Genomic DNA, 72089 nt, shown 5'->3' with positions numbered 1-72089 from the left:
AAGCTTAAGGTTTTCTATATTGTCAGTTACAGTGATCTGAACTTGTTCAATACTTTGTCCTCTGGTAAAAAACAAAAGATCTTGCATACTTCCCATTTGGTCCTTTGAAAGTTAATCGAGTTCACTGTGATTAATGGCAGGATCGTGTTATATATGTTATGTACGTTCCTGTTGTTTTTTTCGGACGATTAGGCACACGGTTAGATGGACAGATGATTTGAAAGACAGAAATGCATAAAACGTATTGCTTAATAATGTGAGAAGAAGTGTATTGTAATATCTGATGCATTTTTTTAACACATTTGAGTTGTGTTCTATTCTATGTAAAAGCAAATGGAACTTTAGCCTCTAGTGACAAAGTACCGGTAGTGGTGATTAATTCTGACTTTGCCTTTTACATATTATTTATATTTATAAGCAAACCAGTTTCATCATATCTTGCGTATTGTTTTCCGACGACATAGGAGGAATATTTTGCGGACGGACATAAATACAATCGAACTTGGTGGACGTAGAGTAACTTTATACATGTAGTCCCCTCTGGTCCATCTGGTAGGGTACTTTTAAGAGAATACATTGATGATCTAACAACAAGTGCTTGCTTGGGAATGTATTGTACATGTTTGTCTCGGTAGCACGTACGAACTCTCTGAAAAGAACGCATCCGCTAGAAACTAGATTTTAACAAAAACAATTATGTATACATGTATATCTCACCTCTCACACAAGTGACCTTATCCGATTGGCTTAGAGCTTTCACGTGCCCATGGTGTATTTTCCATACAACGCGAGTAATTTCCATACACCCCGAGTAATCGAAATGTCGGTTGAGATATCATCGTAACACAGTTAGTAACTGATGGTGTATGGAATATACACCCTCTGAAATTTCATACCATTCGAGAGCGAAGCCCATACACCCTCATAACCTAGCTGTGTAACTAATAATACATGTATCGTGTCAATACAATAATTCAAACGATTTACGACACATATGCTCAATGTTTTAATGTAGATGACATTATTTCTAAAGATGAAGTTTCGAAATATGGGTAACAACTTAAATATTAGGCTTTTACGAGTTTACATTGACATTCTATTGTCATTTGTCATTATACATCCGAAAGAACAAACGTAATAATAACAGGGCTTAATTATATAAAAAATGTTACAATCCATTCGTTATCTTGAATAATATGTTATGGTAAATATTAATGAAACCGATTTTGCCAGTCATCAAAAATTATGAATATCATACCATGCACAATTACATTAAGTGTATTTTCAAATGATACAATGAACCAATATAAATGAGCTTTTAGATTGAGTGGAAGGTCTGTCCATGGAGGCTACACCAAGTTATCTATTTTATCTTTTATTGGTGACATGAACGTAAACTATCGTTTGCTTCGGTTTATGTTTTTAGCAATTTCTTTATCATTTCTGAACCAATATCCTCAAAAGATTGGCGTGTTATCGTCCACATTTATCTATATGTAACCACAATGCTATTATATACGGTTACTCTAGTACGTGTGAGGTATAGGGCTTCAAACATTAGTCAAACGTAACAAAAACTCAACGCTATAATGATGACGTGAAATATGCATTGTTTGCTGGTTTTTAAAACGTGATGTATTTACCTTAAATAAAGACGCGTTGTTTACTTTTTGATTCCACAAGAACCCTTCAATTGTGAAAATAGGAATTGACTGTCGATTTTGATGATTTCGTTGTTATCAAAAACGTATGACAAAAAAGTTGTCTACTATCGCTTAAATAAATTGATTTCTTAATCCATAAATTAAACTTTTCGTGTCAAATTTATCAACTAAATTGTGGTGAAAATTGCAGGAAGATAGATACCTGTCATAAAATTAAATTATATAACAATCCTAAAAAAGCTAAACCACACACTTCTTTTATTAAAACAATCAGCTATGAAATCAGTTGTTATACAATTACATATAATTAAACCAATTAGTATAATCGAAGCACTTTGTACAGGACCCGATATGTCATAATCAATAATAATAATGTATTTTCTACAAGTCAACATTTTTTTCACGCAAAATCCTTTTATGGCATAAGTCAAATGTAGAAGTAATTACAAACGGAAATATTGATTAATCAATTTGTATGCTGTTCATATGCTGATTCGTTTACTGGATTGCTGCTGTTAACTGGATGTTGCTTTTATTAACTTGTAGAAATTAAGAATCGCAATGCCAGAAGTTAAAATTAAAAAATGAATTTCTTAATTATAAATACATACAGCAATTAATAAAGTTATCAATGCATATAAGCATATTTTATGCAATGGTGTCGATTTTGAGTGAAATGTGAATGCATACTTCGAGAACGGCAGGTTCCATTTGCAAAAAAAGTTGTTGATGTGATAAAGCACATATGTTCACTATTAATAAATGACATAAAGCAAACAAAAGCTATCGATTTGTAATAATAGTCTTACTTTTATATAACAAGTTGTTTTATTGAATAAGAAACAACACTTCATTATAAACGAGTGTCTTGCATTAACTTTATTGAGATCAAACACAAAGTGTAACTTTAACCCGCATAATGGTTTCACATTTAATTTAATACTCATATTTATTGCACTCATAAAGTGGTGGTCATAATACATAATCACCAACAAGAACGGACCCAAGATGATTAGTTACAGTCATTTTACTTAATAGCCTTACTTAACATCCCAAAGGGTAGTTTAGTCTGATAGTGATAAACACGCATATTGTTTTATTTTCGTTTAAATTGCTTTAAAAAGTGCGTTTTGTTTATATTTAATCAATCATAAGAACGGTCACAAGTTGGACAAGTTACGCTTATTTATTTGAATACCCTAACTTAACATCCCTTAAGGCATTTTCATTTAAGTTGTTATATGACCTGTCAACAGTTGTCATTTAAATACACAAGAAATACACACTTGCCACACTTGCAAATGTGACGCTGTCGGAAACAAAGTGGACACCTCATAGATCTTTATTTTTCTGTTGGTATTTTAAATGTTTTAAGCAGTGTACGGGTACTTGAGGCACATTTCAGTCCTTGGGCTCCGTCAAAGCACATGCCACAATTTGATTATGATTGTAGTTGTACTTCTTCACATTTCTTAAGCAATAATAACACTTTATTCGTCAGCTTTGTTTTTACTTCACAGTCTAACATTATAAGCAGATGTAGCTTAATGCAACGTAAGGTTTAATATATTTATTTCACAGAATGATTTTACTAAGTAGCCACGCATTCTATCAGTTGCTCCGTTATCATGTTAATTTCACTTTATCTTAATTAAAATAATAAAAAAGATTGAGTACACACAGTGTTCTAAATCCGATTCTATAATCTTAAGAGAATGGTATTGATTGATATCTTCTCATTTGTTAGTTAGCGATATATGTTCAAGATCGTGCATACCTTAAGACATGCACTTTTAGATATATGTCAATTGTAAAAATACCATCATTTAAAGCCACACACCTTATTTGGCATAGTTAATTTAAGTATAAAAAAGAAATATATTTTATCTATGCCAATTAGAATATATCTGGTGGTTACAAGCTAGAAATCCGTCTTTTGTTGAGTTTTAAAACTTAAAATAATAGCGTTTGTAAAAATGAACGTATTCGTCTAGATATCCTACTTTCGGTTTTAAAAGCGGTACCGTTTGGAAAATAATAAATTACTTGCTAACTAGGCAATATATTTAGTTTTGTTTATGCCATTTAGAATATATGTGGTGGTTACAAGGTAGAAATCCGTTTTTTTTGCGCTTTTAAACTTAAAAATAATCGCGTTTGTCGAACTGGACGTAAACGTATAGAAATCCTACTTTCGGATTTAAAATATAAAAAAAACTTGCTAACTAGGCTATAGCTTTACAATTTTGCACACTTTCAAATTGCATCTATATGTTTTGATTAACACGTAAATCATTTCAAGGTGTGTGGCTTTAAAAACAAGATATCAATTTATTTAACAAAGTAAAAGTATGCATAGTGATATAGCCCTCAACCATTTAACATACCAATACATGGCGTTGTACGTTCCAGGGCGGCTTTAATTCAAGTTTTTTTTTTAAATTTATGTTCAAAGGTGGCGTTCTGCTACACAAAAAGTGGATACGAAGACACATTTCTCTACAGGTAAAGTTTATGGAGATCTTGTATTCTGCAAGATGCAAACAACTGGGAGATGCATGCAGACCTCGGGAAGAAACTAGTTTTTCCCGAGGAAGTAGCCTATACAATTCTCAGACCCGACACAGTGCTATGGTCAGAAGCGGCGAAGCGGGTGATTCTTGTAGAGCTAACTGTGACATGGGAGGAGAGGATCAAAGATGCCTATGAGCTGAAGAAAGCCAAATACCAAGATCTTGCAGATGTTTGCAGAGAAAGAGGCTGGAAGACATGGATCTTTCCGGTGGAAGTCGGATGCAGAGGATTTCCATCACAGTCGGTGTGGAAGATGTTTAGAGCGCTGGGCGACGAACGAAGAGTCAGGAAGACTATAATCCACGCTCTTGGCAAGACAGCTGAACGAGCATCCAGTTGGCTCTGGTTAAGACGTAGCGAACCGAATCGGCAGCCATCGTAGACGAGGTAGTGATTGGCAACCACTACCTGTCCCGCCACCTCGAGGTTTTACCAAGCATAAGGGGGCGAAACAACCAGTGACAGGTGGGGCTTGGCTGACGAAGTCTACGTTCAGCAGTTTATACTGTATCATCACATCATGGAGTTTCCTTGTTAGTTATATCTAACCATGATGTTTGCTGTTACCGCCCGCTGATGCTCAGCATTACGTTTAATACAAATTTACAAATTTAAACAATTTTAATTAAACTTTAAAAACCAAATGGTTTGCTCTGAAAAAGCTTGAATTGTGAAGATAATTGTTTTAGTGTTACTAATGTTCCCAGTTACATGTTTATTATGACATTATACTTTAATTGGCCAATCACAGTATTTAGAAAGAGTAAATGTCTTTGATTGTCTGTTACCTTTTCGTCATAAATCAAATACAAAATATGAAAACATATGTATTCTCAAAGTTGAAAAAAAAAAGAAATGCCAACTATTACATCACGGATGTCAAAGTTAAATATCAAGGTCTGTAATACATGATGTTCTTCGAATAAAGTATGCTTATCCTGACATTCTCTATTAGGATATATTGTTTATATATCGTAGGCCAAATTAATTATTGGGTTTTATTGAATTGTCATTGATATATATTTATATATATTTCGAACACAAATCAAGAACAACAAACTAACACAAAAACATTAAATGTAAAATGATTTTTCTAGTGTCGCCTTTTAATAGTATTCACATTTGTAATGGTGTAAATTTATGAAAATAACAATAAAAGGGACCTTAAAGTCTTTAAAAGTCTTGCATAACAAAACATCGTTTCAAGAAACAAGTTTGACAATTGGTAAAATTCACGTTTTTTAAAATGCAATGTCTAACTAAACATTATTTATGATTTTTACAGAATAATACATTACACAACTATATCAATATCAATAAGTCATCTCCGAAATATTTCCTATTGCTGCATGTTTGTTTCGGTAAAACCTGATTTCAGCTTACTTTTCTGGAAAGCGGCGTTTGTCAAGACACGAATTGTGTGTATGTATATATTGGTATCTCTACGTAAACACATGTTTTTACGAATTATCCTAAATTATTTCTTAGGGTGAAAATTTATTCGGCAAAACATGATTTAAGCTTATTTTAATAAAAAATAGATGTGTTACCTATGACACCAATCTGTGTATATAAATATTATTGCGTTAACAAATTCCTAGTTAATGTGGTTTCTTATATTAAGTGTATACATTAATTGATTTTCTCAGGCAGGCAGGCAGGATGGCAGGCAGGCAGGCAGGCAGGCTGGCAGACAGGCAGACAGGCAGACAGGCAGATAGGCATACAGGCAGACAGGCAGACGAGCAGACAGGCAGACAGGCAGACAGACAGACAGACAATTTTATTGGCGAATACAATCAGTACATAGCCATATAAACATATAAAATATTTTAATACAATAATATGTCAATGCAATGTGATTGATAAATAAGTTTACTTGCGGAGGGAAATCTATCAGAACCGTACTGGCCAGTTTCTATTCTTCAAGCATGCGATGACAATCGGAGGCGAGACAATGCGCGGCGGTAAGTCTTTTTAGCTAATCTGATTGCTCAGGTGAGCTTTTGTGACCGGTCTTTGTCCGTCCGTCCACATTTGTTCGTAAACACTCTAGAGGCCACATGTCCGATCTTTATGAAACTTTGTCAGAAGATTTGTCCCAATGATATCTCGATCGAGTTCGAAACTGGGTCATGCTGTATCAAAAGCTAGGTCACTAGGTCAAAAAAAAAGAAAAACCTTGTAAACACTGTAGAAGTCACATTTCATGTCCAATCTTCAATGTAACTTTGTCAAAAAGTTTGCCTTAATGATATGTTGGTTGAGTTCAAAAGTGGTTCCGGTCCGTTGAAAAACATGGCCGCCAGTGGGCGGGGCAGTTTTCCTTATTTGGCTATAGAGAAACCTTGTAAACACTCTAGAAGTCATAATTTTGGGCCAATCATCATGAAAGTTGGTTAAAATATTAGTTTTATTGATATCTCGGATGAGTTCGAAAATGGTCCAGATCGGTGAAAAAACATGGCCGCCAGTGGGCGGGGCATTTTTCTCTTTATGTATATAGTGAAAACATGTGAACACTCTTAAGTCACATTTTTGGCCCAATTTTCGTGAAATTTGGTCAAAATGTTAGCCTTAATGATATGTTGGTAAGTTCAAAATTGGTTCCGGTCCGTTGAATAACATGGCCGCCAGTGGGCGGGGCAAGTTTTCCTTATTTGGCTATAGAGAAACCTTGTAAACACTCTTTAAGTCACAATTTTTGCCCAATCATCATGAAAATTTGTCAAAACATTGGGTTTATTGATATCTCGGACGAGATTGAAAATGACTAGATCGGTGAAAAAACATTGCCGCCAGTGGGCGGGTCATTTATCTCTATATGTATATAGTGAAAACATGTGAACACTCTAGAAGTCACATTTTTCGCCCAATTTTCATGAAATTTGGTCAGAACATTTGTTTCCTTGATACGAGATTTTTGTTCGAAAATTGTTCCGGTCAGTTGAATAACATGGCTGCCGGGGGGGAGCAGTCTTCTTATATTTATATAGTAAAAAAAGCTTGTGAACACTCTAGAAGTCACATTATTTGCCAAATCATCATGAAACTTGGTAAAAAGATTGGTTTTCTACATATCTCAGATGAGTTCGCAAATGGTCCCGATCGGGATAAAAACATAGCCGCCAGGGTGGTGGAGCAGCTTTCCTTATGTGACTACAGAGAAACCTTGTGATCGAACACTATAGAAGTCACATTTTTTGCCTTATCATCGTAAAACTTAGTCAATACATTGATTTTATTGATTTCTCGGACAAGTTGGAAAATGGCTCAGATCGGTGAAACACACTTTTTAGCTCACCTGATTGCTCAGGTGAGGTTTTAGGATTGGTCTTTGTCCGCCGTCCGTCCGTCCACATTTGGTTTGTAAACACTCTAGCATTCACATTTCTCAAGCATTCTTTATCAAAGTTGCTGAAAGATCTCAGTCAATTTTGATAATGAGCAAAATCACATAATTAATGCCATAATTATTTCTCTTAGATTGTCCAAATTTTTATTATATTATACAAAATCCTTGTAAACACTCTAGAGGTCACAATTTTGTTTCAGATTTTATGAATCTTGGTCATAATATTTATTTGTGTAAGCAAAGTTTGGTGTTTGGTTAGGGGGTCAACTCAAAATAAAGGTCACCAGGTAAAATCTTACAAAAACAAAAACACTCCATGCGCCAGAGTTTTGGTTCAATAATGAAGAAACTTAAACCGGATGTTTGTCTGGGCAATATCTAGGTAAAAATTTACATTGATAAAGATTGAATGAACCAACTCCTCTCAGGTGAGCGAGCTAGGGCCATCTTGACCCTCTTGTTTAATAGTTTATCACGAAATATCGCTGGTTCAAACGAATCTGTTAAATGTATATATAAATGCTTTAATAAAGCACTGGAGTCGACGTCGGCTCTAAGTTTCTGTAAAAAAAGCAATCGATTTCTCTACGTTTAAATATTTGCGCAAATTCGTTTAGGCTATATATTCATGGATGTGCCAAAACGTCACAAAAACCAAACTCATTTAAAAGTGTGTGCACCTTCGAGGCCCATGACATGTATCTTTTCTCGGGTAAAACTAATGGTGTGTAATATGCAGTTATAATAAACATAATTTCTGAATACAAAATATGTAACCAGAATTAAATTATATGGACATACTATTGTATATATACAGGATACCGTCCTAATTCCGAACAAACAGCTGCACTACAAGTAATCTGTTTAACGCTTAATAATGATTTGCAATATTTCAGGTGTATCCTTTCGATTTCATTAAATTTATCAAAATCCCAAACCATAAAAGAGTAATGTAAAGTCGCGGATGTAAAGGCGTCAAACAACTGCAAAGCAATACGAGGAGTGACGTCATATTTGTTAACATTAAGTAACACAACGTTCTGTGCCGCTCACATGCTGACTATTCAGAGAACACCCCTGTTTAATGAAATACAACACCGAGATAGTTAAAATGATCAACATTTTGTAATTCTATATTTTTGTAAGACCATTTTTCGGTATTTTTAATTTGCCTCGTTTTCTAAAGACCATAGTTTTTGTTTTCTCGGTATTTTCTTCTAAGCCCAATTTATCGCAATAAGTAAATAGATTATTAAGATTTGTTTACAACGCCTCAACTGACTTTCCCATCAAGAACATGTCATCGACAAAGAGTAACGTAAAAATGACAAATCAAACAAGTTAAGACCGAAGTCTCCTACCGTATCATGTCCAATATACGATCCAATGTCTTTAAAAAATATCGAGAATATGATCGACGAGTTGTTTTTTCATTGTCTTAAACCAACTGATATATCAAAGAAATCAGAAAACATATTACAGTGCTTTATGCAAAATTTTACAGAATACATGTCTTTGAAAATGGACAGAAGTTTACCATCTAAACCTATTTTGAAAAGTTTAAACCATAAAGCATTACGGTAAACGGAATCGAATGCTTTCTTAAGGTCTATACATGCAAAATATAGGCGTGATTTATTATATAATATATATCCAACTATAGAATGTAATGTAAAAATGGCGTCGACAGTGCTTAAAAACCGAACCGTTCATTCGTGTGTATTTTATTTTCTTCGGCCCAGTTTTCAACTCGCTTTGTAAGTTCGCTGGTTAAGTAAATTATCAACTGGACATGGAGCTTTGTTACGTTTCAAACGCTTAATCGCCCTCAAAACTTCGTCAGTTGTAATTGAACCATTTAAGAATAAACAAGTATGGTTATTTCCGTTGAAAACGTTTGCACTGTTAAAACTCTCGACATCTTCCAAACGCGAAGCCTCGGACTGGTGCGACTTATTTATTGAATAAAGCCTTTTTTCCGTACAAGTACCTTATTACTAGCTTAAATCTAATCTATTCAATCTGGTTTTGTTTTTAGTATAATTATTCAACTCGTCCAAATAATGATGTTTTGCGTTCGCGCATTCAGAATCAGACCATTCTTTGTTATTGTTTTTTTTTATCTCTAAGCCCGTGCTTTTCGTGTTTTACAGAAATATGGATTGGCCGCGTTTCCAATTAGCGATGCGAAACTGTCTACCAATTTATCAATATTGTTACCGTCTAAGACGTCACAGTTGTTCCAAATTCCTGACGAGCCTGCTTTCGCCCATTTACACTTAAAATTGTTTCTATTTCTTTATCAGTACTTCTACCTTTTTAACGTTTACTTTTCTTAATTTCTGATTTTAGCATCATATACCATAATATCCTTTAGTTTATTAATTTAGTTTGTAAAACAAATACTTGAAATTATGTTTTAACTGCAAGAATAATAACCGCTCGAAAATCCACGTCAGCCAGCTAACACATGACCTTGACACATATGCAGGTATTTCAAAAAAAAAAAACTATAATTAAAGGCCCGTAAAAGGTGACGATACGTAATTATTACCGATTTTTAAATATTGTTTGCATATTTTATTTATAAAGGTTATTAAAAAATATTATATATATATGCTATTGAACCTTACCATAAACAATAAGCAATACAACTTGTTTTGAGCCAAAAATGCAGTGTCCTCCAAGTCAATTGTGTTAACAAACAATCAGTTTATTAACATCTCTGTTTACTCATTCATGCCGAGCGATTCCGAGCCGGTTTTCCGACAAACAAATTTGATTGGTCGGCACAAGACATTCTGTATCACATGAGCAGGTCAAGGCTGAAGAGGCCAGACATTCAAAATTTAGTATTTTTGCAAAGTCGCAATTACAATCAAGGCAAAAGTAAAATCAAGAAAATGAAACATATATTAAAACAAGTATGCATGTTGCAATTTCATGTAAAACAAAATATTGCACAAAAATATCTTATCGAACGCATGTTCTCCTTCTTTGTTTTCCGAGGATATTGTGTGTTTGTACTAGGTCATCAATATATGCGAACTTTACGAAAGAAGCCGGGGAACATCGGAGATAGCGAAAATGTACGGAAATTGGAAAGTTGTAAACATTTCTTCAAATTATGAAACGGGTATGTCTACCATAATTCTTGACAGCGTTGCACCTTAGCTGCGTTATTATCATTTTGTATGCAAGAGTACTGAAATCCGTTAAAGTGATATTATGGGCATTTTTCACTGTTGAATTGAGCTGAAAAGAATTAACAGGTCAAAAGAGTAAGTTAAAAGGTGGTTACTGACCAATTATCTGCAACTTATCTTGCTACCAGTTTTTTATAAAACATATTTTATACTCGATATTTTACGTGACCCACCCAGTCCTGTAAGCCGAAATGATCCGTAAAACAAAATTGTGTCTTTGTGTCGTATAAACGAATCTGCACTAAAACTAAATTGAGGTTCACAATGTACATACATGATTAGTTGTCAAACGAAAGTATGGTTGATATTCAAATGCATTATTTTTCTCTTTACGTGATATTGTTCTAGTATATTAATGCTGCATTAACAAATATAAGTGTATTCTAAGTGAAAACACCAAAAATAAACAACGGTTGCGATAGACACCTATAATCTGAAAGATGCCCATAATATTACTTTAAAAATCAGACCAGTTTATATGCATAATAATTGGATTTGTCACCTTTTATGAGCCTTAAAGGAACGATTTCAGTCTCAATAAAAAAAATCTGCTGAGCTTTCCCGACAGAAATAACTGCAATTATAATTATGCACACAGTGGTAGATGATTTATATGAAGTGCGGCCATATATTACATATATCAATTATCTACGGTCTGACAGACAAATAGAATAATCCTCACAAATTGAGAAATGAAATAAAACAAATATATCAAGGTAGTTTAAGAATGATAATTTTTGCATAAGTAACATGCCTTAATCCGTCATAATAATGAATAGTCAAGTTGTTCCACACATCCATTATTCAAGCATCATTCACAATTAAAATAACTTTTTTTCATGCAAAATGCATAGGTGCCATGTAACAATACTTAGTATCCGAATAGTTGATGACGCTTTGAAGAAATTATAATTGTGTTCCATAACAATTAAATTCTTTGTAATTTGCATAAAATAAGATAAATCAGAAAACGAAAATGCATACAAATCCAAGCAGGCACTTCCGCTGAACAAAATTATTGCAAAATTGTTTAAGTTGTTGAATTATTCCGGCTTGTCATTTATATATCTTGTGACATCTATGATTAATTTAAGGTGTTTGTGAAACCTTTATTTATTTACACAAATGCAACTTTCCAAACAAAATTGTGTTACTGATTTACCAACAAGAAGTTGTTAATAGATTAAATAGCGAAATTAAAATTTAAAATCTTCAATTGAATAATGTTTGTAGCACAAGTTTTCATTGATGCAAGGAAAACTGCACAGTGTATATGCGACAATATTTATAAAACGTCTTTAAATAAAATATTTAATGTAAAGTTAGTCGTCCCAATTCACATATTATAGCTCACGCCACCAATATAAATAATAAACATATATTTATAGTATTTATAAGATAACAAAAATGTACAAACTATGAAAAAAAAACAGCTTGAATTGTTCAATATTAGCAAATCCAAAAACAAAGTATGACGATACATAGCAGTATGAATAGGTTTTGAGTTACATGACGAGTTACATTACACAAACCTATTATGGTTACTTAGGATTTATACTTCACAAATAATGTTTCATTAATCGTTACCATGTATTCTAGTGAAGTATTTTACTGCAAAATTTATAAAAAAAGGTTGATATCATTTTCTTAAGTAAACGCTACATTTGAATATTATTTGTAATACAATTTACTTAATTGTATACGCTGTTAATACTTACCGTTTCATTGAACTTGACTAATATGTGCAAGTGGTTTTCAGGACTTATACAGTACAATTTTCGGGATGACTGCCATAGTCTAGTCGTATTATTCAAAGTTGTCTTTAAGTCTACATAAGTAGTGAATTTAATTGAGATATTATTACAATAATCATATTAAACAATAGACTTGTCACTATTACACAACACATTTTACTCCAAAAATATTTTAATTATGAAAACAACATGTAAAATATATTGGTTAATAATTATAAGTATGCATAATATTATGACTTTAAAAAATTGTTCTGTATATTTCAAATAATTTTACGAAGCGGAAAGTGTCAAAAGATTTTATAATGACTATATACTTAAATAAAAAAAATGTAACATGAACATGTTTAATGCAAAGTGCTTATATTAATTTGAATTATATGGTTTCCTCAATATCTCTTTTGACAATATATTGTCTAACACACATACAAATCAGTCAGGCAACAGTTAAACTAATCACTAATCAAGACGTCAACACCAAAAGCTATTAACTGTGGTGAAAATAAGTCACTCATGAATTAGTTTATCTTGAGCACACTCCAAGAATATTGGATTCATTACAGGCGTTTCATTTGGTTAATGGATTAGTAAGATTTAGGATAATCCGTAAAAAATACATTCACGCAGCTAGAAAAGCAGCCTCATATCACACCAGAACAATATGCAGGGATTTTCTAAATCTGTTGTGGAGATTTAACCTAACTTTCACACACAAATTTAGGACGATTTTGTACGAACACAAAAGTCTATACTTAAGCGAAACTCAACCTTAACTGCAAGTCAGAGTTACGGCCGTCGTCATGTGACTTAAAATTGTGACCCTAAATGACTCGCATCTTTTTATTAAGGTTAGCCCTTAAATAGTTGTTCGCTTGACAATAACTAAGGTTACCGGGTAGTACCACGCTTTTCAAGCCAGTTTTCAAAGCTACGATAAACCTGATAATTGCCGCATCCGCGCCGCCGCGCCGAGAAAGAGTTGTATAATTTATGCCAGAGGTTTGATTTCTAAAACTATATATGTATTCACAAATGGAAACATAATGTGAATATCGTGTTAAATTGAATATTTTTTAACGGATGGTATATAAAAAAGAATCGATAAACAATCTTTGAATTATACGTGTCGCGGGGGAGAATGTGAATGATTAAAGTAGTCCACTATATGCTGCGTCTTAATCACGTGGTATTTTTGCTCAGCACAGGTCATCCATAATCTGGGGCTATTTATATATGCGGCAAAATAAAGCTACTGCTGATCAACAAGGGATATCGCGAGTCCAATACACTATCGCGCGTCTGTTGCGTAACCTCGTATATAGTGCTTGCTAGTACAGCGGGGTTAAATCTGTGTCTGTGAACGTTCTTTTATTCTCAACAGTTAGCGGCGATCTAGCTTGTATTCGCAATAGTATATGGTTAAGTGTGTTTATATTCATAGTTCTAATTTATAAAACGTTAAACATGAGTTCACCAATAGCTATAGGTATACCCAAGACATACGACACAAATGCTTTATAAACGCTAAATCCGAATATAAACACAACTTAATATAACAAAAACTATCTTTAAAAAAGATATTCGGCGTAAATGCAGACTTTAAAATACAATTTGAAATTTACATTTAAACCACACATTAGTGTAAGTTGAAAAATATATACTACGGGAATTTACATCATACGTGTACTCACATGGCTTATTATGAGTTTATTTCTTTACCATCGAAATATATCGTATGCTAATATTTGATTTACACGCTATTTTCTGTCGAAACATTTAAGTCACAATTTCATAGCCGCGTCATGCGAAAATGGGCCTTATGGCATTTGGACCAGCGTAGCTTAAGCCCAACCTGTGAATTTGCGCAATCTGGTCAGAGGCGTTGGTGTTTGCTAGAAAATAACTCAAGGTGTTATGGTCTCATTATGTACCTCCTGACCAGACTGGGAGATTCGCAGGTTGGATGGGCTATATATATGATGGGCGCATATGGCATAAGACCCATTTTCGCATGACACGGGTCTATTACAATTTTATTGCAAATTGTGAAATGCACATTTTAGCACAATAATTTTTTATACAAAATTGTATTCAATTCAATACTACTTACAAGTATTGAATTGCTATTCAGGGAATTTCTGTCCAAACAACATTACAAAAGGTGCCACATGCTTGCAGAAGACCGCCCGTTATGCTTTAAAGCCATGCCCTCATAAATGCCATACCCTCCTCCATATAAAAATATATATAGTGACACTGTACATATAATGGCGTTAGCTGTCGAGCTTGTAATGAACTTTTGTTAATGTTTTACTTTTATTTTCATTTTTGTTATGTATGTTACTTTTAACCATGTTTTACCACCAGTGTTAAACATTCGTCGACTTAATGTCTTGGGTACTTCGCAAATTCATCGGTGGAACCAAAGACCTAGTATTCAAGGTCTTTGGTGGAACCTAGAAACACAACAATAACAACAATTGCAAATATAGCAAACTGGCAAAAAGGGTAGTCTATCCTGGCATTCAGGAGCGATTTTCAGACGTGCTGATCGAATACGGCCTAACAATTGTGGTTACCGGTAGATAATTTAAAAATTTCCTCTTATCGTGAAACTATACCATTTCGGTAGTGTTTGTTTTATCATCTCGAAAGTAAAACCGTGTTCATCGATAGTCAATTATATCTTCCCCTGACGTTTATTGACCAAGCACAGACTCTGACAATCTTGGTGATGGACTTTAACGAGTTATTGTTACTAGGCCACAATTTGAGTTGTTTGAACATGAAGAGAGTAGTCCGGAATTCCTAACACTGAACGCTCCTTTACGCTATGTACAGACAAAGTGATGCAGCCCAAAATTCAGAGGATGTCTCTCGAATCAGCCTATGAAATAGTCGAATATATTGATTCGTGTCTGCTGCCGTTATGTAAATGTAAGGCTGGGTAAAACAGCTCCGGCGAAAAAGCGGAATAGTGTTCTATACCGAGGTTAAGGTCACAGACTGGTTGACACCGTGTGACTGCTAGGGTAACAAGTAATGCATCAACAACAAAGTACGGGTCAACAAGGCTTTCTTTATGACTACCTAATTCGTAAGTAAAAAGAATTGCTCGCAGATTTATGTTTTATTTATTGTTATAAATTATCTTATTGTATAGTTTGAATGTGTATATGGTGTCGAAAATCAAATGTTTTGTACAGGGAATTGACATCATGCAATTATATTATTAGCGCGATCGGTTTTCGATCTTCCAACACAATTCTATTAATATGATGCGGATTGAAAATGTTCTTTTATATCTGGTTTTCATTGTACCATGTTTTATAAGGCTAAGTCATCACTATAACATAAACAGGAGGATGAACAGTGCACACACATCTCGGCCGGAGCGCTAAAGCACAATCTTCATAAATTTGAACAGGCTTGTATTCATTTCAAACTTGCGATTAAAACACACATGATTTTGAAAAATGAGTTGCGTCTAAGATTATGCAATAGCAAACATTTTCAGCGCTTTGATTCATTTAAGAAACGACACTTATTTATAATTTCTCTCCTGCTCATAAATAGTTTTATGAAAATTTGTAAATATACTTATATTATCAAAAAAGTTGTTATTAAATAACGAATACTGTCCTATTTTACGAACTACAAAATTATCACAAAATTGTATACGCATAATGCGAACGTACAAATCGATACTTATCTATCGATACTTGTCGAAAATCTAATTTCGTATTTAACAATAAACATATTTAGCATATAAATGCACACGGCAAACTTATCCAGTCAATTTCATTTTTTTATAATGAACAGACAAATAATTTTGAGAATCCAATATAAGAAATGATACACTTAATTATTTAGATATAGTTACATGTGATATATCTGTAATTCTTGTATATTCGATGCAACTACATAGGTACCAAACATTCCTCAAATCATCAACTTAAACTATAATGATGCTAAAATTAATGTCAGGACTTTTACTAAATCAATAATTTGTGTCCATTAGCTGTTTTAACGTATCCTTATTATAAGGAAAAAGCGTTCAGCACCTCCTCTGTATAACCGAGTATTTAATACAGAGAATACATCACACTTAATAAGCCTAGTTATCTCAGAATACAGATCAGGGGCGGCTCCAGGATTTCTGGTGGAGGGGAAGGGCAGGATATTGAAAGATTTGCTGGCGATCCAGGTGGCCGCTAGGGCCCCTGGTGAGTGCAAGGCAAAGCCCTGTTAGGGGATCCAGGGTGGCGAAGCTCACCGAAAGCTCCACGATTTAAGTGACTTTTAAGGTTTTGAAAACCACTTCTCGAGCAAGTCACGCCTTATGTACTTTCATCAAAGTACCTTCTTATAATGCCAAAAAGTGTATTGTCCGTAATACGGATGGGTATAGCCGGAAGAAATATAAAATGGCAAGTTTTACCGTCTTCCCACAGCTTTGTGATAAAAACTTGTCAAAGTCTTCTGCATTTTCGCTCGTTTTTGCGTTGGCGCATCCATCTTTGTTGAAATAAAATACAGCGAAAAGAGAATCAATGTGCAAAAAGAGGATTACATCCGAATCGCAAAGTTTGACTTGAAAAATCGGGCGACAAAGATTCTTAAGCTAAAACATTTATCGATTGTCTGCGATTAGTGGGAAATGTTGTGTACGAAAAAAAAAGAAAAAATGAGTTTAAATATGTTATTTAGATCTAGTTAAGTGTGAAACAAATGAATTGACTTTACTTTGGCAATTTTAGGGGGGGGGGGGGGAGGGGGGCGTACGCATCGTTCATCGAATCATTTCTGGCGTCAGTTGTCAAAATGAAAGTACGGTTGATATTCAAACGCATTATTTTTCTCTTTCCGGGATGTTGTTTTAGTATGTTGATGCTGCATTAACAAGTATAAGTGAATATGAAATAAAATAAACATCGGTTGCGATAGACACCTATAAACATAGCATATACTGTTAGATATAATATCACTTTAACCTAAAACATAAGAACTATTGACGTTTTCTTAAAGTATTTCATAGACATCTGTAGAAAATATAGTAAATACATCGGTTTTAATATACTATTAATAACATAAGTAACACGGTAAATGGCTTAATTTAGGAAGACCTTATTATTTAATATTTGCCTGAGGTAAAATCCCATGTGAAATATGTAAAATGAAGGTGTAATCGTTATTTACAAAAATGAATTGACAGAGCTTTGGAATTTACGTAAGAGCGTCATTGTAATAATGGCGAATTATTGAAGATCGCCATCATAAAATGTGACATAGAATTTTTGTTTCGATTCGACCACGGACTCTAGATGAGACAATATACGCTCCGTGGGTTCGACACACAACAACAGATATGTGTTAACACTTCTCTAATGGTATACTGAATACATTATTATGTCAGTCAATAAGTGACGTATTAGTATATCACGGCTTCGAGTCCAATACAGACCTTAGTAAGATATAGCACATGAACGAATATTAGCGATGCCTTAGGCTTCTAAGTATACACATTCACATGACATAGTGTCACATCTTAGTCTTAACAAGAGATGTGTTTGTTAGAAACACAATGCCCCTTATTTCGCCGCTTTGAAATAAAATGTCAATATATCATTTGGCAGGTTTAGAAATAATCTCCCTTTAAAAGCTTATTACTTACCTTGGAATGCTTCTTTGACTTTTGACCTTGAAGGATGAACTTGACCTTTCACCACTCAAAATGTGCAGCTTCATGAGAAACACATGCATGTCAAATATCAAGTTTCTATCTTCAATATTGCAAAAGTTATGGCCGATATTTAACTTTTCGGACCGACGCACAGACTGACAGACTGACAGACAGACGGACTGACGGACAGTTCAATTGCTATATGCCACCCAACCGGGGGCAAACACAATAGGCTTCATTACACAATAGGTAGTCACACACATGTCGCACGAGGTTTCTAAGTAACGAAGTTAAAAGGTTAAACTTATCTTGTTTAAAAAGCGAACACAAATCTGACGCCACGAAATTGCGAACATTTTCTTGTTCATACTGTTTATTTTGCACAGGGTATGTATTCCTCAAGACGACTGGACATATGCGCATTTAGTAAATTATTTTCTCCGTATACGAATTACCGCAGACAACATTTTGAATAAAAAAAACACACGAAGCAAACACATCGTGAATTCGATGATAAATTTTGTTGTTAAAAAGTCTTCTCAAAATGAATCGTTATCTCACAATAAATTCTTCGTGCATTAACTGATGTGACAGACCGTGTATTACATCTTAATTAGATGTTAATTGTTTACGTAGGCGACTTAAGTTGTATTTGCATACGTTACATCAACTGACGAAAAATGGAAAAAAAATCACATTTCGCTCTGATTCGGTTTTGATCATTTACTTTATTTAAATAACACAGGCTTGTCTTTAATTATTGAATGCTTGAAATATTTGAAAACCAAATGACAATTGTTATAATATGTATGTTACATAGTTAACGCGCTAGTTTTGTATATGTGTGTGTTAGTTTTGTGTGTATTTATGTCCAAGTAATCATAATTTATATACCAATCTGAAATAGATAACTTTTTGTTTGGAAATGAAGAATTTGGAACCAAGGTTTGAGTCAATATGATCATCTCTGTATGGTTCATATTTAAGAATAGCATACGTTTTTGCGATCATCCAATCGCTCATGTTTCTTTATGAGTTTAAATTAATATAATCAGTCAATCAAGATAATAGCCATGCACAATCTTGAACAGTTTGCCTTTTTTTATTCCCAAATGCTGAAGTCATTCCATTGATAATTAATGACCAAAAAGGCATTAAAGTCCAATATTTATTTAAATTTTCGAACCCTATCACTTTAAACTAGAATTTTTTATTACCTTAAGGCGATATGACATTAATATATTAAACATTTATATCTGTAAATTCATTTGGCGAATTACAAAAGTTGTCACAATAATGCAATAAACACACATTTCTTAACAGCCATAAATTGTTCACTTTATTATTATTTTTTAATAATTATGTAAATTTGGGAATTATGTATATTTTTGTAAATTTCATTGCTTATGGCAGAGACGTAGATAATCTACTGTCCCTGCTTATGGTTATTTGATGTAATCGATCATAATATAACCTGACAAAGACGAAAGATGTTATTGCATTTAAAGAAAATCATCGTATCCAATGTGGAAAAAAGCAACTAATAATGAACAGTTTTCATAAGTTGGTCTGAGTTTCAGTGAATTAAAAATACGTTTGTGTCAGTTAGTAAATCAAAAAAATCAAAGTATCTTATATAAGTTCACGACCTTTGGCTGTAGGCCATTTTCATGTATTTTAACAAACATAGTGCGTTAATTTGTTATGTATAAAAATAAATCTTGAACAAAAACATGTTCAATTTTGTGCGTGAACACTTGCTGCAAAAAACACAAAGCATTTGCTACGGACGAAACTATTTGACAAACATCAGCCTGTTCCTGTTATTTAAAGTACATCGTATACACATTTGGAAAAACATGTCTACCTAAAATCATATTCAAATCGTCGCAATTTTGCTGTAACGCCTATCATATAGGACTAGCAATGAAAGCCAGCCGTTTTGCGGTAATACGTAAACTATCCTATCAATATTGTCAGCTTGCAAATATGAGGTCGACCGCGTAATACGTCCTTTAAACGTTATTAACGCCTAATTGATCATGTACCAGATTTTGTGGCTGTCAGGTAATGAGCCTCTCAAACGTCAACCTGTCCAAAGCGTCTACACAATCATGTGACCCGGAACGGCCAATCAAATCGTGCGTTACAGTAATGGACGTAAAACGTCGCAACGGGCAGCAGTAGTTACGAGAACCGACCAATCAAAAGAGACGCTGGTAACGTAACGTCAGGAAGTCACGGGCAGATATATCGACAGATTTAAGGCGGCGATCGCATACCGGCAGCAGCTCGATCCCCGAGATAAGTTGATCGGTCTCCACTGTTTGTTTCTCTTGTGTTGGAAAATACAAGGGACAAGATGAACGGGTTAACCATTTTACTACTTTTGGGTAAGTGATTTTTGCCTGTTCTACAAACTTGCTTATTCGTTTCGGAAAGATCTCAATAACAATTTCAGAAACATCTATATTTAATAGTTATTTTATTTTTATTTTTAACAAGAATAAATACAATTTACATTTCGTATAAAGACGCGTTAAACGTTCCGTTTGTAGTTCACACTAAACAACTGGTCCGTACTAACACATAAACATTTTAAACAAAGCAAAAATATAAATTGCTTATACATTTATATTTTATTTTACTTATGGCGATTTATATTTTCGTAAACAACTTAAATTAAAAGTAAACTATCTTTTTCGATACCAATATTATGTTTGAGCGACTTTATGTATAAACATTTAAATAGCATACAGTTTTTAAACATTTTAATAGTTTTTAGTGATTGCGAGTGTATTTTGTTTATAAACTTCTGTTCGTAGAAGCGTTTCATATATTTCAACGTGCTAAATAGAATTATAAATCAACATAAACTTTATATAATATTTTATATTTTGAACGTTACGGTTCGTTATCAACTATCCTTTGCTTTTTAATTGTTTCATTTGTAACTTCCTTCGCTTAGTCGCAGTAGGTTCAACCGTCGTTACAATGTTTTTAAGTAAACTTGTGTCGTACAATTTCATAGTATTCACTTTATACTTAGCGTCTGTGCTTTTGCTGACAAAGTATTGCATTTTGAAAAAAATAATAATAGTATGTCAACATTTGAAATGCAACTACATTTTACTCAGTGTGCTATCTTAGTCAGTTAAAGTTTTTCCGAACTATTATCCTGTTACTAATAATACATTAACTGTAATACAAGTTAAAAAGATTAGATAATACATTATATGTGGCGATTTGATATAATAGTTTTGTAATAAATATTTTTACACAGAAATATGGTTTATCATCAAAGTATTTGCTTTAAATACATAATAGTTGTTGAATAAATCTACGTAAGAATCACTTATGTATAATACGTATTCAAAATGTGACGTTTGATGTTTTGATTCAGGTAGAAAGAAATAATAACATGACTAGCTTGTACACACCTTACTATTTACACAATAAGAGTTTGTTACATTTAATTTAAAAAAACGACACCATATTGATTCTATAACCATTATTAATGTTTGTTAAATAGTTAACTCACACATTTAAACTTAAACGAGATGCGGCGTCTCATCTGGGTCTGCGCTGTTTGCTTAAAGGAATTTCTGTAAGAAATATTCTAAATATATATATAAATATACTAGACATCCCTAATGTTGGAAATAAATTGATCCAATTTAGAAGGATGGGAGAGTCCGCTTGGCATAAATGGGTTAAGAAAACAATTTTATTGCAATCATGTCTATTTGAGATATTTACAGAGCGAATTACATATTAAATAAAGCGGCGATTTCAGTGTTAAAAATCCATAGATTTTATATACTAACGAATGTTTTAAGGTTTATAAACTTTTCGATGAACTATTACAAAAACTGAATGTATTTGTAAACTGACTGAGTTCGAAGTTATTCGTGAGGAGGTTTACAACTTGTCAAATTTGCTTTCGTGATTTGTGGGTCTTCTGTGATACCTATTAAACTGAATGAATCGATGTAAACACATACCATGTAAACACATACCATGTAAACACATACCATGTAAACACATACCATGTAAACACATACCATGTTACATAGCTTCTGAGTAACGCACTTGAAAATAATATTGATCAATATGGGCCGTGCTCTGTAAAAAAGGGGTTAAATGCATGTGCGTAAAGTGTCGTCCCAGATTAGCCTGAGCAGTCCGCACAAGCTAATCAGGGACGACACTTTCCGCTTTTATGATTTTTTTTCGTTTCAAGAAAGTCTCTTCTTAGCAAGAAGCAAATCGAGACGGAAAGTGTCGTCCCTGATAAGCCTGTGAGGACGACACATGCGAATCTGGGACGACACTTTACGCACATGCATTAAACCCTCTTTTCACAGAGCGCGGCTCATATTAATGATATCTGAAATATGTATATAAGTGCGATGACATTAATATTTTTATGAATGGCAGGTTTGGGTTTTAAGTCTTCAAGTTTTTAGAATATGTTATATTGAATAAAAAGGGAAACTTTTCTCCCCATCGACCGCAAAATCACTATGTAAAATATTTGACAATTAGTTTTATATATGAATGTACACAATTACAGTCAGTCACGCCAATTTTTGGAAACTACAATATGAACTTATTTATAAATGTATAAAAGACACTCTTGTCGCCATTTTTAGTTTAAATTTATTGGAACAACAATATACGAGCGCAATACTATATGCACGAAGTATGATACACTCGATGGTAAGAATGATTCATTTAAAGTGTTTTAAACACTTTTTGTATCTAGATTTTGTCTCACTTCATTTAAGCATAATTTAAAAAGAACGTTGTTTTTATAACACGTACACATACAACTTGTATAATATATTTTCCATCATTGAACACGAAAACATCTGTTCTTAGATTCTCATGTGTAATTATTAGTAACTAAAATGTTAGTGGTCATTTTATTGACGTTGTCCGTATGCGTGTGACATAGATAAATAAGTAAAGATTCTGCTAGACAATCCATGGATCTGTGCAAACAGTCTTGTTCGTTTATGCCAAGTTGAATTTGAGTAGAGGTAATGAAACGAATGACATGCTTCCTTTGACTTCAAACGTTCGGCCTTTGAACTGCCACGTGTAAGCGCGTAATAAAATAATCATAACGCCATCCGAGACATTTTACACCTCATGTTATCTTTGAAGGGGTTAATGGCTCTGCACTAAAATAATCATGCAAATTAGTCCCCTCCGCATTTCGAACGCAATTAAAATGTCATATATAATAAGCAATATTACATCAATGTTGCTTTTAGGTCATGTGTTACAATATTCTGTCATAAAAACGATTTGCTTTGAGTGCAGTTAAGTGACGTAAATCTTGTAAAATTAATATTAATTCAAGACTAAAGAATTAATTAAATTGATTCTTAACTCGAGTAATATATTATCTTTATAGCTGGGAATGCACTTTGTTAGGAAGTGAATTCATGTTCATTCACATTTAATTGAGTGTGATTTATTAAGCAATTCTACGTGATTCAAATTCCAACTTGCTATTTTAAACCTTATATATTTTTAGCCTGCTATTTGTTCAATGAATCTTCCCACTTAAATGTGATGTAAAAAGAATGATGGAAACATGTAAATTCGATGCATTAAATTAAAACCGTGCTGTTGGGATGACGAATTAGTTGCAAAAACAATGCAACAATTGATAGTAATTTCGTGATCTCAATCGCAACTGTCATGGATGATAAATGTGCAATGTTGCTTGTTATTTTAACAAGCATGCGCTATTATTTATAACGTTTGTTTGACGTAAAACGTGCGGTCATATTTGCTTGAATTTTAATTCAAGGAAGATTATTAATAATTATCATAAGAACATTTTGAATCGTGATGTTTAAATGAAATCAAACAAAACCACATAATAATGCATTAAAACATGAGGTCATCTGTACATACAAAGTCATGTTTCTTTGCTTGTATTCTCTCTTTTGGAATTTGAAAAACGGAAATAACAAGCGTCATATACTGTTAAATCACGTTAAGTCATGGTTAAGGTGGGTTAAATGTCATAAAGGTAATTATGATATTAATTACAGCGCTTACTTTTATGAACGATCTGTATTTATAACCGTGAGACATTTAGAAACATTGGGATGCCGTTTATTTGAAAGGGATTGGCAAATTTTACTCGGAGCAAAATTATATGTGCATTTTGCAATGACTTTGCAAAGTAATCTGCTTAAATCAAGGTGTGTTTGATCTATTCTACTAAATAAACCATTGTACTTATACGTTTTTCACTACTAAATAATTATGTCATAAATAATCGATTGGCATATTATTTGGTTATGTTATTTAATACAATTTGTAAGTTGCATTGATTTTACGAGCTAAATAAATATATTACAATAACCGAACACTGAGTTAATAATATATTTAAAAACAACCACAAACATTAGATATTGGTAGAATAACATATATTGTCAAATGTAAAATGTTTCAGTCAAATTTATACGGCCTTTAAGGCTTAGAGCGAACAACAATGGGTTGCTTTTCATGCTTGTCAGAATAATATTTACTATTTTAATAATCTGCTGATATCGGAAAATAAAAAAAAGATGTATACACATCACACGAATTTAAATATTTTAGTTAAGTTGTTAGTTTTACAGAAAAGGTGGACCTGTCTTTATTAGTGACTTTTACATTCACAGCTTTATAAGATCGTTTTAAAAATTCATTAAAGGGCATTGAACAAACGATGCCTCGGTCAACGGAAGTGGCATTTAGAAAATCATAAACTTTGACGTAGAAGGTGAAACACTTCCGTACTATCGCACATGACAACCAATAAATATTTAAAGATACATCAAACGTGAAATTTGATGAGCTTCAATAAATGTACATGCTAGTAATGTGACTGTCTCTTTGCGTGAAACGTTAATCTATCAATATTTTCTCATGTTGTTTTATTTTTTACTCATAACTACTAATATTAAGTGCCATATAATTTTATTAGTCTGCAGGTTTTAATTTGCAGGGAACATAACAGATTTTAAGACAAATCGATAGACATTTAGCAAAATTTACACAGGCTTTGAACTTCAACATACAAACATTTTAAAACATACGCCCTTTGTAAATTAAACAGAAACATTTTGTTAATTATAGAAGCGAACACATGCACTAGTACAGGTTTTTTTTTTAAATAAACGAAACTGTAGGTAATAACTAAGTTAACAAACAATGTCTAAATGATAACGTAAATTTCAAAGCTTTAAAACATTGTTTCACTTTATGAACCGGTATAAGTGACTTTGGCATAAAACACACTGAAATCGCTGTACATTTGTATATCATTCCATGTAAGATGGGCCGCGTACCTGCCCATCATTAACCCATTTATACCTAGTGGACTCTCCCATTCTTCTAAATTGGATCAATTTATTTCCAAAATAAGGGATATCTAGTATATTTATTTCTATATTTAGAATAAGTTTTACAGAAATTCCTTTAAGCAAACAGCGCAGACCCTGATGAGACGCCGCATCATGCGGCGTCTCATCTGGGTCTTCGCTGTTTGCCAAGGCCATTTTTTCTAGACGCTATGCATAAATGGGTTAAGTTTGTCGCAAACTAAAGAGCTTCGTAAAACGCAATGCTTTTCTCTTTATAACGGTAAGTGATCGCATTCGTCAAGATATCACACACTATCTCATTGAAAAAAAAATAAATCATCTCCGACAGAACATGCATTTAATATGTAATGTCAATCAACTTGGTCTGTTATTACATACCTAGACATGAAACCTGTCTTGTATGGTCAACGCACAACGTGTCTTGATAAGCAACCAAATAGTTCTTGTTGTCAATGCATGTGTGTCCTTTTTGATCGATTGCTTGAGTGTTTTCCTTATATCAGACACAAGTTAATGATTGTATTTACATGGACACGATTACGAATTATAATTAATGACATATATGGACATACATAATCTGATTATGCTCATTAGCTCGGTTGGAAGAGATCTGGGCTGGTATTTATAAAGCTCCTAAGGCAAATCTTTACATAAGCTGGATTTAGGGGGAAATTTTAAAATGCAATTTTCTGTTGAACTTCTAATGATTTCAGTTTTGTAATGCCAATATTCTGTTCTTCTTCGCAAAATTTACTTAAATAAACCAATTTTATGAAAGAAGACACCAAAATGAAAGAGCAAAAGACTTAAGGAATTTTTTTATTATTTAAGGAATTTTCTTAAGTTTACCCTTAGGAGCTTTATGAATACCAGCCCTGGGCTCCACATCCAGGATCGTGGGTTTCATCCTGTGCCCGGCTACATAATGTGTGGAAAATTTGTTATGAAACCATTTTTACGTCCATTCACGTCTGGTTCAAATAGGGCCTATGTCCGTTACTGGCATCATTAAGTGTAATTTTTGCTGGTAAACCAGCAATAGAAGGGAAAGTGTGAGGTTGTAAAATGCAACAAGCTGATAAATATGAATTTCTGTTGATAAACGGTGGTCAATCCAACAAAACCAAAAATCAAAACTTTATACGGATACTCCATTTGTTAGCTTGACTAAGAAAACCAGTATGTTCTGTATGATTATCCATAAATAGTAAAAGGTAGGCTGAGATATAGTGTTTCATTTACTTGTATGCAATTTTCAAAGTCCCTAAAACGTCAAATGCCATTGAATTATTTACAAAATATCGTATATAATTTAACACTCTATGTCTTACCTTTTCAGGATTTTCGGCCGCAGCCTTTGGTAAGTTTATTTTTCTTATAAAGCAGTTTCTTATATTGTCTTGTGAAAGACCCTTTACGCAAGTCTGAATATACTGCAAGAAGACTATATTCAACTTTTCATTACAAACATTTAAACCCGTTGTGTTTGCTTTGCATTTGTAAACAAAAATATAAACGATATATGCTATAATAATAATGTGCAAATGTTGAAGTTTAAAAGTGCAAATTAGCGGATGAACTTTTGTTTGATTAACACTTGCAATAAGGTTGTCGACTTGAACGGCCGCCATTTTAAAACATATAGTAATGTTGATCCATCTCCATTATAATCGTCTGCAATATTGTTTGCTATATTAATCATTTAACCTTTTATGGCCTGTTCGATATTCCATGATTAATTTCTTATGTATTTTGTTTAATGATATTTGTTAATAGTATATATTTAATGGAGAAGAGCTTTAGCATTTAAATGTTTCGTCATAAAAATGATGTTTTACTGACTATGAATCATACTTTGTACTTGATGTTTAGCATTATGTTATCCCCATTATGTTTCTTCATGTCGAGTTTCTTTATCGGGATTTTTCACACACACAAACATGACTTGCGGCTAAAAAAAATTCAATGGACATAATTAATTTTATGTGTGGAAACAAAAACACATTCACACAATTTGAAAAAAAAACCGATTCAACTCATATTTATAATGCTTACAAATATACATTGGGTTTACTTATACAAAACGGCACTTAATTTTCAATATGTGACCAACATGGTTCGTTTTTCTCCTGTAAAACAAAATTAATGTGACGTTCTTTAACTTGTCCCTTATTCATAAAAATCGTTTTCATCTAATTCCTTAAATACCTGGCTGTTTCATCTCTTTGTATCAAAATTTATATTGGAAAATTGCTCAAAGGATAAATGTTGAATTAGTTCCGACGAAGATAACAGTGGAGTGCACATATAAAAAAAAATTTAATAAGAAATGTTTACTTAAGAACAACGTAAGTTTAGACTGTCCCTATGGAATTTGTAATCGTCCCTGGGCATAATTATTATTATCTGTGTCATCAGCTACGGAAAAACACGTGAAAACCCGAGTAGTATATAGAGATCGATTGGGTAAGAATCCAGCGACGCTGCGTAACATGTAAAATAGATGCTTGACTGGAAACGGGTTTTAACGCAAGAATACAAAAATGTTATATCTGAAAACAGGCCTCTTGTATATAACTGAAATTAAAGTGTTGTGAATTATTCAGCAGGCAGAAAACTTATTTTTCCATAATAAACTCTTTTTTAGCGTTCTTCGATATACATATACCGAAGAACAGCGAATGAGTTCGATATATTTATAGTTTTCTTAGCCGATTGTTTTAAACTTATGATGGCGCAATAATTTCACATTCAGGATAAAAAAAGCCGAAATGAAAATAATACTTCGATGTTTTAATTGTCTACACGTTTTGTTTTCTGCGTTAAGCCTTGTATCATAGAAACATAATGTTTAAGATCAATATAATGATGTTTGTAATCATTATATACACCGCTTTCGTATAATATAAACACGGAACAGATGATATTTTTTCCAATTTAAGAGTTTAATTACAAAATTAGAGTCTAGGCAATATTTAAATACAGTCAATATATTGTTTCATGATTTTTGAATTATTATTGAAATTAAAGATTAAGCAAATATTTTATGAGAACATATCGTCTGTTCTGATCACACCATATTGCTTTTGCACTACCTACATGTTTATATATATTTATATTTGTGTATACCGCTTTAGTAATTGAATACGTTGCATTCGTTGTAACTGTACAGTTTAATGACAAACCTGTGCATATAATTCGTATCTTATTAACTAAATACCTGTATGAAGTTGTTTGTTTTTACTTGGGAAATTATTTCAATATATTGATCAACACATGAAAATTAAAGTACACATGTTAATGCATGATTCACGAATGTTTAAGCGATCGCTTTCATACAAACAATGGTAGTATTTCTCAGACATGTTTTAAACACTTTTTGGACAATAAGGCACATGAATCCTTATTATGTTTCGATTGCCATTCTTTTACGGGCATCCAGTTAATCCAAAACACATTACTTCTCAGTTGTGTACTTTCAGAAACGGTTAAATATGTACCATTTCGTCATGTTTTGCCTGCTAATTGTGGGAAGTTGGGAGGTATCTCTGACATATATATTTTTCGATACATGATATTGTAAATCAATTTTTTAACCAAATTTTTATCAATAAGCAATGGTCTATGGAACGTTTACACGATGACTTAAATCGATGCCACACACGGAATTTTTTTTATTTGTGAAACATGTTTTTGAATAAAGCGACCCCGCATATTGTGCTCGTATATCTTTTTAATTACCGGTAACTTAATTGCAAATTAAGATTAATAGTATAATAGACAAGTGAATCAGCCGTTTCAGAACAGCGGAAACACCTGTTGTAAAACATATTGCTTGTGAATGAGCGCAGACAAAATTGTAGTACCTACTATCGGTTTCGCTGATTTTTTCTAATTGCTCTGTGTTCTCCTATTCCAAACGAGAATGCCGTTGAGCATCAAGTGAATGCAGCATTACAGTATACGAGCCGCGTTCTGAGAAAACTGGGCTTAGTGCATGTGCTTTCCGTATTATGATATTTTCTATTTAAAGAAAGTATCCTCTAAGCAAATATCTAGTTTAGGCGGAAAGTGTTGTCCCTGATTAGCCTGTGCGCACTGCATAGGCTAATCTGGGACGACAGTTTACGCACATGCATTATGCCCAATTTTCTCATAACAAGACACATTACAGTATACATAATTCGTTCAAGAAATATAGTAAAATAAAAGCTCATACTGTTAAAGGTTACAACTGCAGTGCACATAACACTTTGATTATTTCCGATTATATGACAGTAACGTTACTTTCGCTCTTTCCTGTACAAAAACAAAAGTATTGCTGCTGTGCGTTTAAATGTAAAATAACGTTGCAACATGACGACATTACGAAGTTATGTTGTACGGATGCATATGTTGAAAGAGAATGACATACCATGTCTTTAGTTTCCTAACATAGCATTGTTCCCGCACGAAAACGTGCACATATTTTCTTTGCAACGTCATTTTAAGAAAAAACTTCAACCCCAGTTCATGTCTTTACATTTTTGGTTTAATTTAAAGTTGGCGTTTTTATAACTTGTATCGTTAGGTGATGAACAACTTCATGGACTTAATTATTCAATTAAAAGACATGCAAACATATGTTGTATTTCCATTTTAAGTTTTGTTTAATGGACAATTCAGAACGAATAAGTCAAGGGAGATAAAATAGTGCATGTCCTTTATATTGGGTTCTTCTTAATTATTGAAATAAAACCGATATCATCCTTAGACAATGGTTCGCGTTATACAAAATATAAATATGTAAGAGAACATTACGTGTTGTATAACCAGAAACTTATATTATTAATACGTATATACTTACCTTGTATTTAAAAAAATAAACATTCGGGACATTCGAAAGATTCGAACCGGTTTTTAGAAGAGCTTTTGATCCCACACTAGGCAAACAGATATTTATAGAAGTCAAACAATTCACTGAAGGAGCAAATAAAAACATGTTTAATATAGACGACGCTTAGAACACATCAACATTCTTAATCCAATGGTGATGGGAAATCAACTGGTATAGTTTGCACCATGTTTATATATATCGCAAACGCACACCTTGTAGGCGGCCAGTTCGGTCAATATGGGGGTGGCATTGGAGGCGGATATGTGGGCGGTATCGGCGGTGCTTATGGCGGGTTTGATGGAGGATTTGGTGGATTCGATGGAGGTTACGGGAAGGGTGGCTACGGAAAGCATACCGTTAGCACAAAGATCATTGAGAAGAAAGGTATTTACGCATATTTGAACGAACAACTAACACTCATGTGAATTAAACATAATAGAAAGTTTATTGCATTAAAATCAAATGTGAATTAACATAAAAATAGGATACAATTATCAGAGACACACAGTCTACACACTTGTGTTTATTGTTTGCTAACTTTAACAGTCTGATACAACCTTTACCCATTTATGCCTAGCGTCTAGAGAAAAGGCCTTGGCAAACAGCGTAGACCCAGATGAGACACCGCATGATGCGGCGTCTCATCAGGGTCTGCGCTGTTTGCTTAAAGGAATTTCTGTAAGAAATATTCAAAATATAGAAATAAATATACTAGACATCCCTTATTTTGAAAATAAATTGGTTCAATGTAGAAGGATGGGTCCACTAGGCTTAAATGGGTTAATGGCATTAAAACAAAACATTTGTATTGTGTGTTGCTCGTAAGGTCATGATCAATGACATCTATGTATACGCCTCGGCTAGGTAATACAGATATAATCCCAAATTTATATTTAAGTATAAATCGCAATTATATATTACTGATGACTGTGAACATTCTCATTTAGAGAGGAATGCATTTACATAAAACGATGTTTATCTCTGTGTACATGTCTAATTATTCAGCAATACTTCCAGGATTGGTAAATATGTAACCATGGTCATACATATATATTGTTAATGTTTTGTAGCAACTGTGTACTTGTAACCTGCTTTACACATTTAAATGTATATATGCTATGTTGCACTGTAACTATTTGCTTATAATGGTATGACCCATAAATTGTTTTGATTTGAATTGCTTATCTTACACGAAGAAGATACTCTACACTTAAACTTGAACCATATAGGTCGCTGGCAGGAATAAAATAAATAATATATATATATATATATAGTTTAATAGTAAACTATAAGCAATACATAAATAATATAGAAATATACTTCTCCAAAACATCTTACGAGTAAAGTGCTTATATTAAATCTTTTATTTAACATTTGATACAATTATAAGCCTTGATTTAAATGCATGCAAATAATTCTTTCTTTGTGTTTGTTTTCAGTACCATACCCAGTCCGTGAGTATTAACCAAATATAATACTTTATATTAACGACTACGGATACAAATGTTATGTATAATATTCAGTTTTTATTGAACATGTTGTATTTTTTCATATAATTCATGCGATGTTGTACCTGAAAAACAAACGATATTCAAAGCGGTCTGTAAGTTAAAATATGTTTGCGCTTGAAATGCATATTTTGCCAATTCATGTATCAAGTGAAAATGTGACTTAAACGGTTGTTAAAAACATGTAATCGGTCTTTTGACACGACTTTGGAACAAAATGTTTAGTTCTGGCTAACGATATTTTGGCTTAAACTTAAAAATAATGTTTGCTTTACAGATGTGCCAGTAGACAGGCCAGTGGTAAAATATGTGCCAGTTCCGGTGGTCAAGCACGTTCCTGTGCCAGTTGTTCAGAAGGTTCCTCAGCCTGGTAAATATTTGAAAATTTGTAGCTATATAAGAATTCATTTTAAATACTTTCCAAGAACATGCTGTTTGCTAACAATTTGTTCGTTATAAAATCAACTTTCTATATTTTATGAAAATGATATCATATAGCATACCGGTTCCTGAGACATTTATGCTTGTGCAGATATATTAGATAAATCAATCAACATACATCTATAACTCTAAAGAACATTTGTGTTAATTTAACATTTATATAAAAAGTATCGTTGAATCAACTTATTGCGTGTTTGAATATCAATATGCATGTTAACCGTTTTATTTTTAAAAGTGTTTAAATATTGAATAAATACAGCCCTATTTTTGAATACTTTACATTTCTCTCTACAGTGCCGGTGATCCAGAAGGTGCCAGTTGTTCAAACTGTTACTAAGCATGTCCCTGTACACGTAGACCGACCCTACCCTGTCCCCGTTGAGAGGAAGGTCCCAGTGCCAGTTCATGTACCAGGTGCGTGTTACATGACTTTGTGAGGTCACAGTCAGATAGCATCGTTTGAGCATATGCATTTGTACTAAGGCCGTTTCAAGTATGTTATATGAATGTATAATGTGACGTCATAAAATGTATATAATATGTCACGTCACGCGTTAATTTTGAGCATAAAACCATAGTTACATCAAATGACAAACTAATCAATTCCTCCAATAAATTGACATTTTTAGTATTTGCACGAAAATGTGCTTTATCATTTTGATGCGTTTTTTTTTCAAACACATATTATGCAATTGTGTTAAGTATCTAAAATTCGGCATAAAGTTTATTAAATTGATATGTCGTTCGTTCCATTGTTGAACATGACGGTTTTCTGTACTTCGCATGTATATATAGTTCCCGTCCATGTACCCAAGCCATACCCAGTTCACGTGCCCAACCCAGTTCCTGTCCACGTGCCAGTGAAGGGTAAGTTGCCCCATGACAATCATCTTTAGGGTTGTTACTATAAATACACTTATATGTTCTATTTTGTCTCTTCAAAGTTCCGGTCAGGATTCCGAAACCTGTTAGGGTGCCAGTTGATCGACCAGTTTACATTCGGGTCCCGCACAAAAGTATTCGCTTAGTGTTAATCATGCACATAGTACCTCTGTGTATTATATATTGCACCACCTGCTTAAAACAAAAATGCATTTCCGTTTATAGTTTAAACCTATTTATCTATTTTGGAAAATACAGTGTACATCAATCATGCTCAATACAATTATTATAAGAAAAGGATTGAAACCAAAGAAATAATTCTTATATAGTTCCTCTCCTTGCAGTAGTTTTTACGCTATACATGGGTGCGCTTTTAGACCTATTTTCATTGAATGCGCCAGAAATAAGAATAATACAAAATACATGAAAAGAGTATAGAAAGAGAAAATTGATGATGAAGGATGATTGTTCATGCAAGGACTAAAACATTAGGCAGCAACAAGTCGTGATTGAATCAGTAGCAGATTGTTAAGAAAAGCGTCTTGATTTGTTGGACATATATACATATTTGAGAATTTTCATTTTCGCCGAGATGTCCGTTTTGGTCAGTTCCTTTTGATGACATAGGTGTAATTATTAAATATCGAACACTTGTAGCACTTCAAATATGTTAAACATCTGTAACGGGATGATAACATTAACATGCCTTATAATTATTACGAAGAATTAGCTATACATTGTATGCACGCATTTGTCCACAACGTTTAACCCACTATTGTAGATGCTTCACTTACTTAAATACAGCACATATATTTACATTGTTTTAATTAAATGCTTAACCTCTTGCTTATACAAATATTAACATGTGATACCAAACTAACACATGTGTAAGCTTATATAAGTTAATACGCATTCTTATATGCACACACACGTCGTGTTTAATGATACCTTTGGATGTCTTTTATACACATATATGTATTTAGATAACATGTTTTAAATGCATACTATTGCTAATATGGCAAAACATAAAACATCAAATATGGAATTAAGTTTTATAATATTGTTGTCATTCAAGAGGTGATAATCCTTCAATATATTGTTGTTAAAAATGAATTTTATTCTTTACGTGGCGTATCTCAATTAAAAGACTTTGTTTTCGTTATATTAATATACTTTCCGTCAATGCTTTTTATAGACCATCTGTTGTTGATATGTATATTGCCTCAATTTATGGTACACAATTATTTACAGTTCCATGTCTTGCTGCATTTGTATTGATAATGCTTTCCTGCTATTTTGTACATCTATTTATTTTACATCTATTTATATTTCCTCTTGTTGACGCTATTTTAGTACCCGTTCCTGTGCCTCAGCCCGTGCACATCGTGCAGACACAGAAAGTACCTGTGCCCGTGCCAGTTGACCGCCCCGTATACGTCGAGAAACAAGTCAAAGTCCCAGTCGCTGTGCCCCACCCAGTCCCTGTACCCAAGCCTTGTAAGTAGGCTATGTGATACATTTACAACTATACACTTCTTGAAAGCTGGCGGGATTTAAATGTTCACTCTATATTTTCGGCAGAGTCTTGGGAATTTTGTGAATTTGGTTTATAACGAACATTTAAAATGTAAAATTTTCAATTTCTAGTTTAGCATGCATTCATAAGCATAGTTTTAAATGTTTTAGAACAATTAATGCTTCAGTAACTGCATTTGTTTTAAGTCAAGGAGTTATTTTGATATAAATGCAACAACATGATTTACTTACATCTGATGAAATTGAAACATACCGTTTAACGTCAACCTGCTTTAACATATATCTCAAATTGTGAACTGTATTCCTTTGATCAAAATATGCATAAGAATGATACAACTGCCATTGTAACAAACAAATTTTGAATAAATTAAGTATTCCGGTCTTAATAAAACAATGAACACATCCTTTCCAGACCCAGTCCAGGTCGCTGTGCCAGTTCCTCACCCAGTCCATGTCCCAGTGCACGTGCCAGTTGACCGCCCATGTAAGTGGAATTCATTTCGTCATGACAACCGAATACCTCAGCAAATACACGGCGACAAAACAAAGCGGACTATTTGTGTGTATAACATGCAGTCGTATCTGGAAACATTTGATTGGTGTTCATTTAGAATTCGCCTGGGCTAAGTACTAGATACGTTATCGGTCAATTCCTTCTAATATTAAAGCGGTCAATTCCTTCTAATATTAAAGATACATACTAAAAAGTTAAAATAATGTATTAATCATAGTTTTATAATAGGTATGGTCTATTTTAATAGGACCAAGTTTAATATTTGGTTAATGTATCTCCGAAAAGAACACTTCCTATGAAATTAGCAATAACCTCATGTTTAATGTATGGCACTCGCGATGTATCATCACAAACGATGTGTCATTGTGAAAGCATTGCTCATACGACATGAGTTTAAACTTAATTGAAAATTAACATATTGTAATCAAGGATTGTCAAATGTTACTGTCGGTCCACTTGAGGGAGCACTAGAATATGCATGGCTACTGAAATCTGTCACACACGAAAAATTCAATAAAAGAACCATGTTATATCAAATAAACAAATAAATAATAGCCACATACTGGAATTAAAGATGGGTTTTAGCATAAACAAAACAACCTCTGCAATTAAATAAACGAGTAAGTGCATGGACGCAGATTTAATTTATCAACGGAGTCTTACCTATTTAAAGCGTGACAAAAAATCAATAATATAGCCCGTAATGCTTCAAAATACGTTGTTATGCCTATGATGCAATATCAAAATTATACAGAATGAGGTTCATTATGCGTTTATTCTCTTTCGTAACATGTTTTAGCATTAAAAACAAAGACAAGATAATGGAATCAAACTCATAGATAGTTAAGCCTCATAGTTCAGATTAAATGATATAATTTGCATTCGTTTAGATCTGTTACCATTATTATAAATTATGTTTATTAAATCTGTTGTTTTGTTAACAGACCCAGTTGTTGTTGACCGAAAGGTGCCCGTTCCTCACCCAGTTCACGTGCCAGTCCCAGTTGAGAGAAAGGTCCCTGTCCCGGTCCCAGTCATTCAGACTAAGCACGTACCCGTCCCTGTGCACGTTGCAGGTAAGTCCTCTTAGACATTGTCGTTTCCTTTGATGAGAGATCTTAATTTATGACTGATGCATGATAATGCATATTAAAGCCATTATCAACGTTTTAAACTGATATGCTACTTAAAGATTAATAATTTGTATATTCATGGATTGTTATATTTAAAAGTCTAGGTACATGCATGTCTGGCTCCTCCATGCCATTTTCCACCTTGTAATATCTGTCAGTCGTTCTCTTAGTTTACTGCACCTTGCACTTATTTTAAGCATTTGTGTGAAGTTGTGACTATTATGTTATCGAAATAACTTGTTGGTACTTATTTAATGATGAATTCAGACAATAAACCGTAACTGTTTGACATTAAGGCGGACTAAACGAGACATACAATTGATTACTGACAAGGTTTACTCAGGTGATTCATCAAACTAGTCTGCGTGGTTGTAATGATACATTGTTATTGAATAATATAAGTAAACAAATTACGACCGAGACAACTATCGATAAAGAGCAACATTGCATTTTGTTTTTATTTTTGTACACTTCCTTTTGTGCGTCTGAAACGATAATGGTGTAATGAGTTCGTTGAAAACTTTTACAAAGATCTGATATACGGCCCCGAATATAATATAATGTTGAAGCATATACGACGTTTTTTACACGCAAACTAAATAATAAACTACGAGGTCGGGCGTTTTAGTAGTGGAAATGTGCCAAAATTTTGATAAATGCAAATTAATCGATTTACAACAGATTTGAATAAGATAAAAGTATTGCAGCGTGTGAATTTATTCCTAACTGCGTTTTTTACAGTCCCAGTTCCCCAGCCTGTCCAAGTGATCAAGAACGTCCCAGTCCCCGTTCCTCAGCCTTACCCAGTTGAGAGACCTGTCGCTGTACCAGTCCACGTCGAAAGGAAGGGTGAGTAAATTGAGTATACACTCTTGATTGTCTTTCTATGACATACTTATGCATAGGCAGGATCAACCATTTAATACATGTACTTGCTATTGGAAGTGTGCATTAAGTAACATATTTTGGCGGAAGAAATGCAAATATTCGCGCAATAGTTTTGTGTTTTTTTTTATAATCATCTCAATTTATTTACCAGACAGGAATGCACAGTTCTTTACTGTGGTCTTTAAGGAATAACAGATTGAACGTATTGATAAAATACCATACCACTGATATTTTATGAGCAAATTTAAGCGCTTTTATTACAGACCTGCGACCATGTCTAGCTTAATCCAATATTGTTCCGAAACTCATTTTTATCAGCCCATGTTTTCTGTTCGATTCAGTACCGGTCCCAGTACACGTACCGGTGAAGCAACCTTACCCCGTGCATGTCCCAGTTCACGTACCGGTTAAGCAACCAGTCCCTGTGCCCGTTGTGCACACTCAGGTCGTCCAGAAGAAGGTCCCCTACCCTGTGCATGTCCCAGTTGCTGTTCCAGTCAAAAAGGGTATGTTTTCTATTTGCGATATTAACACACTTAGTTGGTGCTTCATAAAGAGAAGAGATTTTTTAAATACGCGAACGTTGGTTCATTGAAAGAGATTGGAATACGTTTGCATTAGTTAGTTCAAATTTGCATCATTTCTGAAAAACATTCCCGTTCCGTCTATTTTATGTATCGTCATTTTTTCAAAATGGTTTGTCACCGATCAAAATTGTATTAATTGTGATGTGTCCCTACTGTTAAGCTATCGTTTGGTATAATGACGTTGAACCAATGCATGTGAGGCTATCTTTTCTCTTACTTTGTCGTCGTGTTTCACTCTTTGAATCTTCGAAATGGCTCTTTATATTGTGACTGGATGAGTTTAACTCATGATCATGAGTTAAACTTAATTCGCTTTTCATACATTATTTTCTCATTCATTTAGATAAAGGTATCGGGTTCATATAACATGAACAAGCATGTTGTTTTGCTCTTTGAACAAGGTAATAATGTTTAGTCTCATACATCGGTTTGGCATAATGAATAAATTGCGACATTTACTTATATTGTTACATAAATGTAATACTCTAGTATGTTTATTGTTTAGCTCCTCCCCCGAAAAGTAAGTCATAGCTTAGAAATCGCTTCGCTTGATATAACACATTTTCGTACAGATGCACCCAGCGTTAGGCATAAAGGATGATGGACTATAAAACTTACAAATTAGCCCAGCATTGCATTGTTGTTGTTTTTTAACACGCCTTATTAATCTTGTTGAAATTAATTATTGTATACAGACCGATTAAACAAAAATTCAGTAATTTAAAGGAATTTTAGATCATTAATTATTTGTTTCCAACAGTTGAAATAAACGTTGATACATCTCGAAATGTCGATCGCCAACTGCACACGTTTAACCAAATTAGCATTATTTTAACGTAACAAATAACGCTTTTATGTACAATAGAATCAAGTAAATACATATGCTTTCTACACTGCTCTGCACATTTAATACACAAAAATCTCTCTCAGTAATACATGTATCTTTGCTTGTATGTCACCATATAGGTATACTCTTAGCACCAAAAGCTGTTCAGTTTATCGCAGGTATGGAAAGAAAGGCAAAATAACATGGAATTTTATTCAAAACAATCATGATCATGTTGTTTCTTGTTTAGAAATGCCAATGATCATTCCACAATCAAAGAAATACTCGTACCGTAAGTTATAAGCGCTTTTGTTCGATCATCTAAGTTGCGCAATTGCGCAGACATGCATTATCTCGATTTCAATAGAGCTGTTATAGCTAATGCTTATTGAGATAGGAATGGCTACCGCATGTCGCTCGTCGCCAACAATTGCATGTTCTCTCTTGATATTATTTTATGAATCTTTTATCATTACTCTTCGAACTATACCATGAATGCGTTTTTATCTAAACATAAACAAGGATGTGATACGTATATTTCCGTATTGCTGACATAATTGTATGCAAAAATTAAGGGTTAACGAATGAACTCTCATCCGATTGGCTCACGCAAATTGTTATGAGAAAACAGAAGTAATTCTGAATGATAATATGTACTTTATTGTACGATGTAGTTTCATTGATTTTTTAGCATTATTTTATAATTATCTGCCTCTATCTGAGATCTTAATACGTCAGTTACGGAATGTTTACGACAGTTTGCAGTCAAATGTCAATTGCGCGCTTGACGTTTGCTTGACCTTAGTAATGTCATGAAGTTTTATTACTCAACTAGCGTTATCTCGTATGTTAACATCAAATTCACTGCTATCATGCATTCTTACAACTACGGTCGTCAATCTCGTTTTATCCGTTGTGTGGTTAACATATTTAATTCTAAGCTCCTGTTAAGCGTTCAGTGATGTTTTAATATCATGGTCCCAGAATATCAGCCTAAAATAAGTTTTTGTATTAGTGCCGGGCTTTAACGTCATATTACGACCCCGCAGTCAGTCAGACATAAATTGCTTTATTTATGTATAGTTTGTTAATGTATTATTACAGTTATGAAATTGCTATTAAGTTACGCATTTTCTCGGATTTACCGTCTTTTATTATATGTTACATGAATGTCTCTTACAAACGAGTTGAATATATGTTGTTTTATAACGCCACCGCCCTCTTATGTATCTGATTAAGTCATATTGCAAATGTTATGTAAGATTTTCAAAGCGACTTATATTTCATTAAATGTAGATTTTACCAGTATAATGATATCAATGCAGTGTGTTTTCCTATCCATAGGAAAATGCTTTTGCTAATTGAGCCTAACTGAACCTAACATACGCTTGTATGCTTTGCTTTGTCTTGTTGATTGCGTGTGACCGTGCAAACGAAACATACATATTTTCTGACTTTTAATCTATGTTTGCTAGTGGCATGCGTTATGACGTTGTTTGTGGATGCAGTAACACGTATTCCCGTTTATATCTTAAATGTTGTCAAATATCCTTCGTTATAGCCGTGAGCAGTAGAGCTATTTTTGCGTGGATCAAATATATTTGAGATCTTTATGGCGCCTTGTTTGTTTGACAATAATCGGTAGTTACATTTGAAAAGAAATATGTATTTGTCTAACATTGCATTTAAAACATATGACCTTATCGTTGTTGTAGATTTCCAATATTAACGACACTGGTAAACTCACATTTAGTGTGTATTATTCGATACACGGGTCACGCTTGGCCTTTACGTTTTCATGTCATGTCTTCATATGTAAATTAAATTAAAATCCTTTTAGACGCAAGTATGGTTTGAAATTATGTGGCATGGCGTGTGGCTCGACTCGGCCACATACCGGTTTAAACACCTAATTCTTTGCATTTATCGTTCCAAGTAGGTTATCCCAGTTTGACTCTGTTTATATAAAGTAGTTGATAAGAACAAGAACATTTCTTTCTTTATTGAAGTATTTTTGAAGTTGCTTTCATTGTTTTCTATATTATATAAACAACCAATGTTATGCTACATGCATGGATTATATTAATAGCTATGCTTTTTAATTGTGTATGCTTCATGTATATAATTTAGCATTTTCTATATGTATGCTTTCGCTAAATTACCATGCTTATGCTAGTTAGATCATTTATCTAGCGAGCTACGGAGGATACGGCGGTTCCTTCGATGGTGGTTTTGGCCCCCTCAGTGGTGGGGTTGGTGCAATCGGTGGTAGCGTTGGAGCCATCGGTGGTGGTGTTGGTTCAATCGGTCTCGGTGATTACGGTTACGGTGGTGCTGTTGGCGGAGGATACGGCGGTTCCTTCGATGGTGGTTTTGGCGCCCACAGTGGTAGTGTTGGTGCAATCGGTGGTAGCGTTGGAGCCATCGGTGATGGTGTTAGTGCAATCGGTCTCGGTAATGGTGTCATCGGTGGTGGCATATACTAAGTAAGTATTTAATAATGAAATGTATCTGCTAATCAATTGACATGTTGTAAGTTCAGATTTAATCGTATGAGATTTTTTAATTAAGCGGCAATATTCGCAAATAAATAAACTAATAGTGTATTTAACGTGTATGGAGTAGACGGCAATACTGGTCGATGAATAAGTGTCCAAAGGTTTAGCTTAATCTTCAAAAGGTTGTACGACTTAAACTTAAAAGGTATTGTACCAACCATAGCGCACCCATATATATTCAAGTTATGCACTCACAGCGTCGTAATGTGATATCCATCATTTATATTATTTATTGTTAACATGTACTTAATTTATATATGGTTGAAGTATTTGTGACCACAAGATGCTGTTAATAATTAATAAACACTGTGGTATGTTTTTTATTTTAGAATCTCATTGGTAGACCGCTGAAGACCCGAGAGTGTACCTTTGATGGGCAAGGCGAAATTTATGCTTCAGAATGGGTTTTAGGGAAACAATTATTTTTTGATGTCAAGTTATTGTTATTATTTATAACTTTATTTTAAAACAATTTTTTGTTTCTTGGTTAAAATTATATTCCTGTTTTTAAAATAAAAAGAATTACCATTTGAATAACATAACTGCTGCTGGTTAGAAAGTAAAAATAAACTTATTTTTTATTTTTATTTTAAAATTATAATCGTTCCTTCTAATCAACACAATATATAATCAAACATTTACCCGCACACAAGTCAGTTGTGCACATATGCAAAACTTAATTTATTTATCAGAAAATGATTTTACTTATAACAGGAACAAGCAAGTCTATTTCGATAAACATGTATTTAACATAAGACACGAATATTGAATAATGTTTCTTTAAGCGTTCATATTTCCATGAACACTTTATTCAAATAAGCAACGCAATTCTAAAAGAAGTAAAATACAACCTTCCAATGACACCATGTAAACTAGTATTTTCTTGAATTAATTTCGTTTTACAAACGTGTTTATATAAAATAAATACATCGTTGAATTGTCAAATACATTGTGCTAATTAATAGTATAGATTATTAAATTGCAGATATGTATACTAGCTTTACGTTATGCAATTGTTGATAAATTGTAACTGATTGGTAATTGTATATTCAATATGCAATTATCTGACCTATTCATTATGCAATAAAACGACCCCAGCATTGATTCATACGTCAGTATATTTCGTTGATATTTCGTGAACGGCTAAATCAATGCCTGTTTGTACAAATATCTCTGACAAATATAGATTAAGATATAGAAATAGACAGAAAGTCAAACAAATACTAGTGGCTGCACAAAGTCAAGTTACGTTAATTTTTCGCAAACGATTGTTTAAGCCAAGACAGTCATAAGAAAATGCAAAGTAAAGAGGAATTTGTTTGACAAGTAGAAGTAGTTGTGCCAGATTATTCATAGCATTTATTTACAAATATGTTCATATCGTTTTGTCTGTACGAGCGTTTCTAATTAAAAAATTATAATGCGTTTGTACTATTGTGATCCAAATATTTAAATATTTATTTGACAAAAAGGCATCATGTAAATCTAGTTTAAAATTAACATTCGCAAATGCAGTGTACAGATGAATAAAATGGAAAAAAAAGACTTACGAAATGCAGTGTTGTGTTTTACCAAAAGAAGACATATGACGAGCCGCTGACCAAACGAGCGCTCTAGAAGCGCATTTAACCCATTTATGCCTAGTGGACTCTCCCATCCTCCTAAATTGGATCAATTTATTTCAAAAATTAGGGATGTCTAGTATATTTATTTCTATATTTAGAATATTTCGTACATCATGCGGCGTTTCAAACGATTACCTAATACATTATTTAAATGTTTTAATTGATAATAATCAATACTTCACCATCTACATCGCGATTGTTATGCAATAATATGTGAATACATTATCTAAGAAGGCCGATGTACCAAAATCGCAAGGTTGTTAGATAAAACAATGAAGCATATCCCTCGTCATGTGGTGTGTTAACATACACGTGTCACGCATACGAAAAAACAATTGTTTCGCAACCACAACAAAACTAGTGGTTTGGAAACATTTAAACAGCATTATAAGTCTGAAACTTATTGTTAAAATACACAAATTTTGGAGAGGCAGAACTTTCAGACGAAAGCATATAAATATTAGTACATGAACTTTGCACTTCGAGCTACACCGGGTACTTACATGTAAGCAACATGCACATCTGGAAAGCGGTAACTAATGCACTTAGTCATGGTACTGCAATGACTAAACATATTTAACATGAAAAAACATTGTATAGGCTTATTACAACCGGCGTCATGACAGTACAGAATAAAGGTACACACATTAGGAAGATAATTACTACTCGTTTAATTTACCTGCGAACATTGTAATGCTGCAAATAGTTAAATAGGTAACGCACACGTACAGCGATGGTCAAAAGCAAAAGTCCTAAAATTTGTATGGGTGTGCTCGCTCAAAGGCATGCAAAATACAAGTTCATGATATTTATGACAAAAACACAAAAACATTTAATTGAGATTCAGCGAGTGTTTAAAAAAAGTCATGACGTAAAAAGATACCAAATAAATATGATTAAAAGGATGTTAAAACTTAAATTAAAAAAAAATGTGTTATCATGAACCTTTTTTAACTGCGGCAATAAAACACTGTTTACAGTTTATTCTAGGACCTATTTTGAGAATTTAAAGGCTAAATTTTATCACACATACATACATTATAGAACAATCGAAATCTAGAAAAGTAACAAGAGAACTATTTTTATTAACCTCCGTTAAAATATTATTAAGGCGAGTGATCCAGTTCCTTTTCAATTGCTATACATTAGGGTTTGTACATTGAAAAGAAGTGTGTTTGCTCTATGACATGTTTTGGTATGATATCTGGTTCTTCTGATGTGCAGCGAAATGCAACTCTCTTTCCAAGTAACCCTAGGCTGTAATTGTACCACACAATATAGGGCTCATTAATTTAAATTAATGTCATCCGTGCCTAAGTTCGTGCATCAGTTACGTACGTCCCGATTTTATAAACCTGACTCGTCTTAAACTCACGGTTGAAATTTGCTCAATCCAGCTTATGTGAAGATAATGTTAGTTTTAATAGAGCTCATTGTTTATAGAACTATGACCATGTGTACACTGTTGGGTACTAACATGTAGCTTCCTGACTCAAATGTTTTGGTTATTTTTCTTTCACTGAATGAGCATATGTTGTGGTGGCAGCAAGCTCAATAACTGTCTTGTTCTGAGAAAACTGGGCTTAATGCATGTGCGTAAAGTGCCGTCCCAGATTAGCCTGTGCTGTCCGCACAGGCTAATCAGGGACGACACTTTCCGCTTTTATGGTATTTTTAGTTTGAAGGAAGTCCCTTCTTACCGAAAATCAAGTTTAAGCGGAAAGTGTCGTCCCTGATTAGCCTGTGCGGACTGCACAGGCTAATCTGGGACGGCACTTTACGCACATGCATTATGCCCAGTTTTGTCAGAACGCGACTCAATTGAACATCTGGATATGTCTCTAAACAAACAAGTATCTTGGAAGCATAGGTAATTTTACAGATATAAAGATATAATCAACCACGGGTCCAGGTAACTGAATGTGGAACAATTGAACACAACATTTACCTTTATAAACTTTCAAAACGGGTGACACTGCCACGAACTGCAAAGAGTATAACCCAGATATTTTGGTGAACATAGCAAACAATAATGCAAACCTGCATGTTGTTTATACTAATTGTGACTCGTCTACTATACCAAAGCTTGTTTCCATGTATGCGTATGCGTTTGATATGAGTCGTGTTCTGAGAAAACTGGGCTTAATGCATGTGCTTAAAGTTTCATCCCATATTAGCCTGTGCAGTCCGCACAGGCTAATAAGGGACAACACTTCCCACCTAAACTTGATTTTCGGAAAGGAGGGACTTACTTGAAACTGTAAATACCATAAAAGCGGAAAGTGTCCCTGAATCGCCTGTGCGGACTGCACAGGCTAATCTAATCTGGGATGACAATTTACGCACATGCATTAAGCCCAGTTTTCCCAGAACGAGGATCATATGCTCCTTTTCGCGATACATCTATATGCCTACATAATCACTTGGTCATGCGTGTTTGTAAACACATCATTTCGTATACATATAAGTTAATCTGAGCATGTAATCTCAAACCATAAATTATGTATGACATATAAAGAGTAGGGCATAAGATAAATTGGTTTACATATTAATGCCAAATCAACTATGCAAACATAAGCATGCATTATGTTTCAATCATCCACGATATTTTTGGTATTTTAATATGTATACCATAACCGTACCTCCATTATATATATATAACATTTACGCGACATCATAAAACGTCTTTTTTGTCACTACTGTTTCAATATAATGAAGTAACAGATCCGTTTGGAAGGCCATGCCAGTTTCTATAAGGATTTAGCTGTGACGTGATATAATATGTCATATTATTACAATACTAATTGCATCCGTATCATGTTCGATGTTTATTTGATATATATTAGGTGAGTTCCCTCATTAATTTAAATATTATTAAACGATACAAACATCAAAATTGACTCGTGTGGAGTATTATGTTAGGTTCGATCGCGTAGTTAGCTAATTGTATGTTATACAATTGGAAACTACCATAGCTAAAAAAACTGAAACAGTTTCAGCAAATTGCGATATAACGCTTTTAAAATCTCTTTCACTTTTTTTGGAAACGGTTTTGAAACAGTTTCTGTTGTAAAGAGGTATGCACTAAAATGCACCTTCGTTTACTTTACAAACGCATCACATCTTTAGAAATATCTTCACTATTATACGAAAACTGATTTCCTGAATATAAAACACACAACACCTATAATGTGTTTCGATTTTTATTGCAGTTATAATACATTTTAAACGTGCTTGGTATCTTCCTGAGTGAAAGAACGTAAGATCTATGACGTTGCACATACTCTTGAAATGAATGTTATTATAGTATATGAAAACAATGTGCGCACATTATTTTCCTTCATTTATAAAAGATCGCTTTTTAATAATTTATGTAATAAAGCATAACTTACTCATGTTACTCTTACTTTGACATCTTACTTCCTTTTAAAATATACAGATTGTATATGTTATTTTCATATCTATAATATGTATATGGGATATGCATATTCATTGCTAAACAATGTTTAAGTCATTAAAAATAAAAATCGAAGAGCAACACCAGAGCAGACATAAACATCTTAATGATTTGTTACCTGAAACATATGACAAAATCATTATATATCAAGCAGTGCTTAACTGCTTAGCCCCAATAAGTTGCATACGAACTTTCGTCATGAACGTTTATCAATAGACTTTGAATTAAAGGGGCCTTTTCACGCTTTGGCAAATTGACAAAATTGAAAAAAAATTGTTTCAGATTCGAAAACTTTTTCTTGAAGTTATGATATTTGTGAGAAATACTGAACATTTTTTATACTACGAAATGGTATAAGAGCGGATGGTCTCGAGGATTGAGCTGAAGACTTTTGCTCCATGGCTCCATGGGTCAGTGCTCCGAGCCCCGTTCTGGGTTACTTTTTTGTAAATTCTTTAACTGTATTATTGTTTTTTTACTGGATATTTTTAGACCCAATGTTTACATTTATCAATATAAAGCATTTAATGACAAACTTCAAATCATGCCAAAAATCTGTGAAAAGGCCCCTTAAGAGAGTCTAGTGACTGCTTAGACTTTTACAAATATGTAATTCTGCTTTTTTATTTTGGCAAACCGATCATATTTGCCATATTCAGCTCTCCTTTTGTTTTGTGCACGGAATTAAGCTGTTTGATGAACTTCTGATGAATCTTCAATACTTGCACTGAGGTGAAAACCTTACACTTCAGCTCCACGGGTCAAAATTGGAAAAAATATCAGCGATAATGAAAACATTTGTCTAAATAGCTAGTTGAGACAATCTTCTGTTGCTCAAAAGTGATCGCGATTGGAAAACAACATTACATTAAACTATTGTTTTCTACTTCAATGTACAACTATTATTCTTAATTTTGCTAATTTGATTGTGTTTGTCTTTATTTAATCCAGTATAACTGTTTTGTTGGTATTCACTGATTGCACCATTCAGTACAATAATCACGCATTATGTCAAACAGACGACGATGACGCCCTGCTGCTCAAAAGGAAACTCATATGGCTATTTCATTAGCAAGTAATAATATAAAACAATTTTAATTTGTATACAAGGACACAATCCATGTTATCGCTGTACAGATATTATACATATTGTGTTAAAACATATTTCCAAAGTATAGATATCAAACAATTCCAAAGATTATAATGGAATATTTGTTTCTGGAATGCAAGGATAAAAGGTTTAGACTTGTGCCGTTCGTTGACGGTTCATCTTTGGTGGTTGTCAAACGTAAAAATAAATTGATTACCATTTATATGCATTCAACCTGTATGCAAAACATAGATCAAATGCGTCGCTATCAAGCAACTTAAAACAATTTTAATCAGCATACCGGTAATATTTATCCAGATAAAACATAGCAAATTATTGTAATTCTAGTACAATAAAATATGTATATCATACGGCTTTTTCCCTAGGAGGTTTACCCCAGCGGCAAAAACACACAAAATATGTTTTTTTCTGCTAAAATAATAATTTGTATTTAATTCGAAGCGATTTAAAAGATATTTTTTTCAGATTAATTTGCAAATTGAATGTATTTCAGACTGCGAGGGGGGAGGCTTCAGCACAATAGAAAGGGTAGACAATCGAGTTTGCCCGAAGACTGCTGTCCTCAATGCTGTCATGTTGGTCAACCGGAAATTGTGATAGTAGACTTCAGGAGAATGGTTGACAGCTTGCACCAGGAGAAGCCACGGAGGACAGTTTTTTTCAATTAAAAATGTATATCTGTTTACGTATGGTAAAAACGTACATCATTTTGCATTCTACTGCCTTGTTATTTTGTCTGTTATGTAATACTATAATATTTGATTTAAATGAAATGACTTGAGGACAAATAAATAAAAAAAATCAAGACATTGCTGCGTTTAAATTGTTCCAAAATAGCTTAGATTTGTATCCACATCATGTACAACATATGAATTAAATAAAAAATGGACACGCGACATAGGACCCGCCCCCTTTTACGCAAATTCCGCTCGGCGCTGTCTCGCCGATGATGCAGCCATTTAATTATTGCTTTCACATGCTAATAATGCTATTTGCAGACATTATTTGATGCATCACGTTTATGATGTATCAATATGTTACATGTATGTGACTATTTTTTCCCGGAAAATACCGCAGTAATTTTAAACATATACCATTTATCACCGATCATTGGAAGTCTGCTATGAATTTACATGAAATATACATCAATTAATTTCGTGATATTTGCTTATTATTATTAAGAGCGTTACATACATAACAAAGAGTGAAGATAATTCAGTTGGTTAAATAATAGTTATAATGCATCGTCATTGTGTGACTTCCATGCAAAATAATACAACCCGTTGTTACAAAGTATGATACATTATGTCTTTATGTCATTATACGCATTTTTACACACAGACGAACACGCATTATACCCAACATATTATATAGCATATTGATAAATATAAAACAGCGAAGATGTCCTAACGTTTGGTATGGTAGTGTTGTCTGTATTGGGATGTGTAAGCACACTACTCGAAAAGCATACAACAATATACTAAGATATATTTCGCGGAAAAATAAAATAATCCCTTTCGTAGTTTTGTCAAAACGTATATACATAATAAAAAGCTGAGAGAAACCACAATGGCTGCACGCCACCCTTACGGCGAAAGTTTTAAGATGTAGAAAATATTGTCAACCTTAGCAATACTGTGAGCGTAAAAATAATGATGAACCTCATATTCGATGAGTGGCGGCATTTAAAACAATGTTATACAATATAAAATTGCTGTAAGTGATTTTAAGACTCTAATAAAGTAATAAGAACCACTCAATTCTCAAATAACATAACTTTCTTGATCTGCCAGACACTTTTGGAACTCTTTCAGTGCTGGAACCGAATTTTGAAGGCCTTTGCAAACAGTTTGGATCCAGATGAGACACCTCAGAACGTGGCGTCTCATCAGGATCCAAACTGTTTGCTAGTCTGATAGTATTCTTTGAAAAAAAAAATCGAAGAAAATAAGAATTTTAGAATTTCAACAGACGACATTTCAGCAGAAGACAAATTTCCCAGCATGCAAAGGATTAAAAATGCTGACATTAAAAGATGTCCGATTCTCGTTCTTGACAGAGCGAGGCTATAGAGGCGGGAAGTTGCAACCTATAGATACGATATGTGTATGGGATATAAATGCCATGAGTAAAATAGTCAAAACCAGTCTTTTCAGTAAATATGTTTTTTGTTTTATGATTGCACTTACTGGCAGACGTTTTCAACAAAATATGGATAAAAAAAACAAAAACAATACATTCAGTTTTAAGCACTGTATTAAAAGAAAACATAATCTCGTTTTGATGCCTAAATTTCTCAAAAGTCTTTAAAATTAAAATGCTGCTGGACTTGTTATGTGTTCATTATGCAACAATTTTAATACAACAAAATAAAATTGTGCAGCATGACACAAATTATGTAGCATAGTGTGTTTTTAATGACATTCTGTTAAATTCTGTCTGCGTTTCTCTCATACTCGAACACACATAGCTATACTCTATTATTTGCCTGAAACAATATTCATAATCGTCATGCTATTTCAATAATTTTGCAATGTTTGAAAAGTAAAAAAATAAAAAATAAATATTAATGAATATGTTTTCTTAAAAAATGATTCAACTTATTATAGACCGAATCCATTATCACATGAGCTACTTTCCAATATATCCTCATGGTATGTATTGTATCAAAATATACACTTCGTACTTATCTTAGCATTATTGTTGAACTGCTACTAGCATTGAACTTGTTGATGCTGTAGCTAATACCGCGAATAACATTTTGAATGCGTGGTTAGCTTTAAATAATATTGGAATACAAATGAAGCACAACACTACACCATGTATACCCATGTACAACATTCGACAACTTTCTCGATTTCAAATAAATAAGAGTAAAAAGTAATTGTAATATTACAATTTAAAATGAACAGTTATTAAATCAAACTAACTTATGCTTAACTTAACATGTATTCTTAACAAAGTCAGCAGGTTGTATTTGCAACTCAGTGAAAACGTTTTGTTTCTGATAATTTGCGCAGGTACAAAATAAAATTATTTGAGTGATGCAATGTGCATTAAAGTAATGTGACATTGCATCTGTTGTATCACAGCATAAGTTGAGTTCAAAAAACTTAAATAACTTATATTAAGATTGTAACTAGCTTAATCGCCATCATCAGCATGGACACATGTTCACTTATTTACTTCTATACAGTGCACATGAGAGTCCGAGCGACGACGTATCAATTATTCCTAATTTCATTTCATCACACAATCGGTGATGAATCTATATCAAAACCAGTAAAACTAATTACAATTTAAATGTTGTGAAATAAAACAAACAAATCTGTTAATAAAAATTAATGTCTATTTTTTATGTACTTTGAATGATTATGTTTGTATAATTAAATACATCAAATTTAAATTTAAAAACCTAAGATACTTTAAATAACATAAGTTTAGAGGTAAATAGTGATTATGAAGGTGGTCCTAAATTAGGATTTATGGGCATAAATAAATGCAGTTAATTATCAGACCACCGGAGCAAATGATGAGATTCTCTTGATTTATTACATAATCTGAGTATCAGTCTTACACCGATATTAAATATAAGTGGAACGGTGCGTTACGTAGCCAAGTTCGTTCAGGGATTAATTGTAAGCTACCTGTATTCAATTCTATTGTAGACACTATTGATTGTTGAAGTAGAACGTAAATTCATGACATGTTTGCCGTGACGTAATGGATAAGGTGTCCGCCTAGCGATCGTGAGGTCACGGGTTCGATCCCCACTCGGGGAGCGTTCTCTAGATCTTCCCCCCAAAGACACCAAGTTCTGGTTATAGGCCCAGGAAACGAACTCTAGAGCGTTTCTATAACCCTGACGCTTCTGATGCAATCGAGCTAAAATAAATAAGTTTAAACTAAACTTATTAATGGTATGTTGAATAGTTTTTCTGAAACCATCTGCAGTGTTGCTGACTCGTTATTATCTTAATTTTTTTTAACTAAATAAATCCTAGTTCACGTGTAAAAAGCTGGGTACAGAATTCTGATTGGTTTTATCACGAGTGCATTAATGCACAACATTTGTACCATGGTGCTTTGAGTATTTTAACTCAAGTAAATCGGTTATGAACAGAGAATGTTTATGCACAAGTAAAGGTATTATAAAGACTTAATCCGCAAGAAGAAAGCCTGCTGCTATCGGCAAAAAAATGTTGAAGAGTGAAAATTTTAGACAACACAAACCAAGAAATGTTTGGAAATTTTTCAAATAAAAAATAATTCCATAAAAAATACAATATCCTTTGAAGAATTTACACAGTTTTTCGAAAAGCTTAGTAACAACGAATCTGATTTTGCAATTATGAAGCAGAAGATTTTTGTTTAAATAATAGTGTAAACTTTTTTATTCCCAGAACTTGACGTACCTCTATCTGTTGAAGAAGCAAACGATGCAATAAAACAGTTAAAAAGTAATAAATCGGCAGGTAGTGATTGTATTTTTAATGAATATTTTCTTGAATAAAGTGATATATTGTCAGCACATTTATGCGATGGTTGTATCGGTATTCTCGTATCGGGCTTCTTTCCCGATAAATGGACAGAGCCTTTGCATAAAATGATGTTGTTAATGATGTGAATAAATAACGAGGGATAACTTTAGAAAGTTGCTTTCCAAAATTATTTACTGCGATCCTAAACAAGCGCATTGAAACGTATTGCAACGAAATAATTATTATTTCGAATGCGCAGTTCGAATTAAAGAAAGGTTATTAAACTATTGATGCTATTTATATCCTGATAAATATTGTTCAAAATTAAATGAAAATAAACGTCTGTATGTTATATACGTCGATATGATAAAATGTTTTGATAGTATATACCGCAATGCTTATTGCTGTACAAGGTAAATTGCTTAGAATAGCGAAGGATATGTATGCGAATGTTAAGTCGCGTGTTAAATCATGTTCATCTTATTCAGATTATTTTATTTATGCGGTCGGACTTAGGCAAGGTGAAGTAATGTCGCCGATTTTGTTTTCTGTATTTGTTGAAGACCTTGAACTGTACCTTCAAGCCAACATTAACTCTGGTTTGAGTGAAGATGAAATTACGATGATTTTACTATTATTTGCTGACGCCATGGCCATTTTAGGCAAGTCATTTGCTGAAGTTCAGTCACATTTAGATATATTATATATATACTGCAATTCTTAGGGTTTATATTTTAACACTGCTAAAAATTATGGTGTTTCGGAAGGGGGAGGTTTAAAACAAAATGAAAAATTGGCATACAATCGTAATTATATTGAAGTTGTTGAAAATTTTAACTATATAGGCACAGTTCTAAACTAAACTGAAAGATTTTAATTAAACCAAGAACATTGGTTGGTAAAGCGCCTAAAGCCATGAATACATTATTAATAAAATAGCATGACATTAAACAATAATATTCGATATTAAACCAACAATATTATGCCAGTTGTTTTACTCCATTGTGGGTTCCATATTAAATTATTACGCAGAAGTGTGGGGTTTTACTAAGTCAGATGACATTGAACGCAAACATGTACAATTTTCCAAACGATTGCTTCAGGTTAAAAGAAATACATGTTATGTGGCTGTTTATGAAGAATTAGGTAGATATCCATTATATTTAAAAAGGTTTGTAAAAGTTATAAAATATTGGGTTTAATTCTAATCAGTGACAATATTATTATGCAAATTGTTTACAAACATGCTTAACACGATTGCAATAAAGGTTTTACAAATTTGGTAACAAATGTTAAAAACATGTTAAATTATTATTGATTTGATTATGTATTTGAAAAGAGTTCAAATGTAGACTTGTTGACAATTTTAGACAATAGTGGTATGGTAAACTTAATAGCAGTCCTGTATTAGATATGTATAAAGTTTTTAAAACCTATTTTAAATTTGAAAAATATTTGGACTTAGTTCAAAGACGTCTGCGTTTATTTGTTGGGAGAATAAGAGTCTCTGCACACCCGTTAAGAATTCAAACTGGCAGATATGGCAAGGACAACACATTCCACGAAACGAACGTTATTGTTTATATTGTAATGTCACTGATTTAGAATACGAATATCATTTCATATGTTTATGCCTATGTTACACTGCTTTAAGAAAAACATATATTAGCAATACATTTTATATTAAACCATGTGTGTACAAAAATTCCACAAAATTAATAGTTTCTTGGGATAGATTAGACATTTCCAATGTATGCAAATATATCAAAGAAACTCTAGTTATAAGAAATAAGATCCTAAATAATACTGTTTAATAGATTTCACCACCCTCTCGATAGAACTTACATGTTCTTACCATATATTATGTTTATTTGTATTTATATTGACTTTATGTTGTTTATTGTTATGTTATTATTGGCATTCACGTTACATAAGCTAATGTGTATTTTTGAGTATGAAGACGATTTAGTATTGTATAAGTCTGAATAAATTGTGCCTGTCTGTCTGTCTGCTATAAAACAGACATTTAGTGAAGCTAAGCGCACGTGTAGTTTCACACCTTTCGCACAACCTAATACGTATCAATACAAATGTGTCGTTTGCTTAAGTTTAACCCATTTATGGCTTGTGGACTCTCCCATCGTTTTAAATAGGATCAATTTATTTCCAAAATTAGGGATGTCTAGTATATTTATTTCTATATTTAGAATATTTCTTACAGAAATTCCATTAAGCAAACAGCGCAGACCCTGATAAGACGCCGCAGCATGCGGCGTCTCATCTGGGCCTACGCTGTTTGCCAAGGCCTTTTTTCTAGACGCTAGGCATAAATGGGTTAATTTCAGTAGTCAGATTCATGTACAGATAATTTCCTTTTATCTGTGTTGTTGGGGAAAATCACAAAGATACGATGACAGATGTTGAATACTCAAGTTGTATTATAAGTTTGTAAACGCCTAGTGATTTACGCCTTTTGTTCTGATTCCTCAATTTGTCATAATCAAAGTCGTCTTTATTTTCAAAGAAATTCCATCAAATGTATGCCCTTATAAATCGTGTATGCAATTCATCAATTAAATTGACGCAACACATGGTGACATTATAATTTATAGAAAGATTGTGATTTCGATTTTATCACTACTGATAATTGTTAAATCTGAACATCTGGCCATAATGAACACAATTTTACAGAAATCGTGCGTGCTGACTACATAAGGATCGTCGTTCAGCGCACATCTAATACTGGATATATACATCATCTATTTTAATTGAATTGAAAATAACCCATATATGTACATTCAATATATACAATGAAATAAATCAGTTATGAACAACAACACACTGATTGTGATTACACTAAATTGGCACAAATTAATTATTAAAACGAAATTTGTTAATAAAAGGCGTAAGAGAATCATACACACAATAAATGTCTACTATAGACAAAACACAAATATGGTATTACTACCGGATTAACTTCGCAAACATTTAAAGATTATGAATCTCTAGAACCGACATTTATTAGGGAAATTCAAAACTACAGTTCGTGTTGCAGTACTACCGCGTTTAGTCCTTTGTTGTTGTTCGTAGCATTCGTTTGAATTAATGCAATGTTCATCAATTTAATTTCAAAACAGTAATTCATTTGCATGATGATTTCACATATTACAATTTAAATTATATTCCTGATAAATTACTCTTTTCATTCGACCAAATATTCGTAAAAAACGTAATATTTCAAACAAAAGTGCTTACGCATAATGATTCATTAACTATGCTTAAACTATTTATGGTGATGTATGGTTACTTAAAACTTCATCAGTGCAAAAAAGTGAAACTAATACGCAACCACATAAATGCCTCATCAAATCTATAAGTCCCACAAACACATTTCTGGTTTAGCGAGGTTTTCAACTGTTTTAAACAGATGCAAACTCATATTTTCAGTCTAAATGACGCTTACGGCATTCCCCGTAAAGCGTCCCCCTTTTTAACCCATTCATGCTTAGCATCTAGAAAATAGGCATTGGCAAACAGCGTAGACAGAGATGAGACGCCGCATGATGCGGCGTCTCATCACGGTCTGCGCTGTTTGCGTAAAGGAATTTCTGTAGGAAATATTCTAAATAAAGAAATAAATATACTAGAATCCCTAATTTTGGAAATAAATTGATCCTATTTAGAAGGATGGGAGAGTCCACTAGGCATAAATGGGTTAATCTCAATATGAATATACAGGCTTTGTCAAAAATATGCCTAACAATTTTATATACGCGTGCATCTGAAACTAAATGGTCATTTTGCGAGGAGCTGTTAATATCAAGGCCCACAATAGAATGTGGACTTTTTGTCAAACATTATGTAGTCTTCATATACTAAATCAGATACGACATATATATCGCTTTTGTTGGAAATTTTACTCTTTAAGGAAGTATTTTCCAAACGAAAATCTAGTCTATGCGGAAAGTGGCGTCCCTGTGCGGAGATGAATGACGGATGTATTTAAAGGTTTCTTTGCGATTGGTTATTTTATTTGTTTTTTGTAATTGTAAAATTGAACTAAATTAATAAACATATCCGGTAGATGCACATGTGAAGAGGCCGATGTAGAGAAACCATTTAATGCAGGATAAAGTGGTGTAATATGGCATACTTATGTAAATGTGTATATATAAGTACTCTTTTGTCATGGTTTGTTAAATCGATGTAAATGTTTTGAATACAGCCTTAAAAGGCTTCTTTTAAACAACATACTATCATGGTTATATGATGATAATTGATAGCACAAAACAAATTAGGATAAATGTATGCTACATTTGTAAAAGCCAATTTCTATGTTTCTACATTATTAATAGAATATCATGTACTCGTTACAAGGACAAAAATAAATATAGGCAGCTATACTACCCAAAGTAGTTGATTGAAGAAACCTCTAAGATAAGAACATATTGCATTAAAGTTTGAAATACATTGGTTAAATGCTTAGAAAACGTTCCATAATTATCTTCCATGTATGTTTTTGAAATATTGTTTTCAAAGTGATCTTCTCCAAATGTTGGAAACATACAACTACAATTGTTGTTAACATTTCGTATTCTATTCTACACTGTTCGTCAATACTTGTATTGTATATATGTCCTCGTGGGCTTAAATGCCTTATTGGATTGAAATAAACTGTCTGTATGTCTGTCTGTCAATGACGTATGTTAGGAATGGTGCATGTTGATTAGCTTTTAAAAACTAAAATATCCAGCTTTTTCAGCATTTTACCATATTCTTCAACGTTAGTGTAAGTTCATTTTCAAATTAGCTACGATAAGCCACATGATTCGCAACATTGCCGCTTGTTAGTTATGATATAAACAAAATATAAAAATGAAAAATACGTATTATCATATGAAAAAAATTAAGGCGAATTAAAAAATTTACATGTCGAATATATGTGTTGACGTCGGTTCTAAACAATTAATGTGGTTTAATTAAAGCACATACTCAAAAAACGTTATGGGAATTAAATATATTTTCGTGTGTTAGGTCAGTCATTGATATATAACACTATATAACATTAGTCCCTTATAAAAAATGTGACGCTCATCTACAGTATACTTTATATTAACATAATAATAAAACTTAATTGATGACATTGATCTATGTTGTATTACTATTATATTATCGTGTAAAAATGCACTGCTAGGAAATTCCAAGACTTTCTGAATGTATTGACTTGTTCTATATCCGTCCAAGTATGGTATTAAATTGATACAGCGTTTTGTATGGATAAAAATTCGTTTAATGAGATCGTGTGTCCAACCCCCCCCCCCCCCCCCCCCAAAAAAAAAAGAAAGAAAACAAATGTGATCAATACCGTAAACGATTTATGCGTTAAATAAATAAACTACTAGTTTGCTGGTTTTAAACATGAAACATAATCATGATTATGACGGATTGAGGAATTTAAGTTAATGCATTAGTAATAATAACTTTCTCTTGGATTTTTTTTGACATCTGTTGTTGTATGGTGTGTGATAATATAACCATAGTAAAATGTAATGACTTGAACAATGATCCGTCTTCTCAAACAGATCGACGCCAAATCACACAACATTTTTTTCCGCAAATCAACAACATCAAATATTCGGGTCATACTTTGTAGACCAAAATGCACATAGTGTCACATGCATGAATTCTGTTGTAATCTTATTACACGTTTAATGCTGTATTCTTTGATATTTACAAGCTGAAAAGCAGACCCACTCGACATGCAGAGCTGACCAAATAAAAGAAAGGAGATGTTGGGGCTATGGTATTGACTTCTTTAAGTGCTATATACCGTATAAAAAATAATTTTGTTGTTGAAACTAGAGTTGCCAGTTATTTGTAACGAGTTTTGAGTATTATGAATGCTGTTTGAAATATATAAATTAATGCTTCTCATTTTAGAAATAAATATAATTGCTTTACGTATGTTTAATTTACAATAAGACATGTGTATGATGACAATCCGTCCCAATTTGGCTTCGTAGTCTGTTTCGTTTCTTTAAACGCAGGCTTTTTTTAACTTATTAAGCTAATTAATTTCGGCATTATGAAACTAATCAACATTATTCCAACCGCAATAATTTGTGTCAATACATCACAATTTGTATATGCTAATTTGCGACATTATGAAACTAATCAACATTATTCAAACCGCAATAATTTATGTCAATACATCACAATTTGTATGCTAATTTGCGGCTTAAAAAGAAGTGTTAATCGGTTAACATGTCACCAAAGGCGTCTTGTTTGGTTGCAGTAGGGTGTAGACGTCTAAGGCGTTTGCAGATCGTGTTGATTTTGTTAATGATATCCAAGTGGACCATGCAATATATGATTGTATAACTCATCTAGGATTAGATCAGCCTGTCGTTATATTTAATAACAGTATAGTAGGCGTTTACAAAACAGTAGGGTAGTAATCTGTTATATATAATATATATATATATATATATCAGTGATTGCGTAGAGCTACGATACATTATTTGAATCACTTATAAGGTCTTTATTTTCGGTAGAAATAAGGAAAAGTGAACACTCCTTACAATATGATACCAAGATAAAGTAAGTATCATAAAAGAACACACCTACAAAAACAGCTGAAAATGTACAACTACACATACAATGCGCAAATGCTCATTACGTCATGATTAAGACGTCAGACGTCACGAAACATATTCCCGCCAAAAATGCCGAGTCGCGGGTTATATTGTATTATTTTATAAAAAACGAGGACGCGCTTTACTTCACAATTTATGCAGAACATATTCTTAAGCTTTTGTGTGTACAGTTTTGACAACTCATGATTGTAACGACCGCTTTGGCTTATGTTATGTTCTTTATGTCATTCACATGTTAAACATGATATATATAATACGAAAAAAGACCATATGGGTCATTGTACAAAAATCAAGCAGCGCCTGATGATGCGCTATTATGCCGTCGTTATGTAATGTTTTATTCATTTAACATGATTTACAAAATGAATGCTATGATTCTTTTTTATTTTGCAAATGTGTTACTTTGGCACATTTCTAAATTTTCCTTTCATTAGTGTTAATTAACAACTCAACAACTCTATTTAAAAAAGAACATACTTTTATGCAACTTTACAGGGCATAAATACAAGAAAGTGTTATTTGCTGCAAATACGACCTAACAGTCATTTGGGACAAGTCATTCCTATGTTTAACCCATTTACGCCTAGTGGACTCTCCCATCCTTCTAAATTGGATCAATTTATTTCCAAAATTAGGGATGTCTAGTATATTTATTTCTATATTTAGAATATTTCTTATAGAAATTACTTTAAGCAAACAGCGCAGACCCTGATGAGACGCCGTGGATGCGGCGTCTCATTTGGGTCTACGCTGTTTGCCAAGGCCTTTTTCTAGACGCTAGGCATAAATGGGTTAAACAACCGCTTGTGTACTCCATGTCTATGTACTGGTCAATTCAGAAACAAGCTGACAGGCCTAATTGCTATATTTATCGGTAACCCCTCAGAACGCTTTACAAATGGTATCTTCCCCGTACGATTATAACATACCGCACTTATTTTGCGTTATAATGAGTCATTTGTTGCACAAGCAAAACGCGCCCTTTTCGACATATATCACGAAAAAATAGATCAAGTGTCAAGAAAATCGCCGCTTGTCTGGATGACATAATCTGTGTGAAAAATACACCGGTTGTTCTGATGCAATTAAATAGAGTTTGATTATGACATTTACATTCTATGTTTTAAGATAACTGTCCATAGTTTGTATAACCAAACACATATTGTGAATCGTTGAAATGCAATGGTAAAAACTGTTTTAAGTCATTTTTAAGGTGTCGTTATCAACAAACACAAAACTCTCTTTTGATTTAATGCCATACATTTATTTTCGAAGTGACATTATTTTAGCCACATGCGTAATAAGACTGTATGCACAGTACTTCATTTTGGTAGAGGTCAAATTACTAATTTGACACTACACTTATCTTTATGAACACATTTGTTTTAAATTGTGTGACATAACACATTTAGACACGCTCTAACCACAACCGATAAACCATTCGTAATAAAAATAGAAAGTTCAAAGAAAATAACTTACTGCTAATGCTACATTAACCGTTTTTATGCTTTAGATGTGTGATGAATGGCCCATACAAATAATATACGATGAAAAAGTTTAACTTTGTTTTTTTAATCGATCGGTCTGATGAAATCGGTTAATGTTTAATGTGAATACAGGTTAGGACATTATAAATATAACGCACTCATTAACAAAGTTGTTATTCCTTTGTTAATTTATAACTACAGATCTTTAGTCAAAAGTCGAAATATTGGTTCCTAATAGTGTTATATAAACAATTTAACTAAAAATGAATGAATATATATATAAATAAATAAATAAATATATATATATATATATATATATATTGCGATATATTTGATTGATTGTCGCACGTGTTCTAATAATATACAGCTAAATATATTCCATAGTTTACAATGTTATGTTCTTAGTGCATTTATTACATTTATCAGAAGGCATGTAAACCTATAATACATGCATAACAGTTTTTATCAATATGTACACAATTTATTAAAATAAAGACAGGCTTAACGAGAGCTGTTTCGAACATGATCGTTTCAAATATAATGATACAAATACAAAGTATATGGAAACGGAAAAAGTCATGCCAACTAGAAACGCATAAATAAAACATAAATTATTCAATTTAAGTATACAAACCGGCTGGAAATTATTCTTTCTTTTAATTATATGCAATTTAATATTGCATCATATGTCAAGTGTTTTAAATTAATTTTCAATGAATCATATACACCTTTTTTATGACGTCACCTAATCGTAAAAACGTAGCACGTACGATAAGATGTATACGTCTTGAAGCTGATGTTTTATTTATAGTACTTTCAATCGATCATTCACAAAATTTTCTGCTTTGTAATGTTACTAACTTAAAAAAAAGATCACGTACGATAACAGCGTTTACCGTATGCATAATTAATATAAATATTATAAGTTCAAATTTGTAAGCATTACCGTGTTAAGTACGCAAGTGCTAACGTTTTGTAATAGTTAGACGTAATGCGTTCACTCAACTAATTATTCTAAATCGTTACATATCAACGCATCATTAAAATTGGATACGAACCCATTTAAGAAAAACACAGTCTTGAAAAGAGTACACAGCCAGGTAACATAGTCGGTGTTCATATGCTAACACAATATCAGGGTGCAGTATGCAGTATTTAAGGGGTTTACACACGGGCTGGACATAATGCAAAAGCATCGTTAACGTTAAGAACTTTATTTTTGCAAATATCTTAAATAATTAAAATACATTTGCATACATCTTTAGTGCATAATAGACAGTTGTTCTTGCAGTTTTTGCCGATAACTTAAGGTAGAATATATCCTTTAATACGTCTGAAATCAGTGACAAAAGTTCATGTTGTTTGAAGAATAACCGTGTAGTATTAATCAAAATTTTTAACAAGAATACAGGTTTATTAAATAAAGTAATTTCGATGTATAAATTTCATGCCATTAGCAGCATAAGAATCTGTCTGCATGCACTAGTTGAAATTCTTAAGAAAAATTGTTTTAAAAAGATATTTGAATAAAGCAACACTAACCGGTGTGTTTACAACAATTAACGTTTAATTGGGATCCCCACAAAGTCGAGGTTTCCTTCACGCTGATAATGTAGCGTTCTACAGTCATTGTAATCATTGGTTTAGGCAAGAAATCAAAATTTGACTCTGGTTTACGTTTCGCTATCAATGGTGTGTAATTAGTAATCAGGGCACTGTGTGTGTATTTACACTTTTAGTGACCGCATGTCGTTTGAATAGACAACATTTTGGGCATGGCTTATTTGTCCGAAGAATCATCGGATGAATAATACAAACTGTTAACGGACGTGTGTTTATATGCCTTAATATTGTGTATTATGAGAACATATTTTATTATTTAAAGAAGTTGACGTTGTATCGGCAAAATTCATAACATAGATGATATGTCTTGGATTCGGTGGATTATCGATTTTAATCACGATTGATAATATACAATATATATTTTCTATGATCACGAGTGAATTAAAATCAATATTCCACCAAATCCAACAAATTTTCTTTTTATTTTTTGATCAGGATACCAACATCGTCTGTAATTCAGATATTATTCGCGAAAAGTCATCCTTCCCTCGACATCATCGTTATCATCATCGCCGTAATTAACAACATCATTCTCATCATTATGAGCGTCATCAACAACAGAAAACCTAACAAAGTAATATCCTGATTGTTAATAACAACAATTTAAACAACTATTTTAGATTGCAAACACAGCGTCATGTATGTTAAATGTATTATCTAGTTTTAATGTCTCCAAAGCATGAAAACTGGCCGCATCTGTCTCCTATTGTTTATTTTACACAAAAAAATCCTTCGTGCATCACCGTGCTTTATAGCAAAATAGCAATGCCGATGTAAACATGCCTTACGAGCGTGCCATCATATTAACACGTTGTCAAAACATGTGTTCATCCGACACGGCTTGTGCACGCATAATGTAAATGCAGAAATGGCATCAAGGTGATGCAACTTCGTGCTTTCGCTCTTTTTACATCGACACATAATGTTGTTTTAATGGTTTGTTCATTGAAGTTTTCATGCAGTTATGCAAGTCGGTCACTACAAACAAAATATATCAAGAAGATCAGGTTACTTTCCGATCGTTTTTAATATACATGTATACTGAGAAAATAATAATAAAACAGCGAGACTTGCTGAGCCTAATACATTAAAAACTAGAAATGGCGCGGCAGAGGCCGACGCGTATCCCCACGCCGAATGTTTGACCTAGGTGTGCCCCAGGGTTGGTAATGGGGCCATGCATAGCTGAGATTGACCGTATTGTCATAAGAGAAGTTCATCATCAATTAGAAGTGAATTGGTGTAGAAATGAAGAAGATATAGTAAAAGGCAATTTTGGGTGGGTGTGACATATGTGGGCAGGGCGCCCCAGGGTTGGTAATTGTGCCATGCATAGTTGAGATTGACCGTATTGTCATAAGAGAAGTTCAGTATCAATTTGAAGTGAATCGGTGTAGAAATGAAGAAATTATAGTAAAAGGCAATTTTGGGCGGCTGTGGTCTATGTGGGCGGGGCCCCAGGGTTGGTAATGGGGCCATGCATAGTTGAGATAGACCGTATTGTCATAAGAGAGGTTCAGTATCAATTTGAAGTGAATCGGTGTAGAAATGAAGAAATTATAGTAAAAGGCAATTTTGGGTGGGTGTGGTCTATGTGGGCGGGGCGCCCCAGGGTTGGTTATCGGGCCATGCATAGTTGAGATTGACCCTAATGTCATAAGAGAAGTTCAGTATCAATTTGAAGTGAATCCGTGTAGAAATAAAAAAATTATAGTAAATGGAATTTTTTGGTGGGTGTGGCCTATGTGGGCGGGCGCCCCAGGGTTGGGATTGGGGCCATGCATAGTTGAGATTGACCCTAATGTCATAACAAAAGTTCAGTATCAATTTGAAGTGAATCCGTGTAGAAATGAAAAAATTATAGTAAATGAAAATTTTTGGTGGGTGTGGCCTATGTGGGCGGGGCGCCCCAGGGTTGGGAATGGGGCCATGCATGGTTGAGATTGACCGTTTTGTCATAAGAGAGGTCCAGTATCAATTTGAAGTGAATCGGTGTAGAAATAAAGAAGTAAATGTAAAATAACCTAAAAAAAGGAGTGATAATTTCTGACGCGGCCCCACCCCAACCGCTATAACTTTTGACCCAGGGGTCAGATCAAAATTCCAAATAGTGCAGGGTCGCACATATGCTCATAGCTACCATGTGTGTAAGTTTCAAGGTTCTAGTGCTTTTAGTGTAGGAGGAGATAGTGGCCAGGACGGACGGACAGACAAACAGACAGACAGACGGACGGACGGACGGACGGCGGAGATAACCACAATATCCCCACCTTTTTTTCAAAAAGCGTGGGGATAAAAAGAGCATAACGAAATCTGTTTTTTGTTCGCAATACCTGTACGTCACCATTTTTAAGGAAAATTTGAACAATATTGCTACGAAACAACAATTAATTGACCATACTTCTACTACTGTACAACTCCTTCTCCTCCTCGTCCTCGTCATCCCCCTCCTCCTCATACTCTTACTCCTTCTCCTCCTCCTACTACTACTACCACTACTACTACTACTACTACTACTACTACTTCTACTACTACTACTACTACAACTACTACTACTACTACTATTACTACGACTACTTCTACGACTACTACTACTGCTACTACTACTACTACAACTCCTACTACTACTACTACTACTACTACTACTACTACTACTACTACTACTACTATTACTACTACTACTACTACTACTACTACTACTACTACTACTACTACTACTACTACTACTACTTCTACTACTACTACTACTATTACTACTTCTACTACTACTACTACTACTACTACTACTACTACTACTACTACTTCTACTACTACTACTACTACTACTACTACTACTACTACTACTACTACTACTACTGTTACTGCTACTGCTGCTGCTGCTGCTAACTACTACCACCACCACCACTACAAATATATACTGCTACTTCTTCTACAAATACTACTAGAACTGCTACTACTACTTCAATGGCTTCTGCCGATATTACTACTACTTCTACCAGTGCTGCTGCTGCTACTACTTCTACTGAAATTGTTTGTCGAGTCATTGACATCATAATTAGAAAGCATCGATTTTTGCTCGGATTTAAAAGTTTTACTTATTGATTGACGCTTTCCGCTGAATATAAATTCCGTACTAGATATATAAATACTATATTTATATGGTTACGCTGAGTTGTGTTTAAAGTATGGGTGATTGGAAACTTAAGACTTACAAATACTAGAAGTGAGTAAATCCATGGTTTTGTGTAGATGTTTAAACGACATCTGCAATCGTATAATCACCAACGTATAGCATCGACATCAACCTACGGGAAGTATGGACATATTTGTTAATTTACCAAAACGAGTAACCTACTCGCGTGTCGATGACTTTAACGAACAAAACGTCTATCTCATATATCACAAGAAGGTCACATTTATCAGTAAAACGCGTGTCAAACACATTGCGTGACACAAAAAAGTGTCTACATTATGAAAAATGTTTTTACGCTTGTCATTTCGACAACAGTTTAAATAAAAACAAATAAACATTTAATGTTACCTATAATGTATAATAGGGTTAAAAGAAGTCACAATCGATTTAAACGTTTCCACTCTATGTAAATGTTCCTTCCGACTGCTTACAATACTCAATGATGGCATTTTGGTTAAAGTGATATTATGGGCATTTTTCACTGTTGAATTGAGCTGAAAAGAATTAACAGGTCAAAAGAGTTAGTTTAAATGTGGTTACTGATCAATTATCTGCAACTCATCTTGCTACCAGTTGTTTATAAAAATATATTTTATATTCGATATTCTTACGTGACCCACCCAGTCCTGTAAGCCGAAATGATCCGTAAAACAAAATCGTGTCTTTGTGTCGTATGAACGAATCTGCACTAAAACTAAATTTAGGTTCAAATCGTACATGCATGATCAGTTGTCAAACGAAAGTACGGTTGATATTCAAATGAATTATTTTTATCTTTCCGGTATATTGTTTTAGTATGTTGAGGCTGCATTATTAAACATAAGTGTATATGAAGTGAAAACACCAAAAATAAACAACGGTTGCGATAGACACCTATAAACTGTTAGATGCCCATAATATCACTTTAACACATCAATATTATATATATAAAGTGTCTTTGATGTTACAATTACACAAAATAGGCAAGAAAAATTATACATTAAAGCCGAATTTCATAAAATGCAACAAAGACAAATTAGCGGCCCGAGCCGATTGTGACGTACATATTTTCCTACAATAACCGAAGCATTCGTCTTTGTATTAGGATTGGAGTTAGTGTTCTTGTGTCGTATGAATTGATATCGTTGCAGGAATTCAAATAAACCGTTAATCTAAGTTTAGATTCACATCGTACATGTATGATATACATGCTGGCGAATTCAGCTGTACAGCCGTTTTCAATTTCAGAATTACATATCTGGCTTATTTCGCATTTTTTGACACATGTTCTTCTTAACTTTTATTTTAATTTATATTGAAATATATATATAATAAGTTTTTTTTACACATTTTATATAAATTCATAAATATTTGACAAAATCGTATATACCCGCTACAATTGATGAGGTTCTGTAGAAGCCTAAATGCAATAGCGAAAAACAAAAATAAAGGTACCTATATTATATTAAACGAAACAAATCGGTCAAGATTTATTCAAACGTTACCACTCTAAGTTAATATTTGTTTGCACTGCTTGCAACACTTAATGACGGCACCTTGGTTAAAATATCAATATACTCATATTTTTCAGCTAGATTTGCAGATTGATTTCTCTAATTGTATATTTTCGACATATAGGAATATTGAAACATATGAAACATGCGGAATGTATGTCGTCAAATAGTCTTTTATTTAAAGCTTATATAAGTGTTGGGGCGTCTATATAAATATTAAAGTCTCCGCATTTTATATTTTCACAACAGTTCTTCCAAAACACAATTGGCAAATGTTTAATCCATTTAATAAGTAAACTAACACGCTTGTGTTAGTGTTTAATGCTTTTATAAGTAAACTTACACACTTTGTTTATTTCTTGTGTTTATGTTTAATGCTTTTAAAAGTAGACTTTCACACTTTTTTATTTCTTGTGTTTATGTTCAATGCTTTTATATGTAAACGTACACAATTTGTTGATTTCTTGTGATTATGTTTGATGCTGTTATAAGGAAGCTTACACACTATGTTTATGTCTTGTGTTTATGTTTAATGCATTTGTAAGTAAACTTACAAACTTTGTTTTTTTCTTGTGTTTATGTTTAATGCTTTTGTAAGTAAACCTACACACTCTGTTTATTTTTTTGTTTATGTTTAATGGTTTTATAAGTAAACGTACACACTTTGTTTATTTCTTGTGTTTATGTTTAATGATTTTATAAGTGAACTTACATACTTTGTCGATTTCTTGTGTTTATGTTTAATGCTTTTAAAAGAAAATTAACACACTTTGTTTATTTCTTCTGTCAAAAATTAAATGTTCTGTAGTATCGACTACACTGTTCTCTTGAAGGTTAACTTGTTAGCAAAACATGTAATTTATTATTTGTTCGACATAAATGATAAATTATGATGAATTGTCGGAAAATGTCCCTAAAAAATAAATGATCAAGTAATAATTGATTTTAATCCTAAAAATAAATAAGATTGATAGAATGTTCTGCATTTTATTGAATCTCATTTTATCGGTGTATGACCTGTCAGGATAATTATTGGGGAATGAACTGTCTGAAAATGTACGCTTCATTTGCATAATGGCCGACGGCATTGATTCATAATTATGGCGTAAATTGCCTTACGTGTTTATGGGTGTTAGTTTGCTTGTACTGTCTGCTGTCACCTATATTTGTCAACTGATATACTTTGACGTTTCAAGAATAAATTTCCTTCAGCAATTCTTCATTCGAATTAATAAATTAGACGTAAATAATTACACCATAAAATAAATAAATTTTGACCGATGTGTTGCGTTCGATAAAATGCATAATTTCACACAAAGCCTTCAATTGATCACGACAAAACTTACATATTGATACGAAATAGCATTACTATTCAAATTTAAAAACAATTAAGGAAATGATTCATTCGATTTAAATGAATGAACGCACGGTACTTTGCATACTAAGTAATATAATGATGGTTAAAACAGCAAATGCATTATGTGTAAGACGAACTGCATCATAACCCTCATTTTAAATAAATGAACGAGACTCACAAAATGGACTAATTTTCTATTAAAGCTGTATTGTTCAGCATTAGGGTTTTAACTTCTACTACTCATGTTAATACTACAAAAACCACTGCTGCTATTACTTAATGAACAACCATATCACTACTACTACTACTACAACTCATACTACTAAAACTATCGTACGTTTGCACTTCAATATCTTTTGCATGCATAAGTTGATTCTCTCTCATATTTCTAAACATGAAAGCTATTTTAAGTTTATATATTTATACCAGAACTTTTTTACTTTTCTCAAATCTTTTAATTTATGTTGCAAATCTTGAGCGTCTAAACGTATACTTCTAAGAGACCAAAGTTGTTAATATATCTTCATAATGTGTTGTTTACCAGACTCAAAAAACATTAATATAAATGTGTTTTGGGGCAGTATACACTTGATAAATCCTAAAATCTGCTTATGACATCATTTTACTCTTTTTTTCCTGTTCTCGATACAGCTGTCTTATTTCAGATGTTGTGAATGGTTCACACAATATATATTAAAGGGAATATCATAAACAGAAAAATGAGCGAACGCATTTGCAAAATGCTTCTTCAAAGACTAAAATAATGATGAATAGTCCATGGTCCGTTGAGAGCGCTTTTTTCCCCTTAACGAGTTTGCTTCTGCAATTTGCAGGCACAATTGCTGTAGTTACTTATTTGGGAATCATATAAAAGTACATATTAATTTAAGTCATGTTTTTATCCTCCCTCTATTTTGAATGCCCATCAATAAAACACAGACGTAATCAATGATAACTGTGAACTTGATTCACAAATGAGTGTAAAGACTAATAAATCTGTACACAACGAATGTATACTCCATTATTTTTTAGATTATTTTGATCTGGCGTAGAGTAACATATTGCACAAATTATTGTTTTACAAATAGTGACAACTGGTGATAACTGTTAAATTCATTGCTTCCAAGTAAATCGAAGCTAATTTTAGTTAAAGAGTGCATTGCCCATTAATAAATAAAGTTAACTTTACCGGATTATGTTATGCTTTAATTGTTTTACTTCATTCGGTAATGTCGGATGTTTTAATTTGGTGCTGAAATGTGTCGAGTCGAGCGATATTGCGAAATACTTCATAAATGCGGAATTTATTTATTGTTCAGTTACCATCGCAATATTTAATCGCCAGGTCGAGGAAAATCCATATTCTTTTACCATGTCAGGTTACACGCTGCAAGGCTACCAACTGCGGAGAGGAAACCGAATATCAAAACGGGATACTTTGACGCTATGGGATAGTCTTACTGAAACTAAAATGGCACTAATGTTTTTTAAATAATTCAGGCAAGATACAAGGTCTGAGTTAAATACATGCATTTGATATATTTCATATATAAAAGGGAAATGAAAAATCTTCAATCGCGTTGATTAAACTCCGGCAACTTTGGGAGTAATTCCAAAAACTCCATCTCACAAGTTTGTAATATGAGGAGCGTGATTGAAGTGAGTGTCATCATGCTTATTTGAATAAAACACAAGCATTATTTGTTGAATCAAAGACACTTTGTTATACAATTGTATTGTTTATTCGGAAGAAGTCCTTGTATAAAGATACATTTTGCGTCAAAACATATGTATACAATGCAACCAAAGATGTAAGTAAAACAACGATGCATATTTAGCCCATTGGCGGAAATGTACTGAAATTAAGTGTCTGTTGCAAAATGTAGTCAATACAAAGAGGCAAAACTACAGAAATAACTTGAAGTATGTCAACATAGTGTTAATCTTATAAAAGGCATGAATCTGAAACAAATTGCAATTGAAATTGATCTAACAGAAAATGTGTTCAAAAATAGTACATGTAGGCTTTGTAAAGGTTTCTTGTGCTAGATTTGACATAATTTCATACGCAAGATGGTTTAAAGTTACCGTTTCCCCGCGATATGTAAATTGTGGTTATTTAGAGCATGATACATAATAATAGATCATCTGCTGAATTATTATACAATCAAATCAGATAATAATTACTTTTATCCGTCAAAAACTTCTACTAAAGCATCATCAATTCATTAGAAATCCGTCATATCAGATACAGATTGCATTTGTTTTTAAACATTAAATCAGGAAGTCGCGAAAGTTCTTTCACCGGGATTGGATGATTGTGAAACGTGCATGCATGACGTTTTATTTTAAACGGCTATAGTGATTAGGTGTTTTAACTACCTCTGACATTTAAGGTACATATTATAGATCCAACACATGTGAAGTACTGTGAATATATAATAGAATAAATCAAACATGAAAAGTCAACTGATAGTAAATTAAATAATAGTATAGTACATTATGTTAAATTATAGTATAATTATCAATTTGAATTGTAATGCTATTACGGTTATGGTAATTTCAACTTTTTTTATTGTTTATGGGCTAGCGGCTACTGACATTGAAACAATGTATAAATTACATATACCAATATTATAACAATTTAATTGGACATTTATAGTAATCTGCATTACAAACTATTCATTTATAAACAAAACTGCCTAGATCTGCTTAGCCGTTGTCAATGGTGAGCGGTTTAGTATAAAAAAATCTTAATATAGCGAGAATGACGATGTAAACTATAAAAAGCACTTATGGCAACTGGTGTGATTTCTAAAATAAAATTCATTTGTTTACAATTCGCAATAGTGTGTCACGTAACAAAGCTTTTGAAACTCAACCATCTTTAAAATACTGATCAACAGCTAAGTGTTGTTAACGAAGAAATGACATAAGTTGGCGCGTATTCTAGCAACATGCAGTAAAATAGATGTCTTATGCTTGTGAAAAATCAATATTCAAGTTTAAATTAAAAACATATTAAGAAAACATGTGCTATCAGTTGGTTTGACATTTATTTATTCTAATTCCTGCTGCTTTGTAACGATCTTCTGTTGTGGAATAAAGTGCTGCAAACATAGATTTAGGATAAATATGAACTTGTTCACGCTAATTTAACAAACATCAATCTATATACGAATATAGCCTTCGGGCATCACTGTGACTTGATATGAATAGTTCTCATTTATTAAATACATTCCTTACAAGCACGTTATCCACCGACAATCGTGTAAGCGCACTAAAAACACATCTGATGCGACATTCGTTGATTATCATGCATTAGCAGAAACATCAACACACATGGATCATCGTGCTTTTTTACCTGTGACCTCGAGAACTCATATCCGTTTCAGGCTTGCTTTCTTCTCAGTCGCGTGTCTTTTGCAATGACAGCTGAATGTCTTTTGATAAGAAGAGAGTAACATATTGAAAAAAAATTGCCTTTCAATAGCAAATTTATATCATTTAAATGAAAAGCGTGTCTACGATTTTTTTATGCTTGCCTACGTAAACAGCGTTAAAACTATATCGGAACAGCATTAAGCCTTTATCGGTATTTAAATGTCAAGTACCCTACTTTTGAAATTTTGCAGTTTTCAAAACAGGTTCAAATGCGAGGCGTTATTCGATACTTTGTGTCGTTTTTTTTAACTATTTAAAGCGGTACTGTACGATTTTGTCAAATATTTATGAATTTATACAAAATGTGTAAAAAAAACTCATTATACATATATTTCAATATAAATTAAAATACAAGTTATGAAGAACATGTGTCGAAAAATGCGATATAAGCCAGATATTTTATTCTGAAATCGAAAATGTATGTACAGTCGAATTCGCCAGCTTGTATATCAGTCATGTACGTTGTGAATCTAAATTTAGTTTTACTGATCATTTTAATTTCCTGCAACGATAAATATTCATATGACACACGAACACTAATTCCGATCCTAATAAAAAGACGAATGCTTCGGTTATTGTAGGAAAATATGTACGAAATATCTTCGTCACAATCGGCTCGGGCGCTAATTTGTCTTTGCTGCATTTTATAAAATACGTATTCAATGTATATTTTTTCTTGTCTATTTTGTGTTATTGTAACATATTTTGATCAATATATTACAATTTAACACCTATAAAAATCGTTCAGTCCCGCTTTAAGATGACAATCTTTTTATAATAATT

At 33.1% G+C, this 72089-nt stretch overlaps 1 protein-coding gene across 3 annotated transcripts; it reads left to right on the top strand.

Annotated features, from left to right (window-relative positions):
- The first annotated feature begins 20462 nt into the window (after nucleotides 1-20462).
- On the top strand, nucleotides 20463-42924 carry LOC127868968 (uncharacterized). Of its 3 annotated transcripts, XM_052411183.1 has the most exons (15): nucleotides 20467-20626; nucleotides 26970-26990; nucleotides 30726-30890; nucleotides 31946-31960; nucleotides 32292-32384; nucleotides 32750-32869; nucleotides 33400-33471; nucleotides 34691-34834; nucleotides 35286-35357; nucleotides 36332-36463; nucleotides 37262-37369; nucleotides 37750-37914; nucleotides 38501-38515; nucleotides 39072-39113; nucleotides 41709-42924. In XM_052411183.1, the coding sequence occupies exons 1-15, from the start codon at nucleotides 20596-20598 to the stop codon at nucleotides 41720-41722; spliced, it is 1209 nt and encodes a 402-aa protein (XP_052267143.1). In that variant the 5' UTR covers nucleotides 20467-20595; the 3' UTR covers nucleotides 41723-42924. The 3 variants fall into 3 exon arrangements, with proteins under 3 accessions (XP_052267142.1, XP_052267143.1, XP_052267144.1); XM_052411182.1 differs by lacking the exons at nucleotides 33400-33471; nucleotides 38501-38515; nucleotides 39072-39113 and adding exons at nucleotides 33251-33322; nucleotides 41015-41307 and having other exon boundaries at nucleotides 20463-20626; XM_052411184.1 differs by lacking the exon at nucleotides 39072-39113.
- Nucleotides 42925-72089: the final 29165 nt, after the last annotated feature.

This window comes from Dreissena polymorpha, chromosome 2, assembly GCF_020536995.1.
Source record: "Dreissena polymorpha isolate Duluth1 chromosome 2, UMN_Dpol_1.0, whole genome shotgun sequence".
Lineage (NCBI taxonomy): Eukaryota > Metazoa > Mollusca > Bivalvia > Myida > Dreissenidae > Dreissena > Dreissena polymorpha.
Note: the sequence above shows the minus strand (reverse complement) of the source record. Positions and strands in the feature narration are given on the sequence as shown.

Excerpts from the sequence above, each read along its gene's own strand:
- LOC127868968 (XM_052411182.1), top strand. The coding sequence starts at position 20,596 with ATGAACGGGTTAACCATTTTACTACTTTTGG. Across the intron at positions 26,991-30,725 it reads ATTTTCGGCCGCAGCCTTTG|GCGGCCAGTTCGGTCAATAT; the intron begins GTAAGTTTATTT and ends CACACCTTGTAG. Across the intron at positions 32,385-32,749 it reads TCAGAAGGTTCCTCAGCCTG|TGCCGGTGATCCAGAAGGTG; the intron begins GTAAATATTTGA and ends TTCTCTCTACAG.